This window comes from Aplidium turbinatum, chromosome 9 (genome assembly GCF_918807975.1).
Source record: "Aplidium turbinatum chromosome 9, kaAplTurb1.1, whole genome shotgun sequence".
Classification (NCBI taxonomy): domain Eukaryota; kingdom Metazoa; phylum Chordata; class Ascidiacea; order Aplousobranchia; family Polyclinidae; genus Aplidium; species Aplidium turbinatum.
In genome coordinates, this window is record NC_137480.1 from 25,613,997 (window position 1) to 25,684,681 (window position 70,685).

Genomic DNA, 70,685 nt, shown 5'->3' on the forward strand with positions numbered 1-70,685 from the left:
TTTTATAAATTTAGAAAAAAAAGGAGGGGAAAAAATGAACTTGTGAATTTTATTTTAAACAATTTATATTAAACAATTTATATGAGTGAAAAAATAAACAAAACAAAAAACTAGACAAAAAGACAGTTGCTATGTTGATCGACCTTGGTGAGTTATCAAAAGTGTTGATGGTTTTGAGGAGAACACTCTTGATGCGTTAGCTCATCACGTAAAGCAAGGTAGGCAAAGAAAACCCCTGAAAGAAATGCTACCACGAGCAAAGTAGTCTAACTTAAGACAATGAAACTCTACCCCATGTATGATAGAAACCAAAATATAGCCTAGTTGTTCCAGTGTAGCTCTTTAGGTCATTTTCGCGTTGTATCACGTCGCTTTCTCTCCTTGAGAACAGCTAATGTTTGCGGTTGTTGTAGAATGAGGCCACATTCTCTGCGGCGGTGGCATCGAAATCTACATGTAGTCTTGCGTCAGTTTTACGTTCCCCTTGTAGCCTATTATGCACCGCATCAATCAGACCATGTTGGAGCAGTGCACTTGTAATCAAGATGTGCGGCTGCCTTTAGTCTTGTAGTCATCGTATAGGAATTCCAATTTTCGTTCAGCTACCAGATGATTCTATGCCTAGTTTTGCTCAGTCGCAGAGTGGTCAACTTTTCCTATTTTGTATTCAGTTCGTTTTCTTTGAAGCGGTGCTATGTTTTACTTTCCTGCTCGAAGTTATAGGTCTGCCATTGAAATAAACTCGTGCGTGAAAATCTGAAAACCTCGTTCTCTCCGATCACCACTGTGCCCAGAGGTGTCGTTGTCGCATTGACGGCTACCATATAAGCGGATGACTTGGACTAAAACACACCACAAACGCTATACTAAGCATGATAATGTTGGCAGGTAGCCTACACAGGGGCAGTGATGTACGCGCATACAAAAAATATTGACGCCGTCAGCGCAAACGTTCGAAAAACTATACGCCGCATGCGTCAACGCAACTTGTAAAAAAAGTTGGCGGCGTCAGCGTTAGCGCATACTCTAGCGCAAACTCATTTTGTTTGCTAGGTGCCAAACATTCACACGGTATAAACCACTTGAAACAACACACTTTTCAAGCCACTTCGCGATTTCTCGTTACAAGAAATTATCTTTTTGGCCGAAAGGCACATCTGGCATTAAAAATATAAGTTTTTGCCTTTCGAAGAAGAGAGCTTAAAATACTTTTCCATGATTGTAGGGCCATGGATTTGTATTATCATGCTCCATTTCACTTGGAGATTAGTATTACCATAAGTTATTCCCTGAATACAATAGTGTAGTGTAAGAAACTGTACCGTATGCCTATCAAGAAAATTCTAGTATTATACTAACTGTCGCTCCTAGTAATATACTAACTGTCGCTCCCTAAAAATCCATTATAAAAAACACTATTTTTAAAATGATTCCGTTTGAATAAGACTAATGTTGCTTGTAATGCCATAATTCTCTCAGTAAGCTCTATGCTTTTTTTGATATGATTTTTAAAAAGTGGGTTAATGGAAGACAAAACTGCCAGACACAAGCAAGTTTAGATTCTGAACTGCACAACTCTTTGTTATTAGCATTCAGGGATAGTTAGCATTACTAGTGTTATTAGCAGTAGGCTACTCAAAAGCCTCTCACAATTGGCCCCTGGATGCATGTTTTGCTAAACTGCTCATCAAGTTACAAAACATATATAATTACATACTTACGCAACAGAATGTATAAATTGTCAAGTAAAAATTACCTTAGCTTGATAGCCTACTGTATGTAGGCCTACACATTACTATGCTACATAGCCTACAACAAGAATGACCGGCAAAGGCAAAGTAATGTACTACATGTAACATACAGAGTACAACATCATGCAAGCAATCACTGTCGGAGACCAAATATTTGAGTTTGTTTAGATACATAGGCTGCACTGCTCATTGCCTGAGAAGTTTCTGATTTGCCCCAAAATGCAAGACTTAACTAATATAAATTAAAGTGCTCACAATTGCTTACAAACGCCTTCAACACTGCTTGACTAAAAAAACTTCACACTACGAAGCCAAGTCATTGTTTACATTTTACATGGAGCGACATTACCAACCTACCTACTTGCTTGCTTACATTACATTCCTGTTCTGACCCGTAATTTACTAAGTAATTTCGCAGTAGGCCTAAGTTGTTTTAACTAATTCTTTCTTTTTTTCTGCAAGACTTCAGTCTCCACGTGGGACTCTAGCGTCAAAGGCAGTAGTGCGATATACAAACAAACTCCAGCTGACTGAACAATAGATGACACTGTGACACAACACTAGAACAATGGGCAATTGCAAGACGTCAACATTTCGCAGTTTGACAAAAAAAATAAATTGCAAACAACAACTAAGACATTAAAAAGTATGCGTTGACGCTATGCGCTAAAAAACCGCGAAAACTTTACGGCGCATCCTCAAGCGCAAACTATCCAAAAAATGTGGCCGCAAGCGTTAGCGCAAACAAAAAGTCTACGCCGCATGTATACGGCGTAGAATTTGCGGCGCATACGTACATCTCTGCACAGGGGTTGCACCCAATGTAGGCTACCCACACCAGCGGTGCCCAAAGTGCACCCAGCAGGAACAATATTTGCGCCGCGTCCGAGCTCTATTTAAAAATATACAATATTAAAGCTAACAAACTGAATTTCAAGGAAAAAATGAGTGAGAATTTTAATGGCGTCCGGACTACGTGACTACAAAACTTTGGGTATCCCTGATCTACGTTGTCAACCTACATGCATGTCTTGTCTGGAAAATTGCCTTAATAGTATTGCCTTGATATCACAGTGAGGATTTGTTAAAGATGAATGGAAACAAAATAAAAGCATTGGAAAAGTTTACAAAATTGCCACTCTCTCAACAAGAAGAAGTATTAAACTACGTTAATGTGATGAAGACTGGAGAAATATCGTTTCCACAATTAGTAAGGCGAGTTTTTTAAGGTGTGATGAATAAAAGTTAGAAAAAAAAATCTAGGCTACACAACAATGGCAAGAAAAACTTAGAAAACACCACGATGTCGGAATATTTTATGTTTTTTAATTACTCGATAATCTTGCAATTCAACAATAAAATTGATTATTTGGAATTTATTTAATTTTTGTTACAACTCAATATATAAGCCATGTTTATCATGCGAACAGCTCTTACAGAATGGATACTATTTGTAAAAACGTAAACCATTTGTCTGTATTTCAGATTTCTGATTGACCAGTATATGGAAGGAAAAGTCGACCAAATAGATCGTCACTGGAAACCTCAAGTTGACATTTGCCAGCCTTGTGCCTTTAACTACAGCTACATTATGAGATTTGATGATCTTGCCAAAGACGCTAATCGCATGTGGGATTATGTGGTGGACTATCAGAAGTTTAACGTTTCAAAAAATGAAATTCATTTGGTAATGAGTGAAGTAAAAGCTGTGAACAATGCAGTCGCCACTGAATATTATAAACAAGTACCTGAGAACCATGTACAAATATTGAGAGATTTGTATAAAGACGATTTCATATTTTATAATTACGATCCTTATCTATATCGTGGATATTGATGTTAAATGTTGACACTAAAGGAAAATCGAGAAGAGCATGGGAAGACGCTGTGAAAGATGGCCTGACAAAAAAAGAATCAAACATTGAAGATTCCGACAATGGAGAGAAATGGAGGATTCACTGCAGACAACAAGTCGATCCAGATGTTTTGGGATAAGACCAGGCTTCTTTTAAGCAAAATGGAAAGAATTGACACCAAACATAGATTAATATAGCTTTGGGAAGGAAGTAATTTTACAATGCCATAAACAGATGACTAATAGTAACTTAATAATATTGAATAGCATTATTCAAAACAAATACAATATTCTAATAAAATAACAACATAATAAACTCAAACATATTCGACAAGTCTTCGCTTTTTTCAGAAAACACCTAGTACATCTAAACAAAACAAACAAATAACTGCAAATAATGGCGTGACACGAACTTGTTCACTTGTTCGTGTGACACGAACCAGACATACACAGGTATGTCCACAGTACATTTGGCTACAAGAGCAAAGAAACACCTTAATTTGGCAGATATCAATAAACACAGTTCAATTAAAGACCATATATATGACTACAGTAGGCTGTTTGTTGTGACGTCAATTTTACATCAGATTCATTTGATTTAATTCGAAACTGCCAATTAGAATTTGAAACCAAAATTCACGAGGCACTTCAAATAAAACAACGCAACCGTAAGCTCAGCAATCAGTTATTCGCTGGAGGGGCATACTTCCTACTGAATTTATATTACATTACGTTTTCTACAAGTTGATTGTCTTTAATTTCAGCTGGGTATCTTATGTATCAGATATGTCCTGAAAAGGGCAAAGAATTCTTGCCGAAAACGTTTGAGTTTATTATGTTGTTATTTTATTAGTGTATTGTATTTGTTTTGAAAACATAAATTAATGTTTGAGCGTCATCATCTTTAGGTTCAGGGCTGGTGTCCACTATTCGTCCTGTTCCATATTGAATTGGTCTCTAAATCAGTGGCTCCCAATCTGGGGATAAATTACCCCAGGTGGGTATATGCGGTTATTCGGGAGGCAACGCGACATCACAGCTACGCTAATAATATATGTTGTCATTTCTCGTTATTATGTTGTTACGTAATGTTGAAGGTCACCATTCCATGATATATGTTGTTCTCCACAGCGCTAATGCAGTCACAACAGTCACAATGAAAAACGGTAGTTTTCTTGCAATGATTGTTTCAAGAAACTTACTAAGTAGTAAACAAATCGATATAAATATGAGCACAATGATTGAGTTCTTTTACAAATGAAATATTAAAGGTAGGCCTAGTACGCCATAATCCCTACGTTTATTTGTGTAACGGCTCGAAAAAAGTCGAGAAACACTGTTCTAAATATTTATATGCGTGAATTTTGATGTTTAGTTTTTCGTCAGTGTTTAACTGTTTGCATCTTCTTATTTCCTCCTTCCATACCAAAGACCAATTTGAAGTCTGATTGATATTGCAAATCACGAGTACATTCATTTGGTGTGTGATGATAAAATTATGATATTTTCTTTGGGGTCTCGCGGTTAACAGTTTCCCGTTTTTGTTCGCATTAGGCCAGCACTCGCCACAAACTACTAGGGTAAAACCATGCGGTCAGGGAAATTTTGACCTATGAACTATACTTGCTAATCTCTTAATGAATATTTTCCCCATTTCTTGTTATTTGTTTTTGAATGAAAAAGTTTTACGATATTTTTTAATGTTAATTACATTACAACAAAAACAAAGCTATAATATCAGAAACTGTGAAACTTTAACTCAAGAACATGAACAGGTGCAAAGTGTCTCATCAGTCCTAAACCTCATGTGTAAAGTGTCTCATCAGTCCTAAACCTCATGTGTAAAGTGTCTCATCAGTCCTAAACCTCATGTGCAAAGTGTCTCATCAGTCCTAAACCTCATGTGTAAAGTGTCCCATCAGTCCTAAACTTCGTGCGTAAAGTGTCTTATCAGTCCTAAACCTCATGTGCAAAGTGTCTCATCAGTCCTAAACTTCGTGCGTAAAGTGTCTCATCAGTCCTAAACCTCATGTGCAAAGTGTCTCATCAGTCCTAAACTTCATGTGCAAAGTGTCTCATCAGTCCCAAACTTCGTGTGCAAAGTGTCTCATCAGTCCTAAACCTTATGTGCAAAGTGTCTCACAGTCCTAAACTTCGTGTGTAAAGTGTCTCATCAGTCCTAAACCTCACGTGTAAAGTGTCTCATCAGTCCTAAACCTCATGTGTAAAGTGTCTCATCAGTCCTAAACTTCATGCGCAAAGTGTCTCATCAGTCCTAAACCTTATGTGCAAAGTGTCTCATCAGTCCTAAACCTTATGTGCAAAGTGTCTCACAGTCCTAAACCTCATGTGCAAAGTGTCTCATCAGTCCTAAACCTCACGTGTAAAGTGTCTCATTAGTCCTAAACCTCATGTGTAAAGTGTCTCATCAGTTCTAAACCTCACGTGTAAAGTGTCTCATCAGTCCTAAACTTCGTGCGCAAAGTGTCTCATCAGTCCTAAACTTCGTGTGTAAAGTGTCTCATCAGTCCTAAACTTCATGCGCAAAGTGTCTCATCAGTCCTAAACTTCATGTGTAAAGTGTCTCATCAGTCCTAAACTTCATGCGCAAAGTGTCTCATCAGTCCTAAACCTTATGTGCAAAGTGTCTCATCAGTCCTAAACCTCACGTGTAAAGTGTCTCATCAGTCCTAAACCTCATGTGCAAAGCGTCTCATCAGTCCTAAACCTTATGTGCAAAGTGTCTCATCAGTCCTAAACCTCATGTGCAAAGCGTCTCATCAGTCCTAAACCTCATGTGCAAAGTGTCTCATCAGTCCTAAACTTCATGCGCAAAGTGTCTCATCAGTCCTAAACCTTATGTGCAAAGTGTCTCATCAGTCCTAAACCTCACGTGTAAAGTGTCTCACAGTCCTAAACTTCGTGTGTAAAGTGTCTCATCAGTCCTAAACCTCACGTGTAAAGTGTCTCATCAGTCCTAAACCTCATGTGCAAAGCGTCTCATCAGTCCTAAACCTCATGTGCAAAGTGTCTCATCAGTCCTAAACTTCGTGCGCAAAGTGTCTCATCAGTCCTAAACCTCATGTGCAAAGTGTCTCATCAGTCCTAAACTTCATGTGCAAAGTGTCTCATCAGTCCCAAACTTCGTGTGCAAAGTGTCTCATCAGTCCTAAACCTTATGTGCAAAGTGTCTCACAGTCCTAAACTTCGTGTGTAAAGTGTCTCATCAGTCCTAAACCTCACGTGTAAAGTGTCTCATCAGTCCTAAACCTCATGTGTAAAGTGTCTCATCAGTCCTAAACTTCGTGTGCAAAGTGTCTCATCAGTCCTAAACCTTATGTGCAAAGTGTCTCATCAGTCCTAAACTTCGTGTGTAAAGTGTCTCATCAGTCCTAAACTTCATGCGCAAAATGTCTCATCAGTCCTAAACTTCGTGTGTAAAGTATCTCATCAGTCCTAAACTTCATGCGCAAAGCGTCTCATCAGTCCTAAACCTCATGTGCAAAGTGTCTCATCAGTCCTAAACTTCGTGCGCAAAGTGTCTCATCAGTCCTAAACTTCGTGTGTAAAGTGTCTCATCAGTCCTAAACTTCATGCGCAAAGTGTCTCATCAGTCCTAAACCTCATGTGTAAAGTGTCTCATCAGTCCTAAACTTCATGCGCAAAGTGTCTCATCAGTCCTAAACCTTATGTGCAAAGTGTCTCATCAGTCCTAAACCTCACGTGTAAAGTGTCTCATCAGTCCTAAACCTCATGTGTAAAGTGTCTCATCAGTCCTAAACCTCATGTGCAAAATGTCTCATCAGTCCTAAACTTCGTGCGCAAAGTGTCTCATCAGTCCCAAACTTCGTGCGTAAAGTGTCTTATCAGTCCTAAACTTCGTGTGCAAAGTGTCTCATCAGTCCCAAACTTCGTGTGCAAAGTGTCTCATCAGTCCACATGTGTGAAGACTGATGACAAAAACTTTTGAAGAAGTTGAGTTAAACACTTAAACACAAAAGTTTATGCAAATTACGCAACAATAAAAAAAGTGTGTATAGCACCAATCAGTCAACACAAAATGTTTAACAAAGTGAGAGTAAGAGAGCAACAAGAGCAACCATTTCATACAATGGCATTTGGCATCAATGGTTCATGGCTTATCGATCCCCACACAAGTGGCTCAATGGTTCCCATTTGACGTTTTACAAAGGAAACAAACAAACACTGATAATTCAGTTTAATTTTGTCATAAATGCACTAGCTATCACTTACTAAAAACCATCATTAACGTTTCGCGCACACCAAAACAGCTATTTTAAACCTCATTAGTTTGAAAAAAGTACGTTTTTAACACAAAAACAACAAATCGACTTGTGTCTTTAATTTTCAGTGTAATTGTAATCAAAAGAATATGGGAAAGTTGTTGAAGCATAAAAACCATAACGATGTTAAAAAAGTAAAAAATCTATTTTGAAGAATCTATTTTCATTTAAAATAAATAGTTTAACTATCTTGCTTAGTTCTAGCATGCACAAAATATAACCGTGTTTTTTTATTAAAAAGGAAATTTTAACGTCATAACTCTCTCAATAAAACGTTCTTTCGAAAAATTAATACATTATTTCGACACAAAATAGCTCGCTTTTTTATCACTAATTTTGCACATCCACTCGGCTATTCTAGCCTGTGACACAACTTTACCAATACAGTATAACTTCAAAATTAACCACCGATGACAACGCGGTCAATCTCACACAAAAGGCGGCCGCAACAGATAGGCTACGTAGTACGTAATTACTACACGAATGAAAACAAAACACGTAAATATAGCTGTTACGAATCCATCAAGGTCGTCTAGCTAGGGCAGAACACATTATAGGAGAAGCGACATATAGTCTTCGAACCAACTTCCTCTCATTATTTTGACATGCCATCAGATTGTCTTGCCTGAATACAGACGCATGCTCTGAAGCGGCGTCGAACCGGCGTCTTTTCGAGCAACATGCAGGCGCTCAAACCAACACATGGTCACTGCAAGACCAAACAGTTTCTTATTGGTTCAATCTTCTTACTTTCCTTATCTTGATTTTCTAGCAAATTAAAGACCGACTTTCACCACCTGTCTATACGTAAACCGGACATTTTTGAAGCCAACTCTTCGTCAAAGCATTCTTGACGGTTGGCGAGTAAGTGACTTTTAATATCTGCAACAATGTTGGGCGTCTTTTCATACAGCTTCCTACAAAGCCCACAAAATCCACTGGAAGTGCTTGCAGCGAATTTGTTAATCACTTCTGTTTGTTTGCGAGTCAACTGTTTAGCATGTTTACGAAGATTTTTATTGATAATTTGTTGGAAATTTCCTTTCCTGTCTAAAAACTTGGTCCAAGACCTCCATTCCAAATACTCGGCATAGGCTGTTACGTTCTTGTCCAAGTAATGAAGATATCTCACCAATGTTTCTGCATTTTTAAAATCTTCTGCATGAAGGTACGACTTTGGAGGAAGAACTGCGGCTACATCGCTTGGATGTGCACCAAATATGATAGGAACTGCGCCGCTATATAACGCGTTATACCATGTCTTTTCGGTGACATACCCATCACAATGGTAGCTGTTAGGCATAGCCAAATAAAACTTATATCTGCAAAAATAAGAATCCAGGTCAGTTCAGTTTTCTCTAGAGCAGCGCACTGCTCATAATCAGTTCAATCGTTGTTTTTATTTCTGACTATCACAGTAAAAACAATACACGTCATCATAGAAAGGTCTAAAACAAGGTAGAAGACAAAACGAGAACGTTAAAAAGTGCTTGAGATCGAAATAAGTAATTAAGCTGATAAAAAAAAAAAACAGCACGGTCGCAGCACTTTAAGATAATCATGAGAGGAATCAAAAGTTACAGTCGAAGGGATACTACTCCGTAACTGACGGCATTCCTTTAAGTTGCCAAACACACAATTACATGCTCTTGAGCGGCATCGAACCGACGTCCTATGGAACGTCAAACCATGGCTTTCACTACTCGGCTATGCAGCATAAATAACCTTCCATTGTGGCAGTGTGTGTAGTGAGTAAAAGCGACTAGTTAGTATTGACTAAAACACCAACAGTCTGTTTCACCCTTGTTCCACATATATGCTTTCCTTGGTGGGACCTGGACATTGGACAAGGTTCTAAACAGGTTGAAATAACTCCATAGGTTACATGGAGCAAAGCAAGGCTTCCTAAACTGGATATACTGGTAACGCCATTTTACTGGTAACGCCAGTATATTGGTAACGCTAGTAACTGGTAACGCTGAGGCTCTGAAGATACAGTTCTCAGTAATAACCGACACTAACGAGAGCATGGTGGCCACTGGCCAGTATCTTTCTGTCAGTCACCTTTCTCTCCCAACTACACCAACCCAATTTATTTCACCTGGGTAGAAGTTAGAAATGTTTTTCGCAACCAGTTTAAGGATGGATAAGAATCAGGATTGTTTATTGGAAAGTGAGGTTTGAATGCGGATTAGGGCTGTGATATTAAAAAAAGATAACTGTAACTGTGAAAAAGGGGTGTAAACAGGGGCCGCTAAAATCAGTTAAGTTTGAGAAGCCCCGGTCTGTAGCAGTTAGGCTAATCAAGCCATCGGGCGTGTTTTCACCGATATAAGCTTCAAGTCAGCACACCTGTAAACAAATTCGATACAACTCAGCAAGCTTGTACACGATTCTTCATTCTAAGAATTAAAGTATCATATTTTTAACCTTATTAACAACTAAATATTACCAACCTGCTTATTATTTCGAAAAACGCTGGATCCCAACGTGATTTAATGTGTAATGGTTTTCCGCAAGAGCCAAAGACATCAAGCTTTAAACCAGCTTTCTTTAGTTTTTTATGATATCCGCCTCTCAGCCGAGCACCAAAACTCATCTTGCAGTTGCTGACAACCCAAGTCACTAGCCTTAAAAATAAACCAAGCTTGTCAATGTATCTGTGTGGTTTGTTTCTTTGCCCTTCATCCTTGTCCGGCCAAGTATAAAGTGTCCTTCATCCACGTTAAAGCTTTATGTTGGTCTTGAACTTTTAACATAGTGTTAACAATGAGTTATAAGATGATTGTGTTTATACACATAAATTAGATTCCTGACAAGGGTTAGGAACAGCCGAAAACATTTGAATATCGTACTTATAAACACGCGAAGAATATCAATGAGTCTACTGTGTTCAACCCCACTGCCTTGCTTTGCCATTCTTTGGTACAGAAGAGAAAATCCTCTCTCGCAGTTATATTGATCTAAATCATGGTAGGCCTACGTGCTTTGAATTATTTCTAAATGGAAGAAATCAGAAACAATTAGTTCAATTTTAAAACACTTAGTTTGTTAAGAAGTTTGATATTATTGTTGATGGACTGCTCTCCCTTCCTCCTATCTGCGTTTATATACGCAGTTTTTTAATGTCATAAACACCCATAAACTGCACTGAGGTGACTGACTATCAAGAATTAGTTAAACTATCAACGTTTTTCTCCTTCTTTTAAACCATGCAAATCCTTTTCAACTATGACATCATCATTGTAATCAACATCTATTACCATTCATTGTTTCTTTTTCCAGTTTTTGTCAACATTTCTGCTACAAGAACACACCTTCAAGCATAAAAACATATTAGATCATCATAACAACTAAACTTTGCCATCATAGGCCTACCTGTTTTTCTTTTTTAACAGATTTCCAACTTCAGCATCAACACCCTCTGGTATCGATATATAAGGACTCGTAAGAGAAGAAAGTGGACCAGTTGGCAAATCATCTAGCGCAAAACGTAATTGAGCAGTGGAAGCCACTTCGCCACTTTTAATTAAACAAATTTGTTTCATCCAGTCGATTCCTTTGCGTTTATTCCTGCAAGTCATCTGAGTCATTCATTCGTAAAAAAACTCTGTTCTTTGAGAAGTTTCTACAGCAAGGGTAGGAAACTTTTTTACATTAGAGACCCATGAAAGGTGCATATTTTGGAAATGCATTTCCGTATTGCCATATAATGCATAGCCTACAACTAATATGTATTGGTATCTGGCGAATTGTGAAAGTGGGGCCACGTATTCGCTGAAGACTAGAAAAGCAGCGGGGGTGTGGGAAGTCTCCCCCATAAAAATTTGAGAAATTTAATTTAATTTGGTGCATTCTGTCATCAAGAGCCCCATATTTGGTTCGCAAACCATGTGTTCCCGACCCCTGTTCCACAGAAACTGCCTATTTTGTAAATGCATTAAAACATTTAAATCGGATTTTTCAACCTCTGCTAAAGTTAAATTATTATTTGAAAACTTGAAGATGTTTTTACGCTGTTAAAAACTAATATCTTTTAAAGCGTTTATCTACTTGGTATAACTGCATCTCAACCAGGCAAAAACTGTGCAATATGTCAATAAACTTCCTAACTGCCAAAATTTCCTTATAAATCTGTCGAATCTTGCTTGAAACCTACGAGCAGGTGTGATCTTATAAATTGATCTGTAAGTACTGTAATTGTGATGAAATTGGGAGTATAATGTCATAATTATTTTGTTTCGGAGGCAGGGATTTCTTGCTTTATTGGTACATGCGGCGTTTTCTGTTTTTAACTTGTTGCAGTCTTGGGTTGTTAGCTGGTGTCAGATTCCTGTGTTGAGTATAGAGCACCTCAATGTTCTTTCTGTTTACGTATGTATTTATGTTCTGTATTTAGATACCTTACTTTTAAGTTGATTATAACAAACGCTAGTGAAACGTCTGAACATTATAATAGCACAGCGATTATGACACCGTGCTTCATATGTATACATAGCATTAAACAATATATAAATACTATTACAATGAAGTGCTCAATGCCAAGCAGAGCGAATTACATCAAATGAGGTTATTATTCAATAAAAACCTTAACAGACTGTTTCACCCTATATTGAGATCATCAGAAGGTTCTTATTCAAATAGTAAGAGTGAAACATCCTACTAAGGTTTTTAGGGTGTCCGACAAATTGTTCGTAAGCAATTGTTCGTAAGCAATTGTTCGTAAGCAATTGTTCGTAAAACAATTGTTCGTAAAATTAATTCTTCGTAAAACAATTCTTCCTAAAGCATTTTTTCGTGCATGCAGTTAAAATTTGATGTATACGAAGAAATGCTTTACGAAGAATTGTTTTACGGATTTCATTTTACGAAAAACAGTTTACGAACAATTGCTTACGAACAATTGCTTTACGAACAATTGCTTACGTACAATTTGCCTTTACCCGGTTTTTAGTCAATAGTCAGTGCATTTGATATAACATTAAACATAAAAATATTAATGTTTTCTCTATAACACGTTCATGCAATTCCTACCAGAGCAACTTTAACAGCCACGGAATAGAAGCAACCGACGAACGAATGTTCGAATATCGTTTGATGTCCATTGTTTGATTAAAATAGTAAGACAAGTATGTCGCGTCACTTTCGCGGACCACTGAACCACTTTCTTGGTACCACCAAACATACATTTGATCCGCCTTTCTGTCATTTACAAAACATGTGAGTTAGTAGCTTAAACATATTTTTTCTTCTCACAGTCACATCAAGAGTAATCAGCGGACTTAAACAACCGAACTTATTGATTTGACAAGTTTCTAAATAATTAACCTTCAAAATTCCGGAATGGCCCGATTCGGTGAGTCCGATTCGGTGAGTTCCCTATTCGGTGAGAGCCTTTTTCGGTGAGAGCCCTATTCGGTGATTTTTTTTTTAATTATTGGGTACCGTAGCCTAACTATTATTGCCGTTATAGGGATAGGGGTTAAAGGTTTGGGGGTTAAGGTTTGGGGTTAAGGGTTTGGGGGTTAAGGGTTTGGGGGTTAAGGGTTTGGGGGTAAGGGTTTGGGGGTAAGGGTTTGGGGGTAAGGGTTTGGGGGTAAGGGTTTGGGGGTTAAGAATTTGGGGGTTAAGGGTTTGGGGGTTAAGGGTTTGGGGGTTAAGGGTTTGGGGGTTAAGAGTTTGGGGGTTAAGGGTTTGGGGGTTAAGGGTTGGGGGTTAAGGGTTGGGGGTTAAAGGTTTGGGGGTTAAGGGTTTGGAGGTTAAGGGTTGGGGGTTAAGGGTTTGGGGGTTAAGGGTTTGGGGGTTAAGGGTTTGGGGGTTAAGGGTTGGGGGTTAAGGGTTACGGGTTAGGGTCTTATTTCAACGTTTAGACGTTAAAACGATGTAAAAGCGGCAATGATAATTAGGCTACGTACCCAATAATTTTCAAAAAAAAATTCAAAAAAATCACCGAATAGGGCTCTCACCGAAAAAGGCTCTCACCGAATAGTAGCAGACCCTCAAAATTCATCTCCAACAAAAGCATACGTACCTTTCTATGATTGCCACTTAGACGAAATAAAAGTAAAGATAGAGAAAATGTCTAAAGTACACTTGACGATTTTAAGATTTGTTGTGGAATTCCAAATTGCTTAGCAACTGAATAAATCATTCTCCTTTTCAGAACAATTCAAAAAGAAAGGTCTTCAATAAATTTCTAATGAACGATTTAGTCTAATAATTTTATGGTTATTGGTGCAAAATACCTGCCACTTTTTGTTGGTAAATCCGCCTTTACCACGTCCGGGGCATGGAAAACAATTGCATCACTAAAGTTTGCCAATTTCCTTCGGTACGTAAATTTACATGAGCCACAAATTGGAGAATTCACACTAAACCTGGAATAAAATAAATAAGGTTAAAAATGTTGGAACATTTGGAATTATAATACTTGTTGATATAATAAGCTAAGTCCAAGCAAACATCTTGTAGATAAAGATTTGAACGTTTGTTCTTTCAATATTTTGAACAAATTGTTTGCTTGAAAATTGTATTCGGAAATTATGGTTCAAAATTACACCAAATAGTACAAGTCAATACTCTAATGTTGATAACTATATGTCATGGCCAAGACTAACATAGATCATCTGAATTAAATATAAATGCTCTGTTGTTTGTAATAACATGGGGAATAACAGCATAATCAACTTCTTCACTTCTTTAACAATGTCTAATAAACGAAGCCACTTGTTTTGCGCACTTGTAGCGAGGCGAGCAGTTTCATCAGAATATTCATCGCCAAGCAAGAGTGGTGTCGTCACTTCGCTTCACTAAAGATATCTTGCAATTAATAGTTTCAGTAAACAAGGAAATGTTTGACACATCGCATTACAGGCAAATCATATATCACATATCAGTGAAAAACATATGAAAAACAAATGTAAACATATCAGTGAAAAATAGGCTTCAATAACAGGGAGAAAGAAACCAGCCACCATGAAACAAACGCTTGTGGAAATCACCGAAAAAGCATTTCTATCGTAACTCATGAACAGTGTTCTTTCTAAAAAAGCAACGAATTAGTTTTTTATCCTTTTTGTCTCTAAAACCGTTTTTCTTTGATTAATTATTAGGCAACTGTCACTTGTGGTGCTTATCAGCATGGCGAGAATTGTTGACAACATTTTGCAGTACTATAAGCTAAATATTTTTGTATTATTACAACCAGAAAAAGTTTTTAAATTTATATACAATATTTTGCAAACAGACGTTTTAATCAACCACTGGGACAGTGTGGAGGACATCGCATTGGAATAACTTTAAGCGACCCCCACCTAGAACTACCATGTGATTGGTCGGTCGGTGGAATCGTATGCAAAGCGAAAATATGCTTCCCAGAAAGTATTTTTTGCATTCATGCTTTTAACTCCTCAAGAAAAGTATGTTTGGTTATACTTGTGCGCTGATACCTTCCGCGGGCCGCACATAACAGCGTGGCGGGCCGCATGCGGCCCGCCAGTTGGTGACCCCTGGACTATGTTATGCTTCGTTTTTAATAGCAATTCCGCGTGATTTTATTATTACTTCAATTTTTGATTTATTGGAGATGTTCGAAGTTGCATTGGAACTCACAAGTTATCATGTGAAGAACCTTACCTCAGTCGATTGCTTCATGTGCAAGAGGAGTGCAAGAAGAAGCCTTCACAAAACTACAGTTTGCTTTCTCCTTATTATAAGTTCAGTGATGAATTGAAACTGATCATGTGCACAACCCCTAAAGTAAGTTTGTAACTCTTTTAATGTAGCCTACATAAACAGCAGCCTATAGAATTTGTTCAATCTGTTATTTTGCACGTTTGTTGCAGTTTTACAGGCCCCAGTCTCCAAAATAAAGCCCATGTTTTGCAGCAGAGGCTATATTCCGGTTTATTTAATTTAAAACGAACTCAGGTAAACCATTGCAACAAATCACTTTTCTAGCCAGGTAATTCTTAACGCTTTCATTCCGCTATTCCTGAAATTTCTGTTTGTCTACGTCCATACAAAGAAAGAATATGATGAAAGAGCATTTGGAATACCTGGTGGGAACCTCAAGACTTTTCACGTAACCGCGGGACTTCACAACGCCTAACAATTACTGCTAAAGTCACAACCACACCTCGTCAAAGCCCTGACTTTACACATGCAAATCATATTCAATAACTTATAATGCTGAATTGTAACATTTGAAAACTCTTGAAATGTGTAATTAAACATGAAAGCATTTTCTTTAAAGCAAAATCAGTTGAATTAACAAAATTTTAATCCATAAAAGTTGAGACAAAACAACTTTAAAAAGTTTCAAAAACCTATTACAAAAGTCATAGTGACCTCTAGTGGTGAATACAATAGCGGAATTTGAAACCCGGAAGCAAAGTTTAACAACGTCATTATGAACTTTGTAACTTAGTTGAGGTTACACATAAAATGGGTTTTGCATTTCGGGGCTACAATATAGGGTGACCATATTGGTGATATTGTAGAGGGTGCCGGCTGCCAGACAAGCGCCTATTTGAATAAATTGCTATTTTGCTAAATCACAACTTTTTTAATTTATTTTGGCGATAAATTAACCAAAGTTTACCATAATTGTTAGCGAATAATGTAAACTTTTGGTTGTACTCGCTATCAGTGCACTTCACATCGATGCGACATCCTCACGGATTGGCCGAACGTTGTGACGTAGTTGAACGTTGAAACTGCTTGAACTTGTAACAGAATAGCGACATACAAAACAACAACAAGCGTAGATACTTTAAGTTCTATAGTTAAATCGCCTTTTGCACTACAATTTTGATAAACCTTTGTTTGGCAAGGCAAGCACGAAATATGTTTCGAAACGTAGTTTTCTTTTCAAGACCGGAAGCACTGTCATGCAAAGAACAATTGTCCAGTTGGATTCTTCTTTTAAAGAATCAGACGCATTCAAAGACAATACACCTTGTGGAGCAGTGGGAAATAAGTGTTTTACAGCGTAAGTTTACAGTACATGTGAATATGTTAATTAATGAACACGAAGCAGAAGGTACTGTAATGGCAGGAGACTGGAAATAAAAAGATTTTGAAGACCTGGACTTCTTAGGCTATACGACTTAATTAGCTACAGGTAAAATTTTGCAACTTTAAAAAATGCTGATTAAGATCTTATCAGGCGAGATTCACACCGAACATGCAAAGCTGTGTTTAGCATGCAAAAACGTCGCACAAAACATAGCGCATGTTTGTTTCCTTTCACCATTCACACCAGAAATTGTATTTCTAGAGTTAGGCTAATGATAATTGCATTTCTGACGTGAATGTAAAAGAAAACAAACATGCGCCATTTTTTGTGCGACGTTTTTGTATGCTGAAGACAGTTTATATGTTTGGTGTGAATATTGCCATAGGTTTACAAATTTCTTATATAAGCAGCAGATTTAACTCTAATCTGGTGTATTATATTTTGAATTTCACTATATGCCTACTGTAAACTCACATATTATGTGGAATTTGTCTATCCTAAATGTGTTTCAGTTCGGGACCAGCTTGGATTTCATGTTAGACAGAATACTTAAGTTTGGATGGTAATTGAATAAACTAATCAACTTGAAGTCTTGCTAATTGCATTTCTGACACAATTTCAAATGACACTCTTCTAAGTGATACTTTATGTTTCAGACTTTCAGAAAAAGAATCTCGTTTGCGAGTCAATACTCACACTTCAATTTTGACAACACGCCACCCGTTAGAAAGAGTGGTGTCAGCTTATATCAGCAAATTGACGATACATAACCTCACTTTTCAAGTTCGAATCAGCGGACCAGATCCGGAAAAGGCGTATTTTTCACTTGAACAAGTTAAAGTAAACAAATCACATTTTCTAAACATGATCGGAAAACGTGCAGCTCTCCAACAAGCAAGTCAATATCTGCACGGAGTAGGGAAAGGGTAAGTTTTAGGATGAATCGTCATTTCTTTTTGTTTGGACGCGAAACCAAACAATCTTGCAGCGTTTCATATTAGATCTTGGCAGTTTCGCATACTTGTAGAGTGGCTAGTTTTTGAACTTTTTTTTTTAATTCTCTCGGGGTTGTGAGGGAAATGGTGCCAATGAGTGAGAAAAAACTCATGACAAAATTTGAGATTTGTAGGCTAACAAATTGTCTTCAGCCTCCTCATGGGGCTTAAAAACACAACTTTTTCCAAAAATATATTTAGTTTGAGTAGATACAATATTGTTTAGATACATCTAATTAACCTAAGAAAAAAATTGGAGTCATTTAAACTATTCCTTGAGCTTCCTCACAGCTTCTGAAAATTTTCATTTTGCTGAATATTTCGCATTTTTGTGGGTGGTCAGTGATCACATAATTGCGTTAGACATTTTGCCAGCTATAAAACGTCATTGTATTTCTCTTTATAGACCTGCCCTGAGCTGTTGCGTCATTTTTTAATGAAATTGGGTTAATTTGGTGAAAAAAGTGACGTCTTTTATTTGAATTTACGTCACTAACGAAGTCTGTAGTCATCACTCATTGGCACCATTTCCCCACTACACCGAGAGAATTAAAAAAAAAAGTTAAAAAACGAGCCATTCTATTGTAGAGGCTTTGAACCACTGACGCAGACCCGGTCACCGAGATTAACGGAGTGAAGTTTCGGCTTGTTGTTGCCAGGAAATTATTCCATCCAATTGGTTTGGAATCTTTATCCTCGGACTGACAATGACTTGATAGGTTATTCCTGGTAGTTTTGCATGCTTGTAGAGGCTCTTGACACAGCGATTGACAGAGTGAAGTTTTCCGATCGTTGTTGCCGGGGAATGATTCCATTCACTAGATGCTGCTGAATGGAGAACAGTCCTAAAATACGTCGCTCAAGCGCACACCCCGAGAGCTGAACCAGCGTCGCGTGATCTTGAGCCCGGCGCGTAACCACTGAGCTATCGGGGCGGACAAATAAAAATTGATAGCCTACCTTTCAAATAGGCTAGGTAAGGCGAGTAGCCGAGCATGCTTTGTCCTTGTCTGAAAGACGGAAGTGAAGTTAATATGAAAGACGGAAGTGAAGTTAATATGGTTTGTACTTTAGTTCAGTTTGTTTTTATTTCTGACCATCACAACAAAAAAAACAATATAGGCCTATGACAAACATAGTAGAGGTCCAGAAAAAAGTAGAAGCGACAAAACGCGGACGTTATAGCGTGCATGATACCCAAGCAGAACAATCAGTTTAAAAAATGGCACGGTTGCAACACCTTAATAATTTTTTTATAAATTTAGAAAAAAAAGGAGGGGAAAAAATGAACTAGTGAATTTTATTTTAAACAATTTATATGAGTGAAAAAAATAAACAAAACAAAAAACTAGACAAAAAGACAGTTGCTATGTTGATCGACCTTGATGAGTTATCAAAAGTGTTGATGGTTTTGAGGAGAACACTCTTGATGCGTTAGCTCATCACGTAAAGCAAGGTAGGCAAAGAAAACCCCTGAAAGAAATGCTACCACGAGCAAAGTAGTCTAACTTAAGACAATGAAACTCTACCCCATGTATGATAGAAACCAAAATATAGCCTAGTTGTTCCAGTGTAGCTCTTTAGGTCATTTTCGCGTTGTATCACGTCGCTTTCTCTCCTTGAGAACAGCTAATGTTTGCGGTTGTTGTAGAATGAGGCCACATTCTCTGCGGCGGTGGCATCGAAATCTACATGTAGTCTTGCGTCAGTTTTACGTTCCCCTTGCAGCCTATTATGCACCGCATCAATCAGACCATGTTGGAGCAGTGCACTTGTAATCAAGATGTGCGGCTGCCTTTAGTCTTGTAGTCATCGTATAGGAATTCCAATTTTCGTTCAGCTACCAGATGATTCTATGCCTAGTTTTGCTCAGTCGCAGAGTGGTCAACTTTTCCTATTTTGTATTCAGTTCGTTTTCTTTGAAGCGGTGCTATGTTTTACTTTCCTGCTCGAAGTTATAGGTCTGCCATTGAAATAAACTCGTGCGTGAAAATCTGAAAACCTCGTTCTCTCCGATCACCACTGTGCCCAGAGGTGTCGTTGTCGCATTGACGGCTACCATATAAGCGGATGACTTGGACTAAAACACACCACAAACGCTATACTAAGCATGATAATGTTGGCAGGTAGCCTACACAGGGGCAGTGATGTACGCGCATACAAAAAATATTGACGCCGTCAGCGCAAACGTTCGAAAAACTATACGCCGCATGCGTCAACGCAACTTGTAAAAAAAGTTGGCGGCGTCAGCGTTAGCGCAAACTCATTTTGTTTGCTAGGTGCCAAACATTCACACGGTATAAACCACTTGAAACAACACACTTTTCAAGCCACTTCGCGATTTCTCGTTACAAGAAATTATCTTTTTGGCCGAAAGGCACATCTGGCATTAAAAATATAAGTTTTTGCCTTTCGAAGAAGAGAGCTTAAAATACTTTTCCATGATTGTAGGGCCATGGATTTGTATTATCATGCTCCATTTCACTTGGAGATTAGTATTACCATAAGTTATTCCCTGAATACAATAGTGTAGTGTAAGAAACTGTACCGTATGCCTATCAAGAAAATTCTAGTATTATACTAACTGTCGCTCCTAGTAATATACTAACTGTCGCTCCCTAAAAATCCATTATAAAAAACACTATTTTTAAAATGATTCCGTTTGAATAAGACTAATGTTGCTTGTAATGCCATAATTCTCTCAGTAAGCTCTATGCTTTTTTTGATATGATTTTTAAAAAGTGGGTTAATGGAAGACAAAACTGCCAGACACAAGCAAGTTTAGATTCTGAACTGCACAACTCTTTGTTATTAGCATTCAGGGATAGTTAGCATTACTAGTGTTATTAGCAGTAGGCTACTCAAAAGCCTCTCACAATTGGCCCCTGGATGCATGTTTTGCTAAACTGCTCATCAAGTTACAAAACATATATAATTACATACTTACGCAACATAATGTATAAATTGTCAAGTAAAAATTACCTTAGCTTGATAGCCTACTGTATGTAGGCCTACACATTACTACGCTACATAGCCTACAACAAGAATGACCGGCAAAGGCAAAGTAATGTACTACATGTAACATACAGAGTACAACATCATGCAAGCAATCACTGTCGGAGACCAAATATTTGAGTTTGTTTAGATACATAGGCTGCACTGCTCATTGCCTGAGAAGTTTCTGATTTGCCCCAAAATGCAAGACTTAACTAATATAAATTAAAGTGCTCACAATTGCTTACAAACGCCTTCAACACTGCTTGACTAAAAAAACTTCACACTACGAAGCCAAGTCATTGTTTACATTTTACATGGAGCGACATTACCAACCTACCTATACTTGCTTGCTTACATTACATTCCTGTTCTGACCCGTAATTTACTAAGTAATTTCGCAGTAGGCCTAAGTTGTTTTAACGAATTCTTTCTTTTTTTCTGCAAGACTTCAGTCTCCACGTGGGACTCTAGCGTCAAAGGCAGTAGTGCGATATACAAACAAACTCCAGCTGACTGAACAATAGATGACACTGTGACACAACACTAGAACAATGGGCAATTGCAAGACGTCAACATTTCGCAGTTTGACAAAAAAAATAAATTGCAAACAACAACTAAGACATTAAAAAGTATGCGTTGACGCTATGCGCTAAAAAACCGCGAAAACTTTACGGCGCATCCTCAAGCGCAAACTATCCAAAAAATGTGGCCGCAAGCGTTAGCGCAAACAAAAAGTCTACGCCGCATGTATACGGCGTAGAATTTGCGGCGCATACGTACATCTCTGCACAGGGGTTGCACCCAATGTAGGCTACCCACACCAGCGGTGCCCAAAGTGCACCCAGCAGGAACAATATTTGCGCCGCGTCCGAGCTCTATTTAAAAATATACAATATTAAAGCTAACAAACTGAATTTCAAGGAAAAAATGAGTGAGAATTTTAATGGCGTCCGGACTACGTGACTACAAAACTTTGGGTATCCCTGATCTACGTTGTCAACCTACATGCATGTCTTGTCTGGAAAATTGCCTTAATAGTATTGCCTTGATATCACAGTGAGGATTTGTTAAAGATGAATGGAAACAAAATAAAAGCATTGGAAAAGTTTACAAAATTGCCACTCTCTCAACAAGAAGAAGTATTAAACTACGTTAATGTGATGAAGACTGGAGAAATATCGTTTCCACAATTAGTAAGGCGAGTTTTTTAAGGTGTGATGAATAAAAGTTAGAAAAAAAAATCTAGGCTACACAACAATGGCAAGAAAAACTTAGAAAACACCACGATGTCGGAATATTTTATGTTTTTTAATTACTCGATAATCTTGCAATTCAACAATAAAATTGATTATTTGGAATTTATTTAATTTTTGTTACAACTCAATATATAAGCCATGTTTATCATGCGAACAGCTCTTACAGAATGGATACTATTTGTAAAAACGTAAACCATTTGTCTGTATTTCAGATTTCTGATTGACCAGTATATGGAAGGAAAAGTCGACCAAATAGATCGTCACTGGAAACCTCAAGTTGACATTTGCCAGCCTTGTGCCTTTAACTACAGCTACATTATGAGATTTGATGATCTTGCCAAAGACGCTAATCGCATGTGGGATTATGTGGTGGACTATCAGAAGTTTAACGTTTCAAAAAATGAAATTCATTTGGTAATGAGTGAAGTAAAAGCTGTGAACAATGCAGTCGCCACTGAATATTATAAACAAGTACCTGAGAACCATGTACAAATATTGAGAGATTTGTATAAAGACGATTTCATATTTTATAATTACGATCCTTATCTATATCGTGGATATTGATGTTAAATGTTGACACTAAAGGAAAATCGAGAAGAGCATGGGAAGACGCTGTGAAAGATGGCCTGACAAAAAAAGAATTTAACATTGAAGATTCCGACAATGGAGAGAAATGGAGGATTCACTGCAGACAACAAGTCGATCCAGATGTTTTGGGATAAGACCAGGCTTCTTTTAAGCAAAATGGAAAGAATTGACACCAAACATAGATTAATATAGCTTTGGGAAGGAAGTAATTTTACAATGCCATAAACAGATGACTAATAGTAACTTAATAATATTGAATAGCATTATTCAAAACAAATACAATATTCTAATAAAATAACAACATAATAAACTCAAACATATTCGACAAGTCTTCGCTTTTTTCAGAAAACACCTAGTACATCTAAACAAAACAAACAAATAACTGCAAATAATGGCGTGACACGAACTTGTTCACTTGTTCGTGTGACACGAACCAGACATACACAGGTATGTCCACAGTACATTTGGCTACAAGAGCAAAGAAACACCTTAATTTGGCAGATATCAATAAACACAGTTCAATTAAAGACCATATATATGACTACAGTAGGCTGTTTGTTGTGACGTCAATTTTACATCAGATTCATTTGATTTAATTCGAAACTGCCAATTAGAATTTGAAACCAAAATTCACGAGGCACTTCAAATAAAACAACGCAACCGTAAGCTCAGCAATCAGTTATTCGCTGGAGGGGCATACTTCCTACTGAATTTATATTACATTACGTTTTCTACAAGTTGATTGTCTTTAATTTCAGCTGGGTATCTTATGTATCAGATATGTCCTGAAAAGGGCAAAGAATTCTTGCCGAAAACGTTTGAGTTTATTATGTTGTTATTTTATTAGTGTATTGTATTTGTTTTGAAAACATAAATTAATGTTTGAGCGTCATCATCTTTAGGTTCAGGGCTGGTGTCCACTATTCGTCCTGTTCCATATTGAATTGGTCTCTAAATCAGTGGCTCCCAATCTGGGGATAAATTACCCCAGGTGGGTATATGCGGTTATTCGGGAGGCAACGCGACATCACAGCTACGCTAATAATATATGTTGTCATTTCTCGTTATTATGTTGTTACGTAATGTTGAAGGTCACCATTCCATGATATATGTTGTTCTCCACAGCGCTGATGCAGTCACAACAGTCACAATGAAAAACGATAGTTTTCTTGCAATGATTGTTTCAAGAAACTTACTAAGTAGTAAACAAATCGATATAAATATGAGCACAATGATTGAGTTCTTTTACAAATGAAATATTAAAGGTAGGCCTAGTACGCCATAATCCCTACGTTTATTTGTGTAACGGCTCGAAAAAAGTCGAGAAACACTGTTCTAAATATTTATATGCGTGAATTTTGATGTTTAGTTTTTCGTCAGTGTTTAACTGTTTGCATCTTCTTATTTCCTCCTTCCATACCAAAGACCAATTTGAAGTCTGATTGATATTGCAAATCACGAGTACATTCATTTGGTGTGTGATGATAAAATTATGATATTTTCTTTGGGGTCTCGCGGTTAACAGTTTCCCGTTTTTGTTCGCATTAGGCCAGCACTCGCCACAAACTACTAGGGTAAAACCATGCGGTCAGGGAAATTTTGACCTATGAACTATACTTGCTAATCTCTTAATGAATATTTTCCCCATTTCTTGTTATTTGTTTTTGAATGAAAAAGTTTTACGATATTTTTTAATGTTAATTACATTACAACAAAAACAAAGCTATAATATCAAAAACTGTGAAACTTTAACTCAAGAACATGAACAGGTGCAAAGTGTCTCATCAGTCCTAAACCTCATGTGTAAAGTGTCTCATCAGTCCTAAACCTCATGTGTAAAGTGTCTCATCAGTCCTAAACCTCATGTGCAAAGTGTCTCATCAGTCCTAAACCTCATGTGTAAAGTGTCCCATCAGTCCTAAACTTCGTGCGTAAAGTGTCTTATCAGTCCTAAACCTCATGTGCAAAGTGTCTCATCAGTCCTAAACTTCGTGCGTAAAGTGTCTCATCAGTCCTAAACCTCATGTGCAAAGTGTCTCATCAGTCCTAAACTTCATGTGCAAAGTGTCTCATCAGTCCCAAACTTCGTGTGCAAAGTGTCTCATCAGTCCTAAACCTTATGTGCAAAGTGTCTCACAGTCCTAAACTTCGTGTGTAAAGTGTCTCATCAGTCCTAAACCTCACGTGTAAAGTGTCTCATCAGTCCTAAACCTCATGTGTAAAGTGTCTCATCAGTCCTAAACCTCATGTGCAAAGCGTCTCATCAGTCCTAAACCTCATGTGCAAAGTGTCTCATCAGTCCTAAACTTCGTGCGCAAAGTGTCTCATCAGTCCTAAACCTCATGTGCAAAGTGTCTCATCAGTCCTAAACTTCATGTGCAAAGTGTCTCATCAGTCCCAAACTTCGTGTGCAAAGTGTCTCATCAGTCCTAAACCTTATGTGCAAAGTGTCTCACAGTCCTAAACTTCGTGTGTAAAGTGTCTCATCAGTCCTAAACCTCACGTGTAAAGTGTCTCATCAGTCCTAAACTTCATGTGTAAAGTGTCTCATCAGTCCTAAACTTCGTGTGCAAAGTGTCTCATCAGTCCTAAACCTTATGTGCAAAGTGTCTCATCAGTCCTAAACCTTATGTGCAAAGTGTCTCACAGTCCTAAACCTCATGTGCAAAGTGTCTCATCAGTCCTAAACCTCACGTGTAAAGTGTCTCATCAGTCCTAAACCTCATGTGTAAAGTGTCTCATCAGTTCTAAACCTCACGTGTAAAGTGTCTCATCAGTCCTAAACTTCGTGCGCAAAGTGTCTCATCATTCCTAAACTTCGTGTGTAAAGTGTCTCATCAGTCCTAAACTTCATGCGCAAAGTGTCTCATCAGTCCTAAACCTCATGTGTAAAGTGTCTCATCAGTCCTAAACTTCATGCGCAAAGTGTCTCATCAGTCCTAAACCTTATGTGCAAAGTGTCTCATCAGTCCTAAACCTCACGTGTAAAGTGTCTCATCAGTCCTAAACCTCATGTGCAAAGCGTCTCATCAGTCCTAAACCTTATGTGCAAAGTGTCTCATCAGTCCTAAACCTCATGTGCAAAGCGTCTCATCAGTCCTAAACCTCATGTGCAAAGTGTCTCATCAGTCCTAAACTTCATGCGCAAAGTGTCTCATCAGTCCTAAACCTTATGTGCAAAGTGTCTCATCAGTCCTAAACCTCACGTGTAAAGTGTCTCATCAGTCCTAAACCTCATGTGCAAAGCGTCTCATCAGTCCTAAACCTCATGTGCAAAGTGTCTCATCAGTCCTAAACTTCGTGCGCAAAGTGTCTCATCAGTCCTAAACCTCATGTGCAAAGTGTCTCATCAGTCCTAAACTTCATGTGCAAAGTGTCTCATCAGTCCCAAACTTCGTGTGCAAAGTGTCTCATCAGTCCTAAACCTTATGTGCAAAGTGTCTCACAGTCCTAAACTTCGTGTGTAAAGTGTCTCATCAGTCCTAAACCTCACGTGTAAAGTGTCTCATCAGTCCTAAACCTCATGTGTAAAGTGTCTCATCAGTCCTAAACTTCATGCGCAAAGTGTCTCATCAGTCCTAAACCTTATGTGCAAAGTGTCTCATCAGTCCTAAACCTTATGTGCAAAGTGTCTCACAGTCCTAAACCTCATGTGCAAAGTGTCTCATCAGTCCTAAACCTCACGTGTAAAGTGTCTCATCAGTCCTAAACCTCATGTGTAAAGTGTCTCATCAGTTCTAAACCTCACGTGTAAAGTGTCTCATCAGTCCTAAACTTCGTGCGCAAAGTGTCTCATCAGTCCTAAACTTCGTGTGTAAAGTGTCTCATCAGTCCTAAACTTCATGCGCAAAGTGTCTCATCAGTCCTAAACCTCATGTGTAAAGTGTCTCATCAGTCCTAAACTTCATGCGCAAAGTGTCTCATCAGTCCTAAACCTTATGTGCAAAGTGTCTCATCAGTCCTAAACCTCACGTGTAAAGTGTCTCATCAGTCCTAAACCTCATGTGCAAAGCGTCTCATCAGTCCTAAACCTTATGTGCAAAGTGTCTCATCAGTCCTAAACCTCATGTGCAAAGCGTCTCATCAGTCCTAAACCTGATGTGCAAAGTGTCTCATCAGTCCTAAACTTCATGCGCAAAGTGTCTCATCAGTCCTAAACCTTATGTGCAAAGTGTCTCATCAGTCCTAAACCTCACGTGTAAAGTGTCTCATCAGTCCTAAACCTCATGTGCAAAGCGTCTCATCAGTCCTAAACCTCATGTGCAAAGTGTCTCATCAGTCCTAAACTTCGTGCGCAAAGTGTCTCATCAGTCCTAAACCTCATGTGCAAAGTGTCTCATCAGTCCTAAACTTCATGTGCAAAGTGTCTCATCAGTCCCAAACTTCGTGTGCAAAGTGTCTCATCAGTCCTAAACCTTATGTGCAAAGTGTCTCACAGTCCTAAACTTCGTGTGTAAAGTGTCTCATCAGTCCTAAACCTCACGTGTAAAGTGTCTCATCAGTCCTAAACCTCATGTGTAAAGTGTCTCATCAGTCCTAAACTTCGTGTGCAAAGTGTCTCATCAGTCCTAAACCTTATGTGCAAAGTGTCTCATCAGTCCTAAACTTCGTGTGTAAAGTGTCTCATCAGTCCTAAACTTCATGCGCAAAATGTCTCATCAGTCCTAAACTTCGTGCGCAAAGTGTCTCATCAGTCCTAAACTTCGTGTGTAAAGTGTCTCATCAGTCCTAAACTTCATGCGCAAAGTGTCTCATCAGTCCTAAACCTCATGTGTAAAGTGTCTCATCAGTCCTAAACTTCATGCGCAAAGTGTCTCATCAGTCCTAAACCTTATGTGCAAAGTGTCTCATCAGTCCTAAACCTCACGTGTAAAGTGTCTCATCAGTCCTAAACCTCATGTGTAAAGTGTCTCATCAGTCCTAAACCTCATGTGCAAAGTGTCTCATCAGTCCTAAACTTCGTGCGCAAAGTGTCTCATCAGTCCCAAACTTCGTGCGTAAAGTGTCTTATCAGTCCTAAACTTCGTGTGCAAAGTGTCTCATCAGTCCCAAACTTCGTGTGCAAAGTGTCTCATCAGTCCACATGTGTGAAGACTGATGACAAAAACTTTTGAAGAAGTTGAGTTAAACACTTAAACACAAAAGTTTATGCAAATTACGCAACAATAAAAAAAGTGTGTATAGCACCAATCAGTCAACACAAAATGTTTAACAAAGTGAGAGTAAGAGAGCAACAAGAGCAACCATTTCATACAATGGCATTTGGCATCAATGGTTCATGGCTTATCGATCCCCACACAAGTGGCTCAATGGTTCCCATTTGACGTTTTACAAAGGAAACAAACAAACACTGATAATTCAGTTTAATTTTGTCATAAATGCACTAGCTATCACTTACTAAAAACCATCATTAACGTTTCGCGCACACCAAAACAGCTATTTTAAACCTCATTAGTTTGAAAAAAGTACGTTTTTAACACAAAAACAACAAATCGACTTGTGTCTTTAATTTTCAGTGTAATTGTAATCAAAAGAATATGGGAAAGTTGTTGAAGCATAAAAACCATAACGATGTTAAAAAAGTAAAAAATCTATTTTGAAGAATCTATTTTCATTTAAAATAAATAGTTTAACTATCTTGCTTAGTTCTAGCATGCACAAAATATAACCGTGTTTTTTTATTAAAAAGGAAATTTTAACGTCATAACTCTCTCAATAAAACGTTCTTTCGAAAAATTAATACATTATTTCGACACAAAATAGCTCGCTTTTTTATCACTAATTTTGCACATCCACTCGGCTATTCTAGCCTGTGACACAACTTTACCAATACAGTATAACTTCAAAATTAACCACCGATGACAACGCGGTCAATCTCACACAAAAGGCGGCCGCAACAGATAGGCTACGTAGTACGTAATTACTACACGAATGAAAACAAAACACGTAAATATAGCTGTTACGAATCCATCAAGGTCGTCTAGCTAGGGCAGAACACATTATAGGAGAAGCGACATATAGTCTTCGAACCAACTTCCTCTCATTATTTTGACATGCCATCAGATTGTCTTGCCTGAATACAGACGCATGCTCTGAAGCGGCGTCGAACCGGCGTCTTTTCGAGCAACATGCAGGCGCTCAAACCAACACATGGTCACTGCAAGACCAAACAGTTTTTTATTGGTTCAATCTTCTTACTTTCCTTATCTTGATTTTCTAGCAAATTAAAGACCGACTTTCACCACCTGTCTATACGTAAACCGGACATTTTTGAAGCCAACTCTTCGTCAAAGCATTCTTGACGGTTGGCGAGTAAGTGACTTTTAATATCTGCAACAATGTTGGGCGTCTTTTCATACAGCTTCCTACAAAGCCCACAAAATCCACTGGAAGTGCTTGCAGCGAATTTGTTAATCACTTCTGTTTGTTTGCGAGTCAACTGTTTAGCATGTTTACGAAGATTTTTATTGATAATTTGTTGGAAATTTCCTTTCCTGTCTAAAAACTTGGTCCAAGACCTCCATTCCAAATACTCGGCATAGGCTGTTACGTTCTTGTCCAAGTAATGGAGATATCTCACCAATGTTTCTGCATTTTTAAAATCTTCTGCATGAAGGTACGACTTTGGAGGAAGAACTGCGGCTACATCGCTTGGATGTGCACCAAACATGATAGGAACTGCGCCGCTATATAACGCGTTATACCATGTCTTTTCGGTGACATACCCATCACAATGGTAGCTGTTAGGCATGGCCAAATAAAACTTATATCTGCAAAAATAAGAATCCAGGTCAGTTCAGTTTTCTCTAGAGCAGCGCACTGCTCATAATCAGTTCAATCGTTGTTTTTATTTCTGACTATCACAGTATAAACAATACACGTCATCATAGAAAGGTCTAAAACAAGGTAGAAGACAAAACGAGAACGTTAAAAAGTGCTTGAGATCGAAATAAGTAATTAAGCTGATAAAAAAAAAAAACAGCACGGTCGCAGCACTTTAAGATAATCATGAGAGGAATCAAAAGTTACAGTCGAAGGGATACTACTCCGTAACTGACGGCATTCCTTTAAGTTGCCAAACACACAATTACATGCTCTTGAGCGGCATCGAACCGACGTCCTATGGAACGTCAAACCATGGCTTTCACTACTCGGCTATGCAGCATAAATAACCTTCCATTGTGGCAGTGTGTGTAGTGAGTAAAAGCGACTAGTTAGTATTGACTAAAACACCAACAGTCTGTTTCACCCTTGTTCCACATATATGCTTTCCTTGGTGGGACCTGGACATTGGACAAGGTTCTAAACAGGTTGAAATAACTCCATAGGTTACATGGAGCAAAGCAAGGCTTCCTAAACTGGATATACTGGTAACGCCATTTTACTGGTAACGCCAGTATATTGGTAACGCTAGTAACTGGTAACGCTGAGGCTCTGAAGATACAGTTCTCAGTAATAACCGACACTAACGAGAGCATGGTGGCCACTGGCCAGTATCTTTCTGTCAGTCACCTTTCTCTCCCAACTACACCAACCCAATTTATTTCACCTGGGTAGAAGTTAGAAATGTTTTTCGCAACCAGTTTAAGGATGGATAAGAATCAGGATTGTTTATTGGAAAGTGAGGTTTGAATGCGGATTAGGGCTGTGATATTAAAAAAAGATAACTGTAACTGTGAAAAAGGGGTGTAAACAGGGGCCGCTAAAATCAGTTAAGTTTGAGAAGCCCCGGTCTGTAGCAGTTAGGCTAATCAAGCCATCGGGCGTGTTTTCACCGATATAAGCTTCAAGTCAGCACACCTGTAAACAAATTCGATACAACTCAGCAAGCTTGTACACGATTCTTCATTCTAAGAATTAAAGTATCATATTTTTAACCTTATTAACAACTAAATATTACCAACCTGCTTATTATTTCGAAAAACGCTGGGTCCCAACGTGATTTAATGTGTAATGGTTTTCCGCAAGAGCCAAAGACATCAAGCTTTAAACCAGCTTTCTTTAGTTTTTTATGATATCCGCCTCTCAGCCGAGCACCAAAACTCATCTTGCAGTTGCTGACAACCCAAGTCACTAGCCTTAAAAATAAACCAAGCTTGTCAATGTATCTGTGTGGTTTGTTTCTTTGCCCTTCATCCTTGTCCGGCCAAGTATAAAGTGTCCTTCATCCACGTTAAAGCTTTATGTTGGTCTTGAACTTTCAACATAGTGTTAACAATGAGTTATAAGATGATTGTGTTTATACACATAAATTAGATTCCTGACAAGGGTTAGGAACAGCCGAAAACATTTGAATATCGTACTTATAAACACGCGAAGAATATCAATGAGTCTACTGTGTTCAACCCCACTGCCTTGCTTTGCCATTCTTTGGTACAGAAGAGAAAATCCTCTCTCGCAGTTATATTGATCTAAATCATGGTAGGCCTACGTGCTTTGAATTATTTCTAAATGGAAGAAATCAGAAACAATTAGTTCAATTTTAAAACACTTAGTTTGTTAAGAAGTTTGATATTATTGTTGATGGACTGCTCTCCCTTCCTCCTATCTGCGTTTATATACGCAGTTTTTTAATGTCATAAACACCCATAAACTGCACTGAGGTGACTGACTATCAAGAATTAGTTAAACTATCAACGTTTTTCTCCTTCTTTTAAACCATGCAAATCCTTTTCAACTATGACATCATCATTGTAATCAACATCTATTACCATTCATTGTTTCTTTTTCCAGTTTTTGTCAACATTTCTGCTACAAGAACACACCTTCAAGCATAAAAACATATTAGATCATCATAACAACTAAACTTTGCCATCATAGGCCTACCTGTTTTTCTTTTTTAACAGATTTCCAACTTCAGCATCAACACCCTCTGGTATCGATATATAAGGACTCGTAAGAGAAGAAAGTGGACCAGTTGGCAAATCATCTAGCGCAAAACGTAATTGAGCAGTGGAAGCCACTTCGCCACTTTTAATTAAACAAATTTGTTTCATCCAGTCGATTCCTTTGCGTTTATTCCTGCAAGTCATCTGAGTCATTCATTCGTAAAAAAACTCTGTTCTTTGAGAAGTTTCTACAGCAAGGGTAGGAAACTTTTTTACATTAGAGACCCATGAAAGGTGCATATTTTGGAAATGCATTTCCGTATTGCCATATAATGCATAGCCTACAACTAATATGTATTGGTATCTGGCGAATTGTGAAAGTGGGGCCACGTATTCGCTGAAGACTAGAAAAGCAGCGGGGGTGTGGGAAGTCTCCCCCATAAAAATTTGAGAAATTTAATTTAATTTGGTGCATTCTGTCATCAAGAGCCCCATATTTGGTTCGCAAACCATGTGTTCCCGACCCCTGTTCCACAGAAACTGCCTATTTTGTAAATGCATTAAAACATTTAAATCGGATTTTTCAACCTCTGCTAAAGTTAAATTATTATTTGAAAACTTGAAGATGTTTTTACGCTGTTAAAAACTAATATCTTTTAAAGCGTTTATCTACTTGGTATAACTGCATCTCAACCAGGCAAAAACTGTGCAATATGTCAATAAACTTCCTAACTGCCAAAATTTCCTTATAAATCTGTCGAATCTTGCTTGAAACCTACGAGCAGGTGTGATCTTATAAATTGATCTGTAAGTACTGTAATTGTGATGAAATTGGGAGTATAATGTCATAATTATTTTGTTTCGGAGGCAGGGATTTCTTGCTTTATTGGTACATGCGGCGTTTTCTGTTTTTAACTTGTTGCAGTCTTGGGTTGTTAGCTGGTGTCAGATTCCTGTGTTGAGTATAGAGCACCTCAATGTTCTTTCTGTTTACGTATGTATTTATGTTCTGTATTTAGATACCTTACTTTTAAGTTGATTATAACAAACGCTAGTGAAACGTCTGAACATTATAATAGCACAGCGATTATGACACCGTGCTTCATATGTATACATAGCATTAAACAATATATAAATACTATTACAATGAAGTGCTCAATGCCAAGCAGAGCGAATTACATCAAATGAGGTTATTATTCAATAAAAACCTTAACAGACTGTTTCACCCTATATTGAGATCATCAGAAGGTTCTTATTCAAATAGTAAGAGTGAAACATCCTACTAAGGTTTTTAGGGTGTCCGACAAATTGTTCGTAAGCAATTGTTCGTAAGCAATTGTTCGTAAGCAATTGTTCGTAAAACAATTGTTCGTAAAATTAATTCTTCGTAAAACAATTCTTCCTAAAGCATTTTTTCGTGCATGCAGTTAAAATTTGATGTATACGAAGAAATGCTTTACGAAGAATTGTTTTACGGATTTCATTTTACGAAAAACAGTTTACGAACAATTGCTTACGAACAATTGCTTACGAACAATTGCTTTACGAACAATTGCTTACGTACAATTTGCCTTTACCCGGTTTTTAGTCAATAGTCAGTGCATTTGATATAACATTAAACATAAAAATATTAATGTTTTCTCTATAACACGTTCATGCAATTCCTACCAGAGCAACTTTAACAGCCACGGAATAGAAGCAACCGACGAACGAATGTTCGAATATCGTTTGATGTCCATTGTTTGATTAAAATAGTAAGACAAGTATGTCGCGTCACTTTCGCGGACCACTGAACCACTTTCTTGGTACCACCAAACATACATTTGATCCGCCTTTCTGTCATTTACAAAACATGTGAGTTAGTAGCTTAAACATATTTTTTCTTCTCACAGTCACATCAAGAGTAATCAGCGGACTTAAACAACCGAACTTATTGATTTGACAAGTTTCTAAATAATTAACCTTCAAAATTCCGGAATGGCCCGATTCGGTGAGTCCGATTCGGTGAGTTCCCTATTCGGTGAGAGCCTTTTTCGGTGAGAGCCCTATTCGGTGATTTTTTTTTTAATTATTGGGTACCGTAGCCTAACTATTATTGCCGTTATAGGGATAGGGGTTAAAGGTTTGGGGGTTAAGGTTTGGGGTTAAGGGTTTGGGGGTTAAGGGTTTGGGGGTTAAGGGTTTGGGGGTAAGGGTTTGGGGGTAAGGGTTTGGGGGTAAGGGTTTGGGGGTTAAGAATTTGGGGGTTAAGGGTTTGGGGGTTAAGGGTTTGGGGGTTAAGGGTTTGGGGGTTAAGAGTTTGGGGGTTAAGGGTTTGGGGGTTAAGGGTTGGGGGTTAAGGGTTGGGGGTTAAAGGTTTGGGGGTTAAGGGTTTGGAGGTTAAGGGTTGGGGGTTAAGGGTTTGGGGGTTAAGGGTTTGGGGGTTAAGGGTTGGGGGTTAAGGGTTACGGGTTAGGGTCTTATTTCAACGTTTAGACGTTAAAACGATGTAAAAGCGGCAATGATAATTAGGCTACGTACCCAATAATTTTCAAAAAAAAATTCAAAAAAATCACCGAATAGGGCTCTCACCGAAAAAGGCTCTCACCGAATAGTAGCAGACCCTCAAAATTCATCTCCAACAAAAGCATACGTACCTTTCTATGATTGCCACTTAGACGAAATAAAAGTAAAGATAGAGAAAATGTCTAAAGTACACTTGACGATTTTAAGATTTGTTGTGGAATTCCAAATTGCTTAGCAACTGAATAAATCATTCTCCTTTTCAGAACAATTCAAAAAGAAAGGTCTTCAATAAATTTCTAATGAACGATTTAGTCTAATAATTTTATGGTTATTGGTGCAAAATACCTGCCACTTTTTGTTGGTAAATCCGCCTTTACCACGTCCGGGGCATGGAAAACAATTGCATCACTAAAGTTTGCCAATTTCCTTCGGTACGTAAATTTACATGAGCCACAAATTGGAGAATTCACACTAAACCTGGAATAAAATAAATAAGGTTAAAAATGTTGGAACATTTGGAATTATAATACTTGTTGATATAATAAGCTAAGTCCAAGCAAACATCTTGTAGATAAAGATTTGAACGTTTGTTCTTTCAATATTTTGAACAAATTGTTTGCTTGAAAATTGTATTCGGAAATTATGGTTCAAAATTACACCAAATAGTACAAGTCAATACTCTAATGTTGATAGCTATATGTCATGGCCAAGACTAACATAGATCATCTGAATTAAATATAAATGCTCTGTTGTTTGTAATAACATGGGGAATAACAGCATAATCAAGCCTCTAAGCTCCCGGCGGCCAAGGCCGCAGAAAAGCTGTTAAATGGCCTCTGAAACTATCGCGCCGGCAGGCCATGTTTGGTCGCCTACACAGGCCAACATTTCTCAACTCCGTTGGTATTTGAAACATTTCTCTCTTTACTTCCATTTGCAACCTTTTCTTTCACAAACAAGCTAAAGTCTCTCACACGCTGACAACAAATATCGCTGATCAAGTTTCGCAAAGAGCCTGAGTTTCGACCCATAAAAACTTGAAAACTAGTTTACCTTCACGGGAAGCAGCGAATTTAAATACAACTGCAATTATGGTTCAGAGCCTTGTTTGAATTGTTCCGACCTGAGTGAACGCAACAACATAATATTAGTTAATGGATTATTAAAAACACAAAATTTTAACAAATTCTGTATTTTGGCTGCCGGGCGCGAGAACTTGGTCGCCGAAAAAGCTCTGGTAGGCCATGCTTGGTTGCCGGAAAAATAATGGAGCTTAGGGGCCTGCATTATGTTCATGAATGCCTTGAACAAGAATAAAAGAAATCGCTATTGTTATTATTTTTGTGTTTGTTAAATGCAATTAATAAGACTGAACAAATCAGTTAACCAAAAATATCCTTCAGTTATTTGCATCAGACATAAAAATTGGAATTTTGAAACTTTTATAATGCAGTTAAGAATAACAGATAATTGCATATTTTATTTTAATGCATATCAGAGCTTTGCAAGAAGTTTTTTTGCAATCAAAATTATTCCTTTCTGCAGCCACAGTAAAAAGGAAAGTTGCACCAATTGTTTGTAAATTTACCCTTCATGTAACAACTGCACTCTTGATAGAGGAAAATCATGATGTTCATGAACATATTCCAATGGCTGGGTCACACTTCCAAACGGGCGATACCAAAACAAGACTAGTTTACTCTCAAATGTCCTTGCTTTGATTCTAAAATAAAAACCTCAAGTTAGATTGGACAATCTTCTAGTTTATGTGAATAACGTTTTAAAATGTTACAATAATAGAGTTTTAAGAAGCAGCAATAGTTGTAAATTTCACACCCACACAATCACTAAAAAAGTTCAACACCTTTGACATTTGCATCCACTAAACAGTAGGCTACCTATTTAAAAAATTATTACTTTTCCATCTCCAATATACTATGTATAGTTGTATACTGTAGATGCACAAGACCGAGGCTAGTTACACTGTAAAGCTATACAATGTTACATAATGTGCAAGTTCGAAAGTTTCAACAAACAAGCATAAAAATTCCTCAGACAAAATTACATAAAAATTTTCTCACAATTGAATTATAATGATAAAACTCTAAAATTACGACTCAGCAACACATTACTTACGGAAAGTCTTTATTTACATGATTTATATTTCTTTTAAATGGATGTAGTCCCAATCTTTTAAGGATTTTTTTAGTCCTTGACAACAGTGGTGCTTTTGTTGCTACATGAAATTGGTCAGAGTAACTCAGTACAACAAGTGTGATAACAATTATCACAACTAAAGCGTAGAACAATCTCCAGTACCAATTAATTCTATTAAACTGCACAGGAGTTTTACTCATAACTGCAACAGCCACTAACTGAAAAGACATGTACAAGAAATTAGTTTGTCAGCAACCTTACTTTTTTTTCAGGTAAATCAGACAACTCCAGAGATCAAAGCTAACTACAAATGGAGCAAGCTAGAGATACTGTATAAATTGGGATATTTTTGACATTTTATAAAATTGTGGTCTCCAACCACTTCAAAACTGGAGATTCAAAGTTTGGGATTATTATCACTGTGTGGTGTTGATCACTATCCAGTGCTTACGTTTCTTTTCAAAATTATTTATCTTGCACAGAGATCAGTTTTGTTCTTCTTGCCATCTCACTGCTTTCATGCACTTACCAATATGTGATTTTCCTCTCTTATGCAGCATTGCATGCAACTTTATAATATTCTTCTACTTACTATTATTTTATTTTCATCAACCCTAATTACTGGGGGCTTATGTATTTCTGTACAAATGTACATTGCTGTATGTCTTAGTAAAATTTGTAGCCACTGACTGCAAGTTACAAAAATTTACATATTGTAGGCCATTATGCAAAGCATGAATAGGGTAGTTGGTTCATCACCAAAGTTGTCAGATATTTTTCATACTTCCACAAAAAGTAGCCATATTATTTACAAGTTGGAACAAGACCAAAAGGAGCGTAAAATTCTAATGCTTGAACAAATTAAGGTAAAAAAAAACATTTTTTAGCTACAAGTACTATTTAAATTGAAATAAAACAAAATCCACCAGCAAAAAACCTACGACTGCTTAAATTTTCCAGAAAATGCGAAACAAAACTTGTCCAATTTCGCAAAAAATCTTAGAACTGTCAACCATGTTAATTACTGTCAAAATATTACAGCCTACATAAATTTTTCAGCCAATCAGTAAAAGTTATGTTCATTCAAGAAAAGAAAACCATTTTGTGCATTCATGTGAAAATCCAAAACTGCATTAATGAAAATTATAATGATCAATATCGTGGACTGCCTAGTGCCTATAGACCTGGCTTGCAATAGCCTACTCTACACCGTTTATCAGTTTTAAAATGGTATTTTTATTTTGTCTTTCTCTCAAACTTTACCCCAGCTCCCATTAAAACTAGCCTACAGAAGATGAATATTTTGATATCAAGATTACTTTAGCACACTGACTAGAATCCCCTTGAAATAGAATAAAATAGTAGCAAAATGTTTGATAACTCTTATTAATAACAATATTTATAAGCTTTGTATGATGAATCAAAATATCTATAAATACATCAGTTCAGTTCAGTTGTTTTTTTATTTCTGACCATCATATCAACACAATACACATCAACATAGCAAAGGTCAAGAAAAAGGTAGAAGCGACAAAACGCGAACGTTAAAACGTGCTAGTGATCGAAGTAAGTTATTGAGTTGAAAAAAATTTGGCACGGTGGCAACACCTTCAGAAAAATTTAAGATATAAAGGGAAAATTATTACGAAAGCTCAAAAATGCGATTGCTTATTGTTCCAGCAACCCTAACACATAAATACATCAAACAAATTCTGTATAATAAATAATTGGCAACTTTAGTTTAGCAGAACAACCATACCAGAACAGAGTTGCCAAAAGTCAAAAATTGAATTTTCGTATATTTGCTTTAAAAATCATTACTTTCAGGGTGTTATTATGCCAACTTTAAGCTGATCTAAACAAAAAAAATGCACTTTGTTTCGGTAGTGTTTTTTTTACGTAATTTTGTGAAAAAATGGCAAAGTCTTTAGTTTATAGACAAACCCTTTATTTTGCCTGTTGCGAGAATAGTATAGCCTACCTATGGTACAAACATAAACAATGCGAATGAACTAACACCATAACAATCTAAATTCCACAACAGACAGGAAGAAGCTAAGGACTATATTAGTCATCGAGTCAGCTGCACAAAATCAGTCAGTTTATAGGCCGACTTGATGATGGCGTATGAGCGATGTTTCCAGGCTAGATTGGAGGGCAGGAAATCTTCAGCCACTCAGCAGTCTCGTCGTCCAGGATTCTAAGACCATGCGCACCGTGTGGAGGCCGGTGGATTAGGCAGTGGTGGATGACATGGTCTGCGGTCTGTTCCGTGGCACCACACTCGCATTCTGATGAAGGAGCCAGGCCCCACTTGTGCATGTCCGAACGAAAGCGGCCGACGCCAGTTCGCAGGCGGTTAAGCCTGACCCACGCAAGCCTTGCGAGGGACATCCCTGGTGGACGGGGATCGGCGTCGGGTATGAAGTCACGGAGCGTGGAGGTGTGATTTTGCCACTCCGTGTTCCACATGTGGTTCGTCCAGTGTGCCGCACTTAAATCAAGTTCTTCTGCGTTCTTAAGGAGTTGTTGTGCGGCAGGCACAAAGGGGCGTCTTGATTTCAACCGCTGCTTTATAGGTGGTGGTCTCTTGAGTGTTGCATGGAGGAGATGGTCGGGGTCCAAAGCGCGGCAAGCGAGAGAAATCGTGGCTCCTTTACGGCGTAGCTCAGCGGGTTGGATGCCTGCTAGGATGGGTAGACAGTCCGTTGGAGTGGGACGCAGGCATCCAGTCACAGTACGCATTGCGTCGTTGATGGCGGTATCAATCTGGTGGGTGTGAGAACTACGACACCAGACCGGCGCGCAGTACTCAGCGGTGGAATGAACAAGGGCTAGGGTAGCTGTACGAAGAGTTTTAGCACCAGCTCCCCAGCCGGAACCCGCCAATCGCCTCAAAAGTGCGACGCGTGTAGATAGTTTTTTGCGCAGTGACTTCAAGTGCCGGCGGTACGTGAGTGACCTGTCCAGGGTTATGCCGAGGTATGTAGGTTCGGCACAGTAGGGCAGGCGTTCCCCATCAATCTTGATGTTTATCTCACGCTGTGCCTCCCGGTTGTTAAGGTGGAAGGCCGCCGACACTGTCTTTGACTTGCTGAGCTGTAGCTTCCATTTCTGGAGGTACGCTGATAGTGTTTGCATGTCTTGGCTGAGGTTCCTCTCCACTGACTGCCAGTTTCCTGCTGAGTGCAGGAGTGCCAGGTCGTCTGCGTAAGCATATTTCCTGGAGATGGTGGGGGGCAAGTCGTAGGTGTATATGTTGAACAGGAGAGGAGCCAAGACTGAGCCCTGTGGGACGCCGTTTTTAAGTCGGCGTAGTCTGCTTCGATGACCGCTACCGGTTGTGAGGGTAAAACTGCGGTTTTGCACAAGTTCCATCATCATATGGACCATGTGTCTGTCAGGGAGCAGACGGAGTAACTTGCAGGTAAGGCCGCTATGCCATACGGTGTCATAGGCAGCCGTGAGATCAACAAACACGGCGCCAGCCTTCTTCTTAGCCGAGAAGCTGTCCTCAATGTCTTGGGTCATAAGTGTGACCTGATCTACGGTTGATCGTCCGTGTCGGAAACCAGCTTGTTCACGGGGGAGCTGCGGATCTATTATTGGTTCAACACGGGCGTAGATGAGTCTCTCGAGGATCTTGAAGGGGATGCAGAGCAGTGAGATTGGACGGTAACTCTTCGGGTCCCCTGGGGGCTTCTTCGGCTTAGGGACTGCAACCACAAGGGCTCTTCTCCAGATTCTGGGAATTCTCAGGTGGCGCAAACAGCAGGAAAGGAAGTCTTTTAACCAGGACTTTAAGGAGGCAGCAGCATGAAGTATCAACTCCGGGCATAGGTGGTCAGGGCCCGGGGCTTTACCTGGCTTTATGTGCTGGAGGGCGGCGGAAAATTCTTCCGGGGTGAACTCACACGAGATGTTGTCCCCGTCTGGGGTTGTTACCCTCCAGAGGTCCGTCATTTCTTGCAAGACGGATCTATCGGATTCACGGTCTCTCGATTTGTATTTCCCGTTCTCCACAAGTTGTGAGGCGATGGAATTTGCTGAAACGGGACATTGTTGACGAGAGGCACGTGATCTGCCAGTTAGGTTGTTCAGTGTACTCCATGCTATGCGGCTGGAGTGCGTGAAGTCGATTGATTCAACGGCTTCTGTCCAGCGCTCCTTCCTCTTTGAGTCCAGCCTTGCCAGCAGAGCTGTGGCTGAGCTGTTGGTGTCATTGCCCTGAGGGGCGTGGAGGAAGTCGGAGTAGAGGCTTTCGCACTCCTTGTCCCAGCACGGTATGTAGGTCTTTCGTCGGCCGCGGGAGATGGATTGTTTTGCCGCTGATGTTATTGCATCACAAAAGTCCTGGTAGGCTTCTTCCACGTTGTTGGTGTGAGGGGATGGGAGATACTGTGTGGCTTCATTGGTGAGGAGGCTGTAGTACTCCCAGTTAGCCATTCTGAAGTTCCATCGATTAACAGGCTTGCTCGGGACAGGCATTATGAGCGTTGGAGCCGTGATAATCGAGGGTCGATGTTGGGACCTGGGGAACTTCTCTAGCACACGTCTGTCCGGTTGGCAATTATCGGGGTCATCACTTGCGAAAGCCAGATCGGGGTTTGTACCAGTGTTCCAGCGTCCGGAGAAGAAGCTCGCTGCACCCTTGGGATCGTGCAGTAGGGTGAGGTTGTTATTGGCTGACCATGAGGCCAGGCTTTCTCCGTCGGTGTTGGTGGTGTTGTAGCCCCAGTCGACGTGGTGGCAATTAAAATCGCCAGCATAGAGGCTGGGTTGGGGGAACACTGGGATGGCTGTTGGTGTTAAGCGTGAGGGTGGTGGCTTATAGACATTGATGATGTGATAGCCTGATATGTCTATGCATAACCACTCTATCTCCGACTGGGCACTGGACTGGTCTATTGGCGTCCAGCTCAGTTGCTCATGGACAAACGTGGCGAGGCCGTGTTTCCTGCTGATGGTTGCGCCTGCGAGTGTGAAGTTGGGTAATACCAACTTATCCACAGATGTGCAGTGGGTCTCCTGGAGAAGAATAACGAGGGCCTGATGTTTTGTGGCCAGATACTCGATGATGCTGAGCTTGCTGGCAGTAATGCCCTCGGTGTTCAGCTGCAGTACGGTGGGTCGTCGGTACTTTTCGACAGAGGAGCTGCCGCGCCCTGAGAAGGGCGTTTCCCTATCCACCCTGGGCTGAACCTGGGCCTGGTTTGCTCGAGTGTGACAAGCTTCGTTTCGCATATCTTTCCTCAAAGATATGGTACTGACGGGAGGGACCACGAGAAGGTGCTTGTTCTTCCCCCCCATAGGCTGACTTGAATACAGTTAATAAGTAGTGCATAGCACCAGTTCGTGAGTAGCAGGTCTACGTAGTAGCCTACCGTACCAACAATGCTCAATCCGAAACAAACTGCGAAACAGTCATCAATGTTGTTACAATAAAAACAGTCACAAACAAAGTTTTTTCATATAATAAATTTTAAGTTTTTTCGTAAAATATTTTATAGCCTTTTAGTAACTTCGACTATTTCTGAAGATAAATCTTTCCATATTTTTGGGCATAAGAATTTCAAACTGCCTTGAACTTTTCTTGAGCTGACATTACGTACGGTAAGTGAAAGTTATTTTTTTGAGAAGCTCTCTTGCCATGGCATTGTACTTCAGTAATTTCCTGAAAATGAGGTTCAAAGGAGCCAGGTAGCCTCATAGCATATTTTTAAATTAAAAAAAAATTTAGAAATTTCTAATTGATGCAAATTACTGATACGGATGTATGTCATCTTGGTTTATCAAGCGCCGTGTTTGTCAGAGTGTCAAGTTGGGCCTTTCTATTAAGTCTTTCTTTTCAAAACTCCAGAATTTTTACAAGTACACATTTCTGTCTATCACAAATTTGAGATTTTCATTTGGAAACTTTATTGCAGAACACTCACTTTCGGCGCGGAACTTCTACGGTAAGACTTGCTAATTCTAGGCAGGGATATCTAGAGAAGGGGGTATGAAGGCTTGCAGCAATTGCCTTATTCTTATGACACTACCAGGGCGGCAGTTTGTAGTGTTTTAAACATGTGGTTATTTTTAAAATCGTACAAAGTTTTGTAGCGCAGCTGGTACCATGAGCTACAGAAGACAGTTAGAAAATGTTACGTAGATCATATTTAAAAAATACTTCTTTACAAAGACAGTTGAAAAGTTACCAGTAAGCTGTTATTTTTAACAAAGCCTTTGCAGTAAGCTAGATGTAAAGCAAGTATATGGGTAGTTGAATTAACAAGCAACCATGAGCATGCTGTGAATATCCAGGCCACATTCTAATAGCGCAATGCAAGTTTTAAGCAAGCAAGATTTATCAAACTACTATCGGTGCCAATTGTCATTTTACGATAAACACAGATTATTTACGATAAACAAAAGCCCTTCTATTGTCAGACGTAATAAAAGCATTCGTATCCCCTCTTTAGATATCCCTGATTCTGGGTCGCATAATGTTCCAAAAGGTTTTGTGACTCAAGGCTCGCATACTGCATAACTTTCGAAGTTTGGGCGCCATAATGGTTTATCTCCTAGACCTAGAATAGTGAATAGATGATCTAGTGTAAGTACCAGTGACGTTCGGTGGCTTAAACAGTTGGGAAAGCAACTTGGAAATATGCTGCAGCAAGGTAGTAGGCACGAAGGGCGTAACCGTCGGGCGAAGCCCGAGGGCCTATTGCCGAAGGCAACACTTCTAGCGGGGGGTCTGGGGGGCCTCCCCCAGAAATTTTTGAAAAACACTTCCAATTTGGTGCGCTCTGAGAGCATTGCCAAAACAAATCAAAAATAAAAATCTGTCAAATTGTGCTTCGCCTATGTCGTGAGCATACATCCATTTAATGTTTAGAAGTCATGAACAATCTTAATTTTAACGTTGCAGGACCAAAATCTTGTGTTAGACATGGAATAATAGTTGTCTAAATATTTAAATCGTCATAAATGTTCATTCTCAGATATTCAGTTAGGCCTACCCACAAAAACTAACACTTAGGCCTAAACATTACAACCGCAAGCAATTTGTACAAAAAGCTGGATAAGTTTGCCTCCTGCGTATAGAAGCTTAACGAACTAAATATTGCATCCGCACCTGAACGTTCATTGGCGAAGTAACGTTATATCAACGCTGTAAAAAGGGCAAAGGCATGACTATGAAAGCTAGTAGGCTAAAGTAGGCCTACATGGCGAGGAGATATAAAAAAACAGCAACAATATTTTCGGGATTATGATGCTGTGCTGTGTAGCCTACTGTGACGAGAGACCATTCTGACGAGTTAGTCTAGCCGTTCTAGCGAATGTGCGCATTGACGTCACTGGGAAAGCAACTTTAACCATAACACATCTGATTGGCTAAGCAGCTGGTGACGTTTTGCAAAACGAGTGAGGATTGGATAAAACGAAGGCTTTTTTTGACATTTTTGAATCTGGGGAAAGCAACTTTGATATTTGCTTCCCTGGAGCCTCACTGGTTGTTTCTGACAGAAGCGTTTGCGTTAATTGGCATTTATAGGCAAGACATGCGGTTTGGTGAGGACTTAGACTACTCACAAGTCACAAGCGTTACGAATAATTCTAGTCACGAATACAGTAATTTTCAAGTTAAAATAGACGTGATAAAAATAATAAGTTAAACCTAGAAATCAGTCATTATATTTTGCATAGTTTTCACTCAGGTAAGCACTGCTTTCCCTCACCGATCGTCACTGGTAAGAACTATGGACAATCGTTCGTTGCAGAGACTACTAAATCGTAATCGACACCTTATTCAGGCATGGTCGATGATGATGATCTGGTGAGGTCTGGTAGATCCGGATAGTAATTAACAGCTAACTTTCATGCTATCCCATACGTAGACATAATTAAGAGGGGTATGACTATGCATATCGTCCAGTTGGCATATGATGATAAGCTAAGTCGTTTCTTTACACAACGAAGTAGGCTACTAAAGCAGGCTAGACGAGCTCATAAGTTTTTGAAGTTGATAGCCTACTTTGTGTTAGCATACGCTAATGAGTATGAATAAAAATTCATATGACGTCAATCAAAAGTAGTTTAGTCTTTTTCTTTACGATTTTTCCAATCGGTAGTTTTACTTACACATGGTTTCAACATAACAAGGGTACCGTGTTTGGCAATTTGCGCCAATTTTGAACACACGCAAAAAAGATTCCAAGTAAGCTAATTCCTGATCTCGTCCGAATTCTATTCAAACTTAAACCCGCCGACAACCCTAGCTGAGAGTGGTATTTGGTTCTGTAGTTCCTAGTTATAGGCCTATTGTATTTGTTGCACCAAGCCTTAAACAGTAGACCATCTTCTTGTGTGCCCTCAGCTTGTGACCCAGTGCAATAATTGGGACCTTCAGTATAGGCTACAACTCCGTCGTAAGAGAATGTGTGAATCTGTTGTATATCCTGGGACATTTACGAGGCGTATTCATCAAATTTAGAAGCATAGATAGGAGCTGACTTCGTAACGTTTTTTTTCTTATGTAGCCTACTTTAGCTTATGCTGAAACTTCTTTCACAACAAATTTGTGCAACTGTTAAGTTAAGATTACTTTGTACAACTGGTATAGCCAATAAGAGAATAACTTTATGAAGTAATTGAAGAATAATCACAAAAAAGTAACAAGGATATGTTATACGCTATCTACGGTTTCATAAATTATATAAAAAATCGTCAGGCGCAACACTTATTCAAAAAGATATCTTCTTTCGTGTGTTTTCTCGATTGTTGCTTTTACTTTTTATTGGGCAGCAAACTATTCTGTTCCTTTCCGTGATATTTATGAATATCATAATCAAAAAATAAAAAGTCATCGCTATAAATTTTCTTCAACATTCGCAACTCTTCTTCTGAAATTTGTTTAAAATATTGTTGTGTTATAGTGGGATTGGCTGCAAACTTTTTTCTTCTTGGAAAACTGATTTTTTTGTCTTTCAAAAGATGAGGATTCTGTTCGTAAATGTAACTTAACAATCTGTTGGAATCTTTCATAACATTTTCAAATTTCATGATGTAGCTGTATTTGACGGAGCACGGCTGGCATAGCAAGTGCTGCGGCATCCAATGTACATCTTTTTTTTCCATGTTCTTTTTATAAAACTGAATAATGAACCTAAAACAATAATGGTTTAAAAGTTATGACAATATTTCATTTTGAAGCTTCAGTTGCCAAAGCTAAAACAAATTGTGGAGATTCAAAAACAGTTTTAGCCCTATGGCAACACTGAATTATTTTCAAAAGATCGTTTATTCATTTTATTGTGGAATTGTTTAAATGTACGGTAGCTTTCAGACTCATGGCATTTTTCTTATAAAAAATGCAAGTAGCTTATAACGTTGAATATAGGCTACATAATTGCTTGCAAGTTCAAAATAAAAATTCTGCACTTGAATCGGAACAAAATTAGGCTAGAACCACAAAATTAAAAAATTGCGGGCCAATCTCCAACAATAACAATTTATCAACCCCTGTTACAGACGCTTCCGTCATAAATCCAGTCGTTGTAATGAAGTTTCAAATAAAAACTTATAAGAACATTTTTAGCGGTGTTGTTTTAAACCCATTTCTTCGATTCCATGATGGCTTTGATAGAAAAAAATTGTCCGAATTGTCCACTAATAGGTGACACGTGTGACATAGACAACGAAAAGAGAAAAAAGAAGCTGTCTTGTAATAAAAATAATTTTAAACTTTTTACCTTATGAACTGATGAAAGGATATTTCTCCTGTGTTCATCACTTTAACATACTTCAACACATCTTTCTTGTGTGAAGATGGCAAGTTTTTGAATGAATTCAAAGATTGAACGTACTGCAATTTGTTGGGTTGATCGTATTCCCTGAAACAGCATAATGAACGCCCAATAGTCTACATCACCAAATAGTTGAACGATAAAATAAACGCTGAATGGTCTAACGCTGATAAGGTATATCAGCGTTAGACTGATAGTGATATACTATTAATGTTAGCTGATAACGCTAATAATGGTCTAATGGTCTACGTCTGATGGTCAAACGCTAATAAAATAAACGCTGAATGTTCTAAACTAAATCACCAAATTTCTTAAACACTAAAATGACAAACAATTTGGAAAACAGACATTACAATAGTTTTCCAATCGTTAACTTCTGTGATTAACGTTGTTGGAGTTGTTTTAAACCAATACATCTAGATCTAGATGCTAACGTACAAATATTCAAACCTGTTAGGGGCTATTCAACATTGATATAGCTATTAATATGATTAGAGGTGGGCATCTGCTTTTTTAAAAGTAGCGCACTCCCGCAACTTTGAAAATCTCTAAAAATGATTCCTTTTGCTTCTACTTTAAATTGGAAAGTAGCGGAGGTTCGCCTGAAACAAATGTTTCGACTCTCCATTACCTCAGGAAAGAAGTAGCGTCGCTATTGCTGCAACTACTCTAACAAAAATTTGGCGCCGCTATACCTACCAAAAAAGTAGCGCACAAGTAGCGGCGCTACAAAAGTAGTGTGCTACTGCCCACCTCTGGATATGATGTAGTGTAGCTATGGTGGGATGGCGCAGCGGATAAGGAGCTCGCTTTCCAATCATGCAATCCTGGTTCGACTCCCGGCTTAAGCTGGTTGTTGAAAAACACCGCTCACCTCTACCCAGGGTGTAATAAATTGGGTGGGCGTAGTTGCTGAAGGAAAGGCGGCTGAGAGAAAGGAACTGGCCACCCTACTCTCGTTAGTGCCGAAGGCTTAGTCTAATGAGAACCTTATCTTCTCGTTCCCCGAGGCTTGAATCAAGTATGGGACTCACCTTTACCTTTAGCTATGGTATGATATGATGCAATGTAGCTATATGACGTAGCTGTAATGTACCTATATGACGTAACTATTGATCATCTTTTACAATGCAACTCGATAACCTTAAATTAAATTTTGCATCTACAGCATCAATGCTAAAAGAGGAAATACAATTAACACAACATTCTAGAAGACAAAATCTTGAAGTTTGTCGGGTTATGGTCTTTGTGCAATATAATAAGGCTGCAAAGTAAAAAGTAAAAGATTTTGACGCATCCAAATTCGGATGTTTTGCTTCAGTTTCACAAGTCATCATATCAACAAACAATTAGACGATCAGACCCGATATCCACGCCATGCATGTGTTCTGGTGCCTGCTTTGCAGCGATAGGTCTCCCGATGTTTGCACGATAGTAATGCTTGTCAGTCCGATTCGTGAATTTATCCAAGTAAGCAGAAACGAGCCTTTCAAACGGATGCCGAGTGATGATGAACGACGTGTAGGAACGCAACTTTTTGCGTGCATCCCTTGAGGAAATGCTGGTAAACACGAAAAACATTGCAATTCCGAATTATAAAGCCAAACATAAGTCCAACACTTGCTTGTGACAATAAATAAGGAGGGAATAGCAACGGGAGATTTCTATTATCCTTTGCAGATCTGTTTTGTAGGTTTAAAAAGTGCTTCTATCATATTCATGCGAAATAAGATAGGGGAGAGTGCCCAGCAGTGCCCCGGGTGCCTACAGTGCCCCTCCCATTGTTTTTTGCAATCCGTGACAAATTATTCACTCAACCGTACATTACCATGATCACGTGGTCCGTAGAAGCTGCTGAAACTAAGTTAGGCAGAAATAAGTCATTGCTTGTTGTTGGCAGAAATGAAAGTTTGTTTTAGGGGGTAAAAAGTAAATTTTCAGAACTTTATAACTTTTTTGTTACAGTTTTTACGGTGGCTTTAGGGATGCTTCACAAGTTTTTCATGCTTTGTCAGTCACTAGACTAGGTTTCAGTAATAACGTTTCAGATCGTGAGCCTCGGTAAAAAAAACTGACGCCATTTTATCTTGTAGGCCCGTGGTTCCAACAGTGCCCCACCCTGAGGTCTCCTACAATGCCCCGGTGGAGCACTGTTGGAAGCCAAGAGATTTTATTAATCAATATGCAGTGCCAAAATGATTATCAACATTTTATGTTATATCAATAATATTATAGGTGTTGGGGAGTTTTTGGTAGCCTGTGTTTCTAAGTTTCGGCTGTGGAAGAAGCTTCGTGCCTGAACTATATGTGGGCCTATTGTTTAGTAATTTTGTCTGTCAAATTTGGTTATTTTGCTCCATAAACCAAGCCATTTCTTGTGAACCACATGTCATTATAGGCCTACTAAAATGTGTTGTGTCTGTATCTTGTGCTAATCATACCTTCCATGCGGCCGAATCAATGATGTCTTTAATCTCCTGCATTGCATGTTCTTTCACTGATTGACTGTTGAATAAACACCTTCCTTGTCATTGCAATTGGTAGTTAGGTCATCACACCAAAGCTTTTAAAAAGGTAATTACAGCTCTAATTAAATCAACTTGGGCCGTTCTATAAACTACAGCTCAGTGTGTTCGCATGGTTCCTTGGAACCTATTCGCATTCTTTCGTTTAAGCACAGTCACCACGACGGGCAGATAGCGTGTCCTACATGTTATGATAATTGTTGCTGTTATATTTTGTGTCTGTGATAATTGTGTAGCATATGTAGGCTACCACTTTTAAAAAGTTTTGTCTTGACCTGACCAGCTCAGTGACTTCCATCATATAAAACAATACCGGTACTAACACAAGTTTCATACCTAGGGTAATCATTGCAAAAAGAGTGGTTCAACATTGCAACTAAAGACACCAATTACTTTGATAGGGGCACTGTTGGATATGGTATCCAACAGTGCCCCACTTTGACAGGTGATTTTTAACGCCTAATGATGAAGTTTGTGTAAAACTTAAAAAAAAATTTTTATGTGGAAATACTAAAGAAAAGGAGGAATTTTCATAATAGAAAAAAAAATTTGAAAAAAATTTTTTTTTTTATGTCTAAACTTCAATTTTCCAAAAAGCGGGGCACTGTTGGACACTCTCCCCTACGTTAAACCATTAATCGAAAGGTCCCTGCTAGAAAGAGAGTCTTCTATCCTGATTAATAAAAATATTTTAAACTTGTAAAATAATGTGTTCAAATTAGAAATTTTAAGCTAAATCAACAGAAAATACGTTTCTATTTTGAAGTTTAAGCGCTAGGTATCGATAATAATTTTAAGCTTACAAAGCATAGAAAACTAGAATATGGTAAACAAACACATTTCACAAAATACCTTTTGTAATTGCGAAAAAATGCATTTTAAAACTAGCCTACGGTACCGTACAAAAAAAAATCACAATTTGAGTGTTAATAGTGAGATTAAATAAAATTTATTTTCTGCAGCCAAACGCTCACTGGTAAAAACTGTTATTGGACTTCGATGCATTCCATCTCTCTGCCATGTCTTCAATTGAACCTCCAGTTAAATTTCCGTCTAAGAATGATAGCAGCACTTGCCAGATTGTGCTTGCTGCCTGAGCCAATCAATGATTAAGAAGGAAATTACGCTACAAAGAGTGTCTTTTGCACTTAGCGTTTTATTAAGTCGACAAATCTTTTTCTGACCTTTCTATGATCATGGATCAACTGTCAACTTGAGGTGAACAAATTCAAAAAAGATGAATTGAACAAGAAAACTTCAATTTTGGATAGTAGCCTAATTCTTTCTAGAATTTGTTACTAATTAAATAAATAAACGTTTCACTGAACTAGTATTGAACATTTAACTCGTGTATCTCATTTGCAGATGTTTCGTTGTTCGGGTGAGTTAGCATACAACAACCTAACGGTTAATTCTCTTACTAGCTAAGTTAGTTGTAATTCGAAAAAAGACGCTTTAGGATCAGTTCAAATACCACGCTACGCCCATGGAAAAGGTCGTCAGAACCAATACACTGAGTTGCCAGGTGCGCAACTTAGACTAGGGGAGACCGGGGGGAGATGTTACAGGCACTAGCGTACGCAGGGGGGGGGGCATTGGGCCATGCCCCCCCCCCCCTTAAGATGTTGTGTGACGTCACGATATTGAGAATGATGCTTTCTGTCTCTTTATGCTTGGGAATGATGCTTTCAGTCTAAAAAAAACTTGCCTAATTGTAAACAAAACTGAATTAAAAGAGCGAGTTTTGCCAATACCAAACATTCAAACATCTCAGCCAGGAATTAGCAACAAGAAAACGTAGAGACTTAGCTTTATTTCCGAAAAATGCCGAAGAAAACATGATCTTATCCTTTTGCTATGCCACCTGACACCACCATTTTACAGGAATATTCATACCCACATGTTTGTTGAAAATGCTCTCAGAATGCACCAAATTCAAAGTAATTTTTTAAAATTTTATGGGGGAGGCCCCCCAGACCCCCCGCCGCTAGGTGTCGTCTTAGGCGAAAACGCCGTCGGGCTTCGCCCGCCGGTCGTCAAACCCACCCTTTCAACTTTCCTGGCTACGCTACCGCTAATGGCCCCCCCCCTTGAGAAAATCCTGCGTACGCCACTGGTTACAGGGGTGGGTTGTTACACTCCCTTTAATTTATTAATTATATTACTCCAACCGCTGGAATTAAGTTTATTAGTTCAGACGCTTGTTTTCTCTTTCCAAACAAAGTTTCAGCTGTTTTGAAAGGTGTAGTAGCAAATTATTTATGAAAAGTGGTTTTGGGGTATCAAAAGTAAATTTTGCATTGTCAAAGAAAATGTGATTTCTATAAAGAGAGGAGTGATATCTTTTTGGTTTCAAAGTTACTGTAGGCTTCAAGTGCTGTAGCTTAGATTAATTAAAAATATTTTGGAGCTGATTATCAAATGTTTGACATATCTAGACATTATTCAGTCAACCGCCATAAGGGTGAGTTGTTACAAGGTGTAACATCTCTCCCCTACCAGAAAATTTACTTAATTTGGTATTTTAATAATAAATTTTCCAAATTTTAAATTGCTCAAGCAGTTAAATTATGCTCCACTTCATCTTCTGTGGAAGGTAGCCTACCAGTGCAGCATCTGAAATGCCTTAAACTGCAGCAGCATGTGTTGAATTGGAGGATTTACCTGAAGGCATAACAGCATCTCGGGTTTCAATTCGGCCCTTTTCGAAAGCTCCAGCAAAAGTAGGTAAACATACTTCTCGAAAACGTTATTCTGCTGTTGTTACTTCTACTCTCGAAAAAAAGAAAATAGAAGATGCCTTCATTATCAGAGAAGCTAAAAAGACTGGCCACAACAAACAAGCCAAGCGAAACCTTTTGAAGAAGAATTGCAGCCAAAAATCAAAGGAGTGGTTCTGCATGGTGTGTGATGATTCATACTCAAAGTCTGCATCAGGAGACACATGGATTCAGTGTGTAGGCTACACTGCAAAGGCTGGTCTCATGAAGCTTGCACTGACTTTGAAAAGCAATATGTCTCTGAAAACTGCAATGAGTAGGCCTAGTTGGGTAGAGATTGTGTGTAATTGCTACACCCAGTTATAATGCATTGTTTTTGGTGATGTTGTTACTTGTTTGTTCTTGTTTGTTTTTTTTCAATTAAACTTGGGTGTTTAATAAATTCTGACAGACTTTGTTAAATATGACATCAGTTTTAGATGTTTTCTCTTAAAAGTAGACTTCTTATTTATAAAAAATAGCTGATACCAGTCTAAAAAAAAACTGTAACATCTCACCCCGATACTGGGGTGAGATGTTACAACTGACTCATAGGTATGTAAATGCAAATATTTTTTTTAAAGCTCAATTTAAAAAATAATTAAAGTTGCGATTATAACAACCAGTCATGTAGCAATACTGTATTAAATTTGCAGCAACTTTGCGCAAATAGTAGGAAAGAAATCTTACATTTACTGTAAACTGTAACAACCCTCCCCGATCTCCCCTACATCTTTTCTTCATTAAGGCAGAAATCTTCCACGATATCTTATCGATATATCAACTAACTTAGTCGTGAAGCAATCGACATCGACACGTCCATTTTTCGTTAAATTTTTAGTATGAATATGAGATACTTATAATATGATAAGATATAATACAATATATATGATATACTTATAATACGATGTAATCTAAGACTACCAAAGTTATTTATCCTCGCTAGCATAAGCGAAATAAATTAATGGTCTGAATCAATGCAATCTTTTCGTCAGAGTTCAATATCATGTGTAGGCTAGTAGCTCTTGGCATTCCAGTATGGAAAAGCGGGATCGTAAAAAAGTGTGTATTGATACTAGACAGCTTCAACTAAACGATTGGTTATAGAGCGTGGGGTGAAAAAAGCAAGACAATAACGTCATGTGGTAATTGAACAGAAGATCATTCAATTCAACGGTGGGTGTACAATACATGTACAACTGTACATCAGGGAATAGATTTAAGATCGACATCGGTACTATAGGAGTCGAACAGAAAATTACCATAAGCTGCAAACCATACCTTGGGAACTTCACACATAATGGTTTTTAGGTTGTCGTTGAATTTTAAGGCGGTCATTTTCCATCGATATCGCTTTCTTCTGTTGGAGCAAGCGCTGTTTATGCGAAATATTCTACCCAGGTATGGTTCTTGACAAGATAACTTATGAAGAAAGCATTCTTGATATTTAATTTCACCTAAGCAAAGAGGTGTTTAAATTATTGGATTCAGTTTGCACAAGTGTACACTTAGCAACGGACGTTAAGGACTGCTCTCCATTTAGCGGCGTGGATTGAATATTCCCGGCAACAAGACTTTAATAATAGGAAACTTCCTTCTGTCAATCTCGGTGAACGGGCCTGTGTCAGTAATTTAAAGCCTCTACAATGCGAAACTGCCAGGGTTAAGCTCTGCAAGAAGCTTTCCCACTCTGAGGATAAAGATTTAATCAATCAATCAAGATAAAATACCCTAAAGTGGGGAAAAAAAAGCTTAAAGTCATTATAAAGCTGTTCTAAATAAAATGAATATTTTGAAACAAATTGTTGTTTCTTATATCGAAATCGTATTATTAACAAAACACATGTAAGCTAAAGCTAAACGATTCTTACTCTTTTTTCTTGAAATTTTCTTTCGAACGTTTTCTGCTGAAACATTCGCAGTGGAAGTTTTATCTGCAATAAAGAATCACGAACAGTAGAGTAGAATCTAACTACAGCATAAGCAAAAGCGGATCTAGAAAAGCATTTTTTTTTTAAAACTGTAGTTTTGTCGAATTGGAAATTCGTAAGGAAAAACAAGCAATTTAAATTCTAAAAGTTGACTTCTGCATCATTAACTAGCGAAAAGTGGTCTACGAGGAGACTGCACAGCAAAGGTGTACAAGTGCAAGCGTTTTGGAGTAGGCCTATTTAAAAACCGGAGTCTTGCTTTTCGGCCGGAGTGAAGCGGGAGTCTAAAATTCTTAGCAAACCCAGGAGTCAAAGTCTGATTTTATTGCCAGATGATACTTTTGGCGTACGCGTTTTTTTACTCTGTTATGAATGGTGGTTTGCGCACGGAGTCGGAATGGAGTCAATAACCTAAAATTAGTTGGAGCAAAAGTGGAGTTTGGAGTCACAGAATTCAGAATTTTAGAGGAGTAGGAGTCCAGAAAAGCTGACTCCGTGCACTTATGCTGCACAGTTTATCTTTCGAAGTGTGTAGTTTGCATTTCAAACATCTATCCAATTATTATTTTGCAATGGAATGTTTGCAAGTAAGAGTAATAAAGTTTCCAAGAGGCTCTCTCAAAAATTCTCAAATTCAACGCAATCAACTATATCATTTAGTACACAATCTAAAGGCTGCAGCGTTCAAGCAAACTATCAAGCTAGACCAGCGGTTCTCAACCGGTGGGCCATGGCTCACTAGTGGGCCATGCAAAGATTTTGAGGTGGGCCACAGACCTATTTAAAAATTTGCCAGAGTTAATGAAAAATTTAGTTAAATTTGTGTTACTTTTGTTAATTTTACACTTGTGTGTTTTGTTTAGTTGTTTTGATTGTAGCAACAATGAATAATATTGAAATAATAATTTTGGCGGCGTGATGTAGCCTAATCAATGCCGTCTGTTGCATAATATACGAACGTTGATTTCAAGCAGCTACAACAGTGTGGTTCTTATAGGGAGCAACTTGGCTCCGTAAAGATAAATTTGTAACTTAAAGCCCTAGAGGAATAATCGTATTGAAAGGAATTGGGAAGAAATGTAAATCAAATGTAAATTTATCTAAATAATTTATTGAAATAATTAATTTATATATGACTCAGCACATAGTTTTGTAGAGTTTTTACAACACTTTATAATCAAAATCAAGTCATAGCCAAACTGAAAGCGGTAGCCTCAGACCCGTAGCCGTCGGGGGCCAGGGGGGCCTCGCCCTTCCTGAAAAAAAAATCGCCCCAACTGGCAAAATCCCAACATTCTCGAGCAACAGCTATTTTTGAAGACAGCGCATACAAAATATAAACCCGTAATCTTTTATGCAGTTTTTATTTTTCCTCTTCAATCCAATCAGTGTAAATAAATTTTGTTTCTAGTTTTCTGATCTGTGAAGTGTTCAACCTTGCAGCAGATATTGCTACATTTGGATCTAGCACTGCCGTTTGTGAATGCGGATTCTCAGTGTTAACAAGGTTTGACGCTCCCACCAAACCAGTGGTTTTAACCGGGGGGGGGGGGGGGCATGCAGCATCTCTCAGGGAAGGGGGGGGGGCGAGCTCTACAACAATTTCAATTTTTTTAATTACAGTACTTTAATGTCCTAGGACTTATTTTGTTCGTCATATTTTGTATTTTATCTTATTTTATATTGCGTTCAGTATAATTTTTGCTTTATTAGTTAGACCAGAACTTTACAAAACTATTTTGCACTGAATTCCTTCAGATTTATCAAATTTTCTCGACGCTGCTTCATTTTTACTTGTTTGTTCAAATTGCTTTTTTACAGTTTTATTTACTTAATGCTCAATTGCATTTTTACACTTTTATTTAATGCTCGATCACTTTATCAAGTCATTTGAGTGCTTAGCTCAGTGGCCTGTCCCCAGCCTAGTTGCAGTCACGTGGTACTATTCTTTGCATTTTCTGCTCTTGTTGCTATCAAGACTAAGTACAGAAGCAGGCTGAGAGTTGAAGGAGACTTACGTTGTTCACTCTCTGGAGTTAAACCTCGCATTAAAAATCTAGTCGCTAAGAAGCAGTGTCAAGTATCTCACTGATGTGTACAATAAACAGACAAAAATGCATTTTTTTGGGATATTACTTATTTAAAATCTAAGGGGCGCGAGGCACATGACCATTATTGAAGGGGAGCTTGATAGAAAAAAGGTTAAGAACCACTGCAATAGACGGAGCATGTTACAACCAAGAGAGGCAAACTTGGTGCTTATGGCCTTTGAACATTCTGCATCGAAATTTATCGATTTAAACTTGTTTGTGAGACGGTTTGCGTCCAAACATCCGCGACTGCAATTGCAATACAGTAGACTAGCTCACGGGTGTATAGGCGGAATGTAATCGTATGTATCAAAATCTTCGGCACTAGCTTCTTCGAGCCAGTTAAAGTTTTTGCTCGTAACAAGTAGGCCTACCGCTATTTATACAAGTCAACAATTGCTGTGTTATGTTGGTCATTGTAATATGGTTGCTGTGATTTAACTAGCGCATAAAATAAGAGACCAGTGTTGGTCTTAACACTAATCTGATATAGGCTATTGCAATGTTTGTGGATACCGGTATTTAAGAGATTAAAATGCCAAAATCATTTAAAAATTTTCGCCCCCCCCCCCCCTTTGCTCTGCGGTCTGGAAACGGCCCTGGGTAGCCTACTGAAATTTGTGCAGATCTGTTTTTAGTATTTTTTTGTGAATTATTGTGGGGAGAAATTGACAATAGTTGTGTCTTTCAAAGAAGGAATACGGCATTAATGTTGAGAACCACTGTAACTACAAGTAGGTCAATAACGTTCAGGAGCACGCATCTCATTGATGCACGGTATAATAATCTGTTTTGGAACATTTTCTGCTGTTTTTTGGTTTTTAAATCTATTTTGCATTTTTTTTGTATAAACAATTAATGGGCCATAAGAATTTTTGTGCAACGAAAATGGACCACGAAAGAAAAAAGGTTGAGAACCACTGAGCTAGACTTAGCGATTTTGGCTACTCACAGATCGGCCCCCAGTCAAATTTTAAACTTGCACGTTGGCATGCAGGGTTGTCAGACAGCTTTTGAGAAAAAGAGCCAAATAATGTTGAAAAAAGGGCCAAACTGGGTAAAAAAAGAGCTAAATTGTTCAATAATGTTAATAACGTTGCTAATAAAACATAATAACGTTAACAACGTCAATAACGTTACAACATTACAACAACACAGTCTACATTCTACAAGAACAATTCCAAATCTTCATCTTCTACAGTGTTTCCACTCGAATCTTTGGCATTGGCATAAACATTGTCAGCTAAACACTGTCTAAAAAATCGTAATAACACTTTTCAGTCTCAATTTCCGAAAGACATTTATTTAAATAGCTAGTTTGATAGTATGTGTCAACTGCTTCCAAAAAAAGCCAAATATTGAAAACAAAGGGCCAAGGGGCCGAACAATTTTTTTGGGGGCCAACTACCTCTAAAAAGGGCCAATCTGGCAAGCCTGTGGCATGGCCAATTGGCCAGTGTCTAAAGGTTGCCATAAAATTTACCTTTCAGACGGATTCTGGTTGTTTCATGAGGAGAGAAGCTTGTAGAAGTGGTTTGATATTCTGGTAATTTAAGTGCAAATTCGTTAGACCGTGCTTTGAGATATCAAATTCACATAACCGCAAAGAAAAAATTGCGTATTTCTGCAATTTAGCAACGTTGATTTGTCACAACCCAGCATTGCGCTTTTTATGTAGCCTAATGATACAATAAAGGCTTTTGTTTTTCTGACAATCTATCTGGAGAGAAATTACTGATTATCTCACCTACATCAAATTCTTTGTGAAAAACACTCCACCACAAAAGCAGAAAAAAAGCGAATAATGTCCCAACTCCAAATAAACGAATGCGTTGCTTCAAAACAGTTACAGTACACCGCTTACGATACATTCTAAGTTTGAAACAGTTTTTTTAGGCTAAATATTAGCTTTGTAGACGTGCAGGCAATTTTCAAGCTCATAGATCGATATAACTGTTAACAGGTAAATCTGAACACTAAATTTTTTAAATACTGATAGTGATAGCAGCCACAACTTTCCATTTTGAATGTTTGAAAAAACACGAAAAATTTGCCATAGCTCTGTAGTCTGTACGTTTAACCTGTGACCATTAATTATTTGTTACCTAATTACCTGTTTAACCATTATTAACCTGTGAGAATCTGACTAAAGTTACAGCAATTTTCTTCACATTTGCTTTATCCTACTATTTAAGCAGACAAAAGAAGCAAGAATTATAATTGCACCTCCTTAAATTACCAAAATGTACCATAAGCACATGTTGAAATTACTGTTATGCTAAAAATATGCAGGGTGTGCAAAGCTACTAAAGGTATGAAAGGCTACTAAAGCTAAAGTCTACCACTACCAAAACAAAACTTCGTTCCTAAACTTTTTATCAAATTTCCCTATAATTTAACTGATGATCCACTGGGGATGCGCGGTGTGATAAAACATTTTACATAAAGTGAACAATATCACACCAAATCAGACGAATCAGTTTATTTAAATACAGAGCTTTCCATTTGAATAAGATTATACTGATGAAGCCACACTTGTGTGGCGAAAGCTCTGTATTTAAATAAACTGATTCTTCTGATTTGGTGTGATGTTTACTTTCTCTACCACTACCGTTTGAAATGAGTGTGGTTGGGAAAGCAGTTCAGCAATGTTGCCAGATTTCTCTATGTAAATGACAGCACATGTTGATCAATCAATCAATCAATCAATGTTTTATTTGTCAGTAACAGGAACATAGGTAGATGTTTGAAATATGCAATTAATGTACACAATGCAAAGTTACACAAGTTCCCATACCGACTGGGAGACAACGAAACGACCATACGGTCTACAAGTCAATTGCCACCCTACGGAAATGACAATTTTGCCATTTAAACTAAGCTTACAAGAGAGAGAGAAGAGAGAGAAACCTTTTCTTTTGTCTGTTGCGACAATACGAATAAAAAATAAAAATATTGATAAAATATTGATAAAAATATTGATAAAATATTGATAAAAAAGGCTTTTGGCTCAACAACCTCTGCTCCACCAGATCTTCCCCAAAACGGCCAGATTTTATCAGTTTAGTTTCTGTTGCAGTTTAGTTGCAGTTTAATTTCTCCAATAAAGTTTAAATTTTTCTCAAATTGAAGACGAATGTGGCAACTCTGGAGCTAGGCTTTATGTTTGTAAACAAATCTGAGTGTTGTGACGAAATAATCGTCGAATCTAACAAGGTTCAAGCTTATATTTTTAATTCTTACATAAAAAGAGAAGATTAGAAATGAAGTTATCAGAAACAAAAGGCTTATCAAAGATGTCATTGAAACAGCAACAATCTGAAGTGGCAATGGGCCAGACATGTAGCAAGAATTACAGACAGTAGATGGGTCAAAATAACCACAGAATGGACGTCAAGATATTCAAAAAGAACTAAGGGGAAACAGAAAAGATGGCTGGGTGACATTGAAGAAAAGATTGGCATCACCTGGATGGTAACATCGAAAGACTGTGTAGCCTAATCAACCTACCCGGAGTAAAAACAATGATGAATGACCAGACTTAGGACTGCGTGATTACACAACGCTACTAGCTAGAAAAATATATTTTGTCTCTATTTTCAGCAGAGGATCTTGTTTTCCAGTTCAATATATTTATTGTGTGGTAAAAGAGCATCAATATTTAATTAAAGGATTCGATTTTGTTTCTAGGCTACGTACAGTGAAAACTAAGTTACCTGGTAAGTTATCATGCTGGCAAATTAAACTCATCCAGGGAGATTATACTATGAACATTACAGTACAAACAAAAGTAAGTGACTATTTCCAAGTGCTTTTTAAATTGCTAGCTCAACTGCTATTGTTTATTTTTATTTATATCAGACAAGAATGCCCATATTCGAATCACAAAAGAAACAGCACAACGAAAGTATAAAAATAAGAGGCATACAAACAACAGCAACGCAAAAGGATCTTTGCATGCTGCATCTATGCCAAGTTTTGGGAAATCAAATAGCTTTTTTACTCTTCAAAAGAATGCTACTTAAAGATTTAGACCACTTTTATATCGTATAATTTGAAATTCTAGACGAAACTAGGTGAAAGCCCAAAACTCATTGGCCTAGATTTCAGCTAATAAATATTTACCATAGCTCCTGAACACAACTAATTCAACTCGATAAGTTGTGAAACTGGCAACTCTGGTACAGAAGCAATGCGGACTCCGGTGCTGAGAGATTTATTTTTAATTTAGATGAAAAGGAATCGATTTTTCTGTACAATAAACGAAAGAGTCGTATTGACATTCTCTAAATGTCGCCTACTCAGGAAGGATATAATGGAGATAATTTTAGGTATAGAGAAGATTTGTCCACTAACACACTTGGAAAGATGTCATTGAAAAGCTTAGAAAAGCATAATTTTTCTGAGATGTCAATCAATCATTTATTTTTCGTCATTAACGCGTCCGGGACGAAAAAGATAGGCTACTAACTACAAAAATCGATATAAACCTGGGGCCTCCCCTAGAAAATTTTGAAAAATTACTTTGAATTTGGTGCATTCTGAGAGCATTTTCAACAAAAATGTGGTTACGAATATTCCTGTAAAATGGTGGTGTCCGTTGGCATAGCAAAAGGATAAGATCATGTTTTCTTCGGCATTTTTCGGAAATAAAGCTAAGTCTCTACGTTTTCTTGTTGCTAATTCCTGGTTGAAATGTTTGGTATTGGCAAAACTTGTTCTTTTAATGCAATTTTGTTTAAAATTAGGCAATTTTTTTAGACTGAAAGCATCATTCTCAATGTCGTGACGTCACACGCGTGCCAAATGGGGGGTTGTAACCCCCCTCCCCCCCCTTGGCTACGCCACTGAGCACGGCCACAAAACCCAAAAAAACAAATTGCAAAAATAAAACAAAAACAGAGAGAAGCACACATGTAGTAATGAATGACAGCCTAATGAAAAGTGTTGTGGATTAACTTTACCAGTTCCAATATTGATGTGGATGAGCAGTCATAATAATAATAATAGGATTGAGAAAGAAAACCGGACATAAAAGAAACCCATCCTCGGGCAAAAGCCCGTTTCGATGTGGCCCAGGAGTGCAGGTGTTGAGCTGTTTCTATGGTTAGACTGCACATCACACAGTAGCCTAAGACGATTGAGATTTGATATCCAGTTTAAGTTATTGTTTCTTGTCCTGGTGGGTGATGGAATGGATGAGCTGGTAGATGATGATGTCCTGATGGTGTTGATGAAGCTCTCATCCCCTTTTGCGGCGAGTCGTGTTAATTATGTGGAGTGTTGCGTTTGCTGTTAATATCTACAAACATAAAAGTACAGCACAAGCAATCGATATTATTAGTAGGTAAGCCTAATCTTTTGTAAATAATTTCGGATTTCCACTAAAATCTTCACAAGAATGCAAGAAAGCCTTTCTACGTTGTATTTCTATTGCGTGTTCGTTTTGCTTAACTGTTGTTTTAGTTTGTGAATAAAAAGTGACTTTGTATCAGTCTTTCTAATTGAAGAAGGAAATTTGTTCCATGTTTTCGCACCTGTGAATTTTATTGAATGCTGAGTAAAGCGTTTTTGAGAGTATGGAATGTTTAGAGAATCATTATCATGGTTTCTTGTAGACAAGCTGTGAACCTCTTTGACATATTTAAAAAGGTTGGAGAAGCAATCTGGTAGTAAATTGTTGTGAAATTTAAACACGAAAACACCGATTTCCAGTTTCAACAATTGCTCAATTGATATCGGGATCTTGCTACAACTATCATTGTTGGGACGGAAAATGCGATGAAACTGGTCACAGAGTTTTTGAAGTTTTTGTATAGCCTAAGTCCTTCGTTGCCATATTTCCAAGTCGTAATGCAATACCTCAGGTTACTTTCAATTAAAGAATGGTATAAGCAGATCAAATTTGACAAATTAAGACAGGGTCTAATCTTGGTAATTATGCCAAAATTTCTTCGAAGCTTTTGCAGCAAATGTTGCATGTGTGGTTTCCATGAAAGAATTCATTTAGAGTCAGGCCAAGGAAACTGATATTTTGTACTCTCTCAATTGGTTGTGGACTCAAAGATGAAGAAAAAATTATATTGTTGTTTAATAGGGTGTTTGATTTTTTTTCTCACTAATTTGTTATCTGCTATAATACATTTTAAAGCAAATGTACCTATTATAGCAGATATAAATATGGACCTTCTAAGCATTCAAACATCAGTTTTCCAGCTAATTTGATTCTCAAGTTATAAGATTTTTGCCGATTTCGAAAGTCACATGACCTCTTGGGGCATTTAGCCACGTGTGTACAGGTGGAAGGTAACCAAAATCAATTTAAAGCTGCTTTTAGGCCTAAACGCCACTTTTAAGACATCTGTTTTTTTTTGCTATAAACTCATGAAAAAAAATCACTCCACCCTACTACAGAGGCCTTGCCAACGTGCAAATCGATTACAATGACTGAAGGCCGATGTAATTTTGATTTCGGTCTCGAAGGTTAAAGGTGCTTTATATCTTTTTGAAATGTTAGTTTTGAGGATCCAAATTGCCAAACTACCGGTACAAAAATTATATTGTTACCAGTGTTGCCAAATTCATTTCGGATTGCTGGTACAAGTGCCAAAATCTAGTTATCTCACTGGATTGTATTGGTTGGATTGTATCACACGAAACTCACTCACACGAAATGTACAAAAAGCTATATTTATCAAATTCTATTAAAAATATCAATAATCGGCCTCCAGTCAAACAACCTTGCACATTAGCATGACCTGTGTATCAACTGTATCGTGTATCGTGCATATAGGTCGTCATAGTGCGGAACTTCAGTGTAGCAAAACCACACTAAACTACACACACAACCACCAAAACTACACTGGACGATGCACAGTAGACTACGTTTGGTGAATCGTACATTTGATGGTAAGAAGCTTGAAGATCGCCAAAAAACAAAGGGTAAATTTATATGGACACTAGTCATTGTGATAAATATCAAGACATTTCAAATTATTCAGTGAGAACTTTCGTACTTTTTCAGTACTTGGACTACATTTCCAGATGCAAGCGACGAAAGATTGTATGGTTTTTAATAAGCTGTATTTTTGCTGGAACTATTATCTTCAGAATCAAAGAACATGACGGAGGTATGAATTCATAAGTTAAGATTTAGGCTACTGTGTTTAAACACTACCAGCCTACTACAAACTGCTTGTGGCTATGTACATACAGGCCATATACCAACGTGCAAGCTTCAAATTTGTCGGCTGCGTAGCCGAGTGGTGAGAACGTCTGCGCGACGTTCGAAAGAATGTGGGTTCAACCCAGCTCTGGAGCACGCGGCTGTGATTCGGCAAAGACACTTAATGGCAAGCCAAAATAAGGGAACAGCTGACTCGAAGACTATATGTCACTTCGCTGCTTCCTGTCGTCTGTTGTATCGCATCTGTGATTGCAGTGTACTGTATATTACCGCAATGGGCGCAAATAAAAGCATGGTTATTAATTATTATTTTGATTTTGACTGGAGACCAATCTGCTGGTATTCAAAATCTCTAGTATAAGTTGATAGTAGTTAATGAGAACAGGCGAAGCTACTCTACATGGAGGTCAACGAACCGGACCAAACGACGTAACTTGAAATACTTCATTTTGATACGGTTCGATTTCTATTGTTTGTGACATTGTTTTTGACTTTAGGAAAAATACGATGGCCTAGTATTGATTGGTTACTTGATCATAAAGATTCCTCGAAAGGCAACGGTAAGCAGGTACTGTTATTTTTAATGTAGCAATCAACACTCTATCAAGACATTAATCAAACGATGTTCAATTTGTAGGTAACTGCATTGATTTTCACAAGCTTTCATGTAAAGAACCATATCGAAGTAGACTAGTTCGCGTGCAGAAATTGTGTGCTACGCTACCGAAGAAAAATTACACTCTTACGAGCAAGACTTTCAAATACAGCGACAACGCAAAGCTAGTGATGTGCGAAACTCCGAAGGTAAGGCTGATGTGCGAAAGTCCTTTCAATAATGTTTTGATCCACAGCTTTAAAATAGGTAGTTGTAGAACAAAAGTTGTGGCCCAGCACCTGTGCGCAAAACATTTGTGACCCTGTCAACAGTTTTAGAATTTTTGATTTTATTGTTGCTGCAATTGGGTGTAGCTTCGTCAAAGATAATATTTCTTTAATTTTCATGCGGTCAAGTAGCCTTTTGTTGGTCATGCTTCTGATGATGTGATTTTGGAAAGTGGTAAGTTTTTCATTGTTTCGGACGTCCAATTTAGGCATTCTAAACTGTGTAGCACGACTGGTAAAGCGTAGGTGTGGAAAATTTTTGATTTTAGTTTGATTGGGAGTCTATTGAGGTTAACATCTTTTTATTCTTTTCAAATGTTGCCCAGCCTAGACCGATTCTGTGTTGTAGGCTACTGCAGTTCCTACACCGTTGGTCGAGAATTGTTTGTGGCCAATTTATGCAAATTCTATTACTTGTTTTATTTGCGTGCCATATACAGTGAGATCGAGTGAGTTGTGAATTGTATCGGTTGTCATACATTTGGTTTTAGATACATTTATTTGAAGGTCAAATTTAAGAACATTTTTTGACAAATTATCGAGGAATTTCTATTTTCAGTTTAGATTTGTTGATGATGGCCATGTCGTTTGCATGGGTTAGGATGGATAGCACGTTACCGCCAATTGTGCATTCACTTGTAGACTACATTCATCTTCTGCTTCTGACACTATTGCAGCAGCTAAAATGCAACACAGGATCGCGGATAGAACATCTCCTTGTTTTACACCTTTTAGGATATTGAACGATCTGATTTTCCAATGTTTGTTTTGATCAGTGCTTTTGAGTTGTCGTAGGTTGCTTTTAAAAGTTTGATGTGTCTTCTGTTGATGCATGGCTGCCTGGTGATGCGGCCTGATTTGTCACATTTTATATACATATTTTGATTACAGCTACTGCTAGTGTTTGACGTTTTCTGCTATTTTTTACTTTTTGCTGTCTCCTAATGATATAAAAGCTTTTTGTTGCCTTGGGGAAGCAATAGCAAATGAGAAAAAGTAAGTTGAAAAACGCTCAATCAGACTGTTATTGAAAAATTAGTGTGACTAAAATCTTCGAAATCAAATTTTCTTCGTTTTTCAACATGTGAGGATGTTAAAACCTATTGTGTCATCTGGGGAAAACAGTAAAGAAAGCGTAAAAATGCAATTTTTAGCAATATTTCTTTAAACATTCGCCCAAAGTTAGCAAAATCTGAAATTTTCTGTAAAATGTGACAAATCAGGCCGTATCTTTAGGTAGCCATGGTTGATAAAAGTTTTATTTAAAATTTGCCAAGAGGTAAGGTAGTTTAACATTGTCAAAGGCCTTTTTGAAGTCAACGAAGATTATATGAACTCGGTTGTTGAATTCAATAGATTTTTCTATAATCTTTTTCAAAGCTAGGATTTGTTCGATTGTTCCTCTTCTTGGTTAGTAAGCTGCTTTTTTGGGCGAAAGGAAGCAAAAAATATCATTTTTTACTCGTGTAGCGATGATAGTGGAGTTTCCGATTATATGTAGCAATATTGCATGTAGACGGAAATAAAATTAATAACTGTATAAAAAAGGATTTTGACAGATCAGTTTCGAATTAACGTGTAGGCCTACTCGTTGCTTTACAAATCCCTCACACGTTCATTCATAAGACTCCCGGGTGTGCGCTTCAGGAACGCATTTCAGGATTGCTCTCCATTCAGCAGCAACTAGTGGACGGAATAATTCTCCGCCAACAACACTTCAACAACTATCGGAAACTCCACTCTGTCAATCTCGGTGACTGGCCTGCGTCAGTGGTTCAAAGCCTCTACAAATATGTGAAACTGCCAGGATTAAGCTCTTGGAGAAGCTTTCCCAATCAGAGGATAAAGATCAAATCAATTAGCAATCCGTCAAAACAATACGATAGCCTAACGAGTTGGAGTACGTACCACAAAAAAGTTTCTATCCCTGCTCATGGCAGTCAGATTCTTTACCCGAGCAGAGACAGTATCTCCTTGATATCTATCAGCAATGGCCTACAGTTGTCACCACTTAATTACTTCACTGTGTGAGAATTTATTCTCAGACAAAAAAAACTTCTTTGGATGGTTAATTTTAGTTTTGTATTTTCTGTTAGAAGAAGTTAAAAAAAGACAATACTTAAGCCAAAATAGGTTAGTTGAAAAGTTATAAGTTAAAAAATAAGTTAGCGAAATCGTTAGTAACGTTGCTATCTAAAGCTGTGCTAACAAATTAAACAATAAATTTTGATCTTTTAATCTTAAGGTCGCTAGCACAACTTGGCAAACTTTGTTGTTACGCTTGGATGGTTTTAAAGAAAATATTTCAAACGAGATTCTACGACAATGGCAGTACGAAAGAATTCCCAATAAACAGTTCAAAAAGTAAGTTTATCATGTGCACATAACGTGCAGGCATCGAGAGAAATACTTAAACTACAGTATAAGAAAGTGCAGGTGAATATAAAAAGCTTTAACTCTACCATGGCCACTAGGGTGGCTCTTAAAATTGAGTTTTTGAATTTTGCTTGGGACACCCTTTCAAATGGTGAGGTTGTCAGAAAAAATAACTCTTGCAAATTTTTTTTTAATTTGAAGTTGATTTAGAGGTGGCCCTCCCCCCCTAAAGTTCTGTGCCCTCCCTCGAAATACCAAATCTGCGTATCTCGAAAACCAATTGAGCTAGAGATACAGTTTTTGTGTTAAAAGATGCAGAAAACATGGTTTTCTATCTGCTTTCTGAACATTGAATGCATCTATCTTGAGTAGAAAAGCAGTTATTTAGAAAAAACGCCTTTGACCAAATCTTGATTTTACAACCTTTTTTGTGACCACGAAACCGTCTACAAAATTTCGTTTTTTTGTCTTAATTTTTGCACCTTAGAGGGAACACTGGTAACGATATTCATATCAAAATGTAATTCTGATCAGTATCATACTGGAAGAAGCGATATTATCGACAATATTTCACATGTTGCCTTGCGCATCGTGACAGGATGTCTGCGACCTACACCATTGGACAATTTCCCTGTCCTTGCAGGCAACCAACCAGCTGAGTTTCGTCGCGAAGAAGCCATCCTGTCTCTTTCTCGCCGCACTACGAACCCCAACCACTTGCTCCACTCAAATCTCTACGAGTCTGTGAGCGAGCAATCGAGCATCCTCGGCAACTGAAATCGAGACACCCATTTGTATGTGACGCACAACTTCTGATGAAAACCGCTGAAGACCAATCCATCAGCGCGGCTACCTGGGAGAACAACGAATGGAGCTCAGAGTGGAAGAAGAACTCCTCAAGACTCTAAAGTTGTATCTCCGACACCAGCTCCCATCCAACCGGAATGCATAATTTGCCAAGGAAGGCCTGGGTGCGGCTCAACCGCCTGCGTACTGGGCTAGCCTACTGGAGTCAGACTATTTCGCACCAACATGCACAAATTGGGGATGGCTCCATCCGCAATCTGTGAGTGTGGCAAAGAGGAACAAACCACAGACCACACCATCTGTAACTGCGCCAAATGGTGTGCGTGGTCTGCTTGAACTGGATGACGAATCAATGGACGAATCAAAGGATTGCTGCTCGACACCTGCTCAAGCATCTAAACCGCATCGCCACTGCCCAAGAGTGGTAAAAGACAGAGCCCTTGACCCCTGGAGTAACAAAGTTCTAAGGTTTAAACGAAGAAGAATAGACAATATTGTTCTTGTTGGAATTTGGAAACAGTTTTCTGTGTTCAGTAACAACTTGCAAAAGAAACTGAAGTTGGTACTCATCTTCAGTTAAGATTTTGTTAAAATCCTGGATTAGACTTAGAGCAACTCCTCTCTCTGCTCTGTCATTGACTACTGAAAGTCCCTTTGCCATGTGTAAAGCTTGAATAAATGCACCATCTTCAGTCCAATGAGCAGGATCCTTTGAAAGTATAATTATTGCTTCATCTTCACCCAACAGCTGAAGAAGCCATTTTGAATTAGAGGTGCAATACTGTTCTAGACCCTTATTGCTAAGAAACGCATCTACTTTGATGCTTGGTCTCCTTGGTGGACGTTCTCCTGTTTCATCTAACATGGTTGCCACCATTAGCTTTTTACTTTCCACAGACAATCGAGAGTCAAACAAGGCTAGTCCAACCATTTCTTCGGACAGATACCATAAATGCACACCAAGCTTTTTGCATAAATCGCCTTTGCCATCCAACAAGTGCGATGCATAGCACCTGAAGCTTGAAAGCGGATTCCACGCTCAGGAGTTTCTCCAAGGAATATGATACAAAACGGGCATTTTAGCTATGCATGAATGCATAAAAGTTTAGGAATACTTATTTCGTTTATTGCTTTACCAGTTTTACCGGTTAGTTTATGAACTTTGTTTATTGAATAGCTTGGGCCACAATACTTGTTTAGCACTGTTTTGTGCTAGAATACCGAAAACAGGTTTTTTCTAAATAACTGCTTTTCTACTCAAGATAGACGCAATCACTGTTCACAAAGCATATAGGAAATCATGCTTTCTGCATCTTTTGACACAAAAACCGTATCTCTAGCTCAAGCAGTTTTTGAGATATGCAGATTTGGTATTTTGGAGGAGGGAGCAAAACTTTAGGGGGGGAGGGCCACCTCTAAATCAATTTCAAATTCAAAAATTTTTTGCAGGAGTTATTTTTTCTGACAACCTCACCTTTTAAAAGGGTGTCCCACACAAAATTCAAATTTTTTTCATTTTTTGCCAAATAAGAGCCACCCTAATGGCCACCCACAGTCCCACAGATACGGCCTGATTTATTACATACTGCAAACTTTTCCAGACTTTATCAAGTTTTGGTAACTGAATGAAATCTTCTAAAAGTAATATTTTAACATCTTTTTTACTGTCTTTCCTAGGTAACAAATGGGGTTTTCACATCACCAGGCGTTAAAAAAATAAGACAGTTTGGTTCTAAAAATTTCAGTCAGATTTTCAACCACTTGTTAACAATCTAAATGAATGTTTCTGAACTTTTGCTCTTTTTTACTGCTTCCCCAAGGTAAAAAAAAATGTATTATTATGATTCAGCGGAAAGTAAAAAAGGTCTCAGACAATTTCAGTCGCACAATTGCAGTAGCGCTATTCAAAAGCTGGTATTATAAATCAAACTGTACTTTTAGATCAGTGATTCTCAACCACGGCCTTCTACCATTCTTCCTGCGGCCATCATCGATGTAGCAAAATAATATTACTTGTGCTAGACGAACTGCCTATAATAGCAAGAATAGGCTACCTGGCTGTCACGTAACTTACGCGTTATAATAAAGTTTCACCACACTCCGGATACAGAGCAATTAGCTGCATGTTTATCAGTGGAATTACGCCAGACTTTAACATTCGCGAGCAATTTCTCACTTTCCGTTCCATTCAGGGCACAACAAAGTGATAGGCTATATTATATTTTGTGAATGTCGTTCAAGTCTTGTGGAAGCACATCTGGTCTCATCAAAGCTGTGCTCAGTTGCAACAGATGAGTGTCCTTCCATGTCAAGAAAGAATCACAGTTTGATTTGATTAAATAATCAAGGTCTTCATAGAACCAAACGTGTAACCTTTTTTCCTTACAATCTTCTCTGCGACCCTTTCATTGGATTTGTTGTTTAGTCTGGCAGACGCCGAAGCCAGGCGCCGTGTTCGTCACTACACGTCATTTTTGATCACTCGGCACCCGTTCGAGCGACTGGTATCAGCGTATCTTGACAAGTTTACCGGGGACAACACGTTCTACTACCAGCATAGCTATGGAAGACAGATTGCTCTCTATCAAGCACGGGAGTATTTGTATGGCATGAGAAATGGGTTTGTACAATCATGATATTGCTAAGGGACAAAGACTGGCGTTTGCTAACTAATGTTCTCCAAAAAAAGAGCACAAAAAAGTTCGTGAAACGTTTAGGGCGTTTGAATTGTCCAAAAGTGAAATATTTTTCAAAAACACAAGATATGGTTATTTGGCATGACGATTCAATAACAAACATTTCTTTTACAAATTTTTATTTATAATATAAATGGAGAACATTAGTTAGCAAACGCCAGTAGTCTTTGTCAACAACTATATGAATTTTATATAGTTAAGTTTATGCCAGAGGTTGAACGTTTCGTTACCAGAATATTACCACTAGACAAACAATAGCCAATAGTTTTTTTCTCTTGAACTTACGTTATTCCTTGCACATCTCACTGGCTTTAGGTTGCATAGTATTATATTGTTTTGCTTTTACAAATATCTTCTACGTGATGAACAAGACAGTAGGCCTACAGGCTACAAGCCACTACAATATGCCGAATACATAAACCCACATGAATAAACAATAGAATAACTTTGAATCATTTAGGAATCGTTTCTATGTTGGAGAAATAGGCTACATATGAAGTTGAGTGCCCACTGAGCTCATGTTTGTTGATACAGAACTAAACTCATTCAGTTGAAGGAGAAGGAAGTCAAGTCTTTGGACAAGTTTAAAGAATTATCAAAGCAGCAACAAGAACAGGTCTTACAATACAGAGAAGTCATGTTATCAGGGCAAATATCTTTCTTCCAGTTTGTGAGGTACATTAGACCGTTTTTTTATTAATTGTGCGCATAGCCCTACTGAGTACTGTAGCCTACATAATTGTAATTTTTATTTCTTTGTTTAAACGCAAAAAAACGATACTGTCAAAATGAAATCCAGCAAACCAACAAATGGAAAAGGTGGCAAAACCGTAATGGTTTAAGACGTGCAATCGCGCGTGTACAAGATCTAATTTTATAGAAAATGTATCGACGACTATTATAGGCACGGCCACCAAACCTGAGAATTAGAATGAACTTCTCATAGAATTAGATTTTATAGTTCAGCGAGTCACATCTTTTTCCAGATTCCTTGTTGACTTGCATCATTCTGTGAAAAGGAGTCGGTTTGACCATCACTGGCGCCCTCAAGTGGATTTATGTATGCCTTGTGCTTTTCAATACAGTTACATGATGAAGTTTGAAAATATATCCCATGAATCTGCTCGACTATTGAACTATGTGCAGCAACATCAGCGTGGACAGGCCGAGAAAATTGAATTTACGAAAAAAGAAAAGCCGAGGTATCGTATTTTGACTCGGAGAAAGTTTAAAGAAATTCCTGAAAATTTTGTCAAGATATTACGAAAGATTTTCAAAAACGACTTTTTATTTTACAATTATAATCCTTTCCTCTATCGTGGCTATTAAATATTGAGTTGGTATTTGTATCAAAATAACTACAATCGGGCACACGGCACCTGGAC

General features: G+C 38.2%; 6 protein-coding genes across 6 annotated transcripts in view; 3 read left to right on the forward strand and 3 right to left on the reverse strand.

Moving 5' to 3' along the window:
* The first annotated feature begins 2,841 nt into the window (after window positions 1-2,841).
* On the forward strand, window positions 2,842-3,588 carry LOC145776841 (carbohydrate sulfotransferase 11-like). The gene is made up of 2 exons (XM_082588062.1): window positions 2,842-2,966; window positions 3,237-3,588. Exons 1-2 carry the CDS (start codon window positions 2,842-2,844, stop codon window positions 3,586-3,588), a joined length of 477 nt encoding a protein of 158 aa, XP_082444188.1.
* Window positions 3,589-8,356: 4,768 nt separating this feature from the next.
* Window positions 8,357-19,737, reverse strand: LOC145776842 (4-galactosyl-N-acetylglucosaminide 3-alpha-L-fucosyltransferase FUT6-like). The gene is made up of 7 exons (XM_082588063.1): window positions 19,679-19,737; window positions 14,156-14,287; window positions 12,945-13,112; window positions 11,289-11,483; window positions 11,174-11,227; window positions 10,367-10,540; window positions 8,357-9,232 (listed from the first exon to the last, which is right to left on the reverse strand). Exons 1-7 carry the CDS (start codon window positions 19,735-19,737, stop codon window positions 8,701-8,703), a joined length of 1,314 nt encoding a protein of 437 aa, XP_082444189.1. The 3' UTR covers window positions 8,357-8,700.
* Window positions 19,738-21,993: 2,256 nt separating this feature from the next.
* Window positions 21,994-22,740, forward strand: LOC145776843 (carbohydrate sulfotransferase 11-like). The gene is made up of 2 exons (XM_082588064.1): window positions 21,994-22,118; window positions 22,389-22,740. The coding sequence occupies exons 1-2, from the start codon at window positions 21,994-21,996 to the stop codon at window positions 22,738-22,740; spliced, it is 477 nt and encodes a 158-aa protein (XP_082444190.1).
* Window positions 22,741-28,444: 5,704 nt separating this feature from the next.
* LOC145777690 (alpha-(1,3)-fucosyltransferase 4-like) lies at window positions 28,445-36,355 on the reverse strand. Its single transcript, XM_082589124.1, has 7 exons — window positions 36,234-36,355; window positions 35,686-35,820; window positions 34,443-34,574; window positions 33,261-33,428; window positions 31,591-31,785; window positions 30,669-30,842; window positions 28,445-29,534 (listed from the first exon to the last, which is right to left on the reverse strand). The coding sequence occupies exons 4-7, from the start codon at window positions 33,413-33,415 to the stop codon at window positions 29,003-29,005; spliced, it is 1,056 nt and encodes a 351-aa protein (XP_082445250.1). The 5' UTR covers window positions 33,416-33,428; window positions 34,443-34,574; window positions 35,686-35,820; window positions 36,234-36,355; the 3' UTR covers window positions 28,445-29,002.
* Window positions 36,356-44,788: 8,433 nt separating this feature from the next.
* LOC145777672 (carbohydrate sulfotransferase 13-like) lies at window positions 44,789-57,253 on the reverse strand. Its single transcript, XM_082589104.1, has 8 exons — window positions 57,101-57,253; window positions 56,837-56,896; window positions 53,204-53,266; window positions 52,614-52,789; window positions 49,548-49,666; window positions 47,412-47,609; window positions 45,995-46,135; window positions 44,789-45,408 (listed from the first exon to the last, which is right to left on the reverse strand). The coding sequence occupies exons 1-8, from the start codon at window positions 57,222-57,224 to the stop codon at window positions 45,030-45,032; spliced, it is 1,260 nt and encodes a 419-aa protein (XP_082445230.1). The 5' UTR covers window positions 57,225-57,253; the 3' UTR covers window positions 44,789-45,029.
* Window positions 57,254-59,047: 1,794 nt separating this feature from the next.
* LOC145777653 (carbohydrate sulfotransferase 11-like) overlaps window positions 59,048-70,685 on the forward strand; it is a 12,274-nt gene continuing 636 nt past the window's right edge. Inside the window, exons 1-8 of the mRNA XM_082589084.1 lie at window positions 59,048-59,143; window positions 62,378-62,483; window positions 63,037-63,099; window positions 63,177-63,343; window positions 65,667-65,785; window positions 69,030-69,224; window positions 69,835-69,975; window positions 70,287-70,685. The exon at window positions 70,287-70,685 is cut by the window's right edge and continues 636 nt beyond it. Coding sequence (XP_082445210.1) covers window positions 59,120-59,143; window positions 62,378-62,483; window positions 63,037-63,099; window positions 63,177-63,343; window positions 65,667-65,785; window positions 69,030-69,224; window positions 69,835-69,975; window positions 70,287-70,629 — 1,158 coding nt within the window. The 5' untranslated portion in view covers window positions 59,048-59,119 and the 3' untranslated portion in view covers window positions 70,630-70,685. The remainder of the gene's footprint in view (window positions 59,144-62,377; window positions 62,484-63,036; window positions 63,100-63,176; window positions 63,344-65,666; window positions 65,786-69,029; window positions 69,225-69,834; window positions 69,976-70,286) is intronic.

What these genes read in the sequence shown, in the direction of transcription:
- LOC145776842 (XM_082588063.1), bottom strand. Translation starts at nt 19,737, where the DNA reads ATGACTACAAGACTAAAGGCAGCCGCACATCTTGATTACAAGTGCACT. An exon ending in TGGCTGTTAAAGTTGCTCTG is followed by an intron (nt 11,484 to 12,944) that starts GTAGGAATTGCA and finishes GATGACTTGCAG; the next exon opens with GAATAAACGCAAAGGAATCG. An exon ending in TTTTTCGAAATAATAAGCAG is followed by an intron (nt 9,233 to 10,366) that starts GTTGGTAATATT and finishes TTATTTTTGCAG; the next exon opens with ATATAAGTTTTATTTGGCTA.
- LOC145776841 (XM_082588062.1), top strand. Translation starts at nt 2,842, where the DNA reads ATGAATGGAAACAAAATAAAAGCATTGGAAAAGTTTACAAAATTGCCA. An exon ending in TCGTTTCCACAATTAGTAAG is followed by an intron (nt 2,967 to 3,236) that starts GCGAGTTTTTTA and finishes TCTGTATTTCAG; the next exon opens with ATTTCTGATTGACCAGTATA.
- LOC145777672 (XM_082589104.1), bottom strand. Translation starts at nt 57,224, where the DNA reads ATGTATCGTAAGCGGTGTACTGTAACTGTTTTGAAGCAACGCATTCGT. An exon ending in TCACAAAGAATTTGATGTAG is followed by an intron (nt 56,897 to 57,100) that starts GTGAGATAATCA and finishes TTAAATTACCAG; the next exon opens with AATATCAAACCACTTCTACA. An exon ending in AACCAGAATCCGTCTGAAAG is followed by an intron (nt 53,267 to 56,836) that starts GTAAATTTTATG and finishes TCTTTATTGCAG; the next exon opens with ATAAAACTTCCACTGCGAAT.
- LOC145777690 (XM_082589124.1), bottom strand. Translation starts at nt 33,415, where the DNA reads ATGTATGTTTGGTGGTACCAAGAAAGTGGTTCAGTGGTCCGCGAAAGT. An exon ending in TGGCTGTTAAAGTTGCTCTG is followed by an intron (nt 31,786 to 33,260) that starts GTAGGAATTGCA and finishes GATGACTTGCAG; the next exon opens with GAATAAACGCAAAGGAATCG. An exon ending in CTGTTAAAAAAGAAAAACAG is followed by an intron (nt 30,843 to 31,590) that starts GTAGGCCTATGA and finishes TTTATTTTTAAG; the next exon opens with GCTAGTGACTTGGGTTGTCA.
- LOC145776843 (XM_082588064.1), top strand. Translation starts at nt 21,994, where the DNA reads ATGAATGGAAACAAAATAAAAGCATTGGAAAAGTTTACAAAATTGCCA. An exon ending in TCGTTTCCACAATTAGTAAG is followed by an intron (nt 22,119 to 22,388) that starts GCGAGTTTTTTA and finishes TCTGTATTTCAG; the next exon opens with ATTTCTGATTGACCAGTATA.